The sequence below is a fragment of the Carassius auratus genome, chromosome 24, assembly GCF_003368295.1.
Source record: "Carassius auratus strain Wakin chromosome 24, ASM336829v1, whole genome shotgun sequence".
In the NCBI taxonomy this organism is placed as follows: Eukaryota; Metazoa; Chordata; class Actinopteri; order Cypriniformes; family Cyprinidae; genus Carassius; species Carassius auratus.
In genome coordinates, this window is record NC_039266.1 from 4,228,969 (window position 1) to 4,301,057 (window position 72,089).

Genomic DNA, 72,089 nt, shown 5'->3' on the forward strand with positions numbered 1-72,089 from the left:
TCAAGTCCTGCCATGATAAAAGGACAAGCAGCAGAACAGAAGCACAAGGCATCATTAGGCATCAAGGCATAAAAAGAAAGGGTGAAAAAAATTAAATTACCAGGGGTACAAGGCAGGAATCTACACAAAGAAGAGCAGGAAAAAAAAAACATTAGTTAGGTACTTTTAGCCTTTGATGTTTAGGTAGCCTAGTATTTTGAAAACTCCTTTTTAGAACATCTCAACTGGCAACATTTAAATCTAACAATCTAAAATCTTGCTTATGGCCCCAACAGAGCCTGAGCCGGCCCTGGGGGTTCTTTATGGAGAGCGATTTAAGAAAACATTCTACAAGTGTGCAAATCTCATTGCAAGAAATCACACAAGTTTGCAACTTCTGACAGTGACTTCAAATTTACCGGTTATTCTCTACAACTACAATTACTGCTGTCACAGACACTCAGAATGCTCCAAAAATACCTTCAAACGCAGTGGTTTTCAAAATTGGTCCTGCAAGCACACCCAGCCCTGCACATTTTCTGTGAATTTATCACACCTGATTCTAATCATCATCTCATTAGTAGAGACTGCAAGACCTGAAATGGGTGTGTATAAGATCATGGCCGTAGCCAGGCTTTGGAAATTAGTGAGGTCCAGGGGGTTTCTATAATGGAGTGCCTATTTACACTAAGTGTAAATACTGTTAAAATATAAATTAAAAATAAATACTGTTCACTAAGTGTAAATATGCCGCCTTGTTGGCTGAAGCTATTTACACTAACTCCACCCACCAATGTGTGATTCGACTAGTCAACACTACAAAAGACAACCAAAAACGATCAGCTCTGGTGGCGAAGATGGTAAAACAATAATTATCAGCTCTTGTGGTGAAGATGGTAAAATGTGTGATGGGTTCACTTTTCTGCGATCAACCTGGGTTCAATTCTGTAATGCCACACCAGCAGAGGGAGCTCTTACCTGAATACTGACTGTTCACCGCTCCCTCTGCTTCTACAGTTATTTCCTGTTTGACCCTATTTAAACAGGGGGGCAGGGTTTCATATTTTTTTAAACATCCCTGGGCGCCGCCATTAGCTAGCGGACCCCCACCTGCTTTTAGCATATTCCATTGACTCCCGTTCATTTTGGCGTCACTTTGACAGCGAATAACTTTACATCTGAGGTGTTTAAAGACTCAATTTTTCCATTAATTATTTTTAAAGAAACACGAAAATATATAAAAGGCTCCATTACCTTGTATCTTACTTTATTTTCCAGTAGAAGAAGTTTTTGTAAAAAAAATAGGCTAACAATGCGTCATAACCAGTAACACTATGTCGCACAGTAGAAATTAGAGAAATTAGCGTATGGACAGGAGGAGAAGCTCGCAGGTAATCTTTTAATGTTTATGAGGCATGTCTATGTCTATCGGGGGGACGTGGAGGTATAAAGTCAAGGGAGATAATTAATCAGAATACTTACCAAAATTTGCTCCTGTTCACGCTTGCCTTCTCTGGAAGATTTGTTGGGTGATTCAGATTTCTCTTGGCACAGCAGTTAGAAGACTTACAGGTTGCTCACGTGACATTTACATCATCAAGCTCAGTTTGAGTCTGCGCAGTACGCCCGACCCCCAGGAAGTGCTTGGTTCTAATTGACTTCATTTTTCTCAGTTGAATTTAATGGGGTCACTGTGTCCATTTCTTTTACTGTCTATGTATTTAACACAATTCAGCGTGTATGCTCATTGTGATGGTAAGTTCGGCTCTTTCAGAGAGCCGGCTCTTTTGGCTCAGCTCCCAAAGAAGAGCCGCCTCTTTCGACTCCTGAATTGGCTCTTAATTAAGGATTTTTTTTTGTTTTACCATAACTTTGCAAAAATTAAGGGTTTGTGTGCTGAAAATCCTTTCATGTGCAGTGTTTTTATGAGAATCCTTATAATTGCCTATTTTGTTACAAAACCATTCTTTCGTTTAATATTTTAATCAAACATTTTATTGCACAAATTAACAACAAAACCACAAATAAATCCACAGAACTATAACCAAACTCAACCAAACATTAATGTCCTCAGTGAAGAGCCGGCTCTTCTGATTCACTACAAAGCATCGGCTTTCAGAGCCGCATCTTTTGCGCATGACACATCACTATTGCAAAGTATTGCCAGTTAATCTGCCTTACCAAGAAGTTTTCATTGTTATTCTGCCTGCCTGCCTTTCTGCCTGGTTTAATGTAGGGCTGCAACTAACGATTATTTTGATAATCGATTAATCTGTCGATTATTTTTACGATTAATCGATTAATCGGTTTATGTACTTATATTTTAGTTTTTTCAATTTTTTCCCCAAGTAAATTATTAATAAAGGGTCTTTATCATTCAGCATAGATTTTTAAGAGATTTTAACCAATTGTAAACAATCCTTCGAAAAAAAGTGCCAATGGCATGAAACCTGAATGGAACAGAAGGTTGTCCAGAAAAAAAAAATTGGGACACACACAAAAAACCTGCTGTGAGAAAAAGAGCAGTGAATACTTAGAAAAGAAGTGCATTTTAAATATACTCAAACATTTACCTCTCTCATTCAGTCATAATTAGGCTGCAAGTCTGAATTATGAACTGGTAAACGACAAACTGATAACATAACATGTTTGTAAAGCTTTAAATGTTAACTGTTAAAAGCAATGTTATCAGCTTTTACGACTAAACATTTGCAAACAACCTTGTACTGGAGAATCTGCACAAATAAAATTCTTAGGGGCCGTTCACATATCGCACCTAAAAACGCGTGGAAAACGCTAGTCGCGCCGCTTTCTCCTTCTTTCCAAAGCGCTCGGGCAGAAGCGCCCCTGAGGCGTCTGCCTTTGCTAAGCAACCATGACGTGCTCTCTCCATGACGTGCCCTCTCCATGAAGACCCGGAAATTTCAGCAAAGGATAAATGGATGCGGTGTGGACGCGCCTGGAAAAACGGGCGCATCGCACCGCGTGCGTGTCGCGACCGCGTCGCTTCCATTATGAGAGTGCATACTGCGCGCCTACATAGGAAATAACGAACTTGAGCACGCAAAAGACACGATATGTGAACGGCCCCTTAAACAGTTAAGTAGTGCAGAGTTTACAGGTTACTCTTCATTTTGAAGGCTCAAAGTAAAGTACTCCCACTTCCCGCTGAATGCTGCAGAGACGCTGTTCGGGAAGCACGTGACATAAAACGAGGCCAGCTATTGGCTATTCGCTACTTCACCTGCTGTACTGGCTGAGTAAAACCTCCGGTGGCTCATTACTGCCACACTTTGGTCACCGCAGATTTGAAATATGCACGAAATGAGCCGCTTATGGCAAATAAAATTTATTTAGCGACGAATCGATTACTAAATTAGTTGATAACTATTTTAATAATCGATTTTAATCGTTTAAATCGATTCGTTGTTTCAGCTCTAGTTTAATGACTCTGTTTTCAACATCTTTCCCTAATAAACTTGCAAATGGATTCTAACACGGCCTCAGCCTCCTCGTTACAGAATCCACCTTTTGGGGAAATGTTTTCTCCATTTTAAAATTTCAAATCACATCAGAAAAGCATTTATTTTCAATAAAAATGAAGAATATAATAAAAATGTTGAAAATAAAGTATCGGGTAGCATAAGGATAGCTGTATGAAGGGCTTTATTGTCCCAATAGGGTAGCATCCATTTATTAATTTGAATAAAAATAAAAATTTACACAAGTTAATATCGCATACTGTTTTATTATGTACTACAATACTGAGGAGCAGATACGTTTTTATGTCTATCGGGGGGGACGTGGAGGTATATAACATATAAGTTTGTGTTCAAAGTTTAAAAACCTACTAGATTTATTATTATTATTATTATTATTATTATTATTATTATTGTATGTTTCAAATAAAGGATCTCAGATATATGTAATTCTTGAAAAGCAAGAATTTGTTGTTTCCTTCTGCTTCTCATCTCGGGCCTCCTGCTGTCCCATGTGTGCTCTGAGAATGGCTGCCAGGACAGACAGGGTTGGCTCCTTTCCTTCATCTTAAGTGTATTCCACTCCAAAAATGAGATAAGGAGACCAGTACCTCTACCCCTCCCGGTCATACGAGGGGTGTTGGAACAAGTGAAATTAGTGGAGAAAGCTGTGGGAGAAAAGCAATACTCAAGTGCCTTGTCTGTGTCCTTGCTCGGTGGAGTGGCGCAGGTAGAGTCGACGGTCTATACACTCGTCACTCTTCACAGGAGGAGGCTTCAAACAAGCGCTGCCGAGGTGGAACCAACCACTTTTACATTTGTCTGAGTACCTGTTATTGAAGTCAGCTGGCCACGTCTCACTATTTTAGCAGACTGAAACTGGGGAGTCCCGCGATAGGCAAACGCAAGAACAAACAGTCGCTTCAGCACATCTAAATCATGTTTTATAAAGGTTGCTTGGCATAAATGTGTACTATTCAATGATTGAGAATCAATTTGAAGCCTCGCCGCCTCCGGTGAGAACCGCGGTCGACTCCCCAGCGTCCTCCTCCCGCTCGGCCAGGCCTATGATTCCACCAAGCGGCTCAAGCAAACGCCTGGCCAAACTGGCCACCAAACACAGCCCTGCAGCCCCCTCCTCTTAGCTCTGGGCCTGGGTTAAAGCAAACGCCTGGTCAAACTGGCCATCAAACACAGCCCTGGGCCCGCGGCTCAACCAAGTGCTTGGCTGCAACCACTGCCAAACACAGCCCTTCCCTGAGTCGCTTTCACCACCCTCCTCTAAGCGAAATCCCCTTAATCACTACTCATTGCCGCTACCTACACACCTGAAAATTTTGTGGTGGAGCACATGCATGCATTGTTTACCCAGTATATAAAGCCATGAATAAAAATTCTAAAAATAACTCCTGTGAATATCTATCTCATGACCATCGAACTAGCTCACCATTTTACAATGCACATTATTTCACAAGGATGCCCCTTCATTGCGCATCTCCTAACACTCGAATCTTCAGTTCACACGCTCGAGGACCTCATCCCCTTATCCCATGCATGCCGCGATTAACTTTAATTATGGATTATGATCCTTAAACAATGGAATTGGCTTTCACTTTTCTATAACAAACTAGTTTTGTCTCCCATTGACATACAGCTATTTACAGACGCAGCTCCCTCAATCGGTCTAGGAGGTTTCTATCAAGGTCGTTGATTTGCGTCCACATGGCCCTCCCAGATGCAGGACTCGACCCAATTCTCAGCTCATTTTGAGCTCTACCACCTCGTAGTAGCAGGCAACCTGTGGGGGATGAATGGGTCGTCTAAAAACATTTTAGTGCACTGCGACAACGAAGCAGTCATTCAGCAGCCGTTCTCACTCCCCCACCCTCATGCCTCTCCTCAGACATCTAATACAGATCGCAGCATGTGACCAAATTATAATAATTGGAACATTTTCCAGGTTCAGAAAACCAAATTGCTTAAGTTCAGGATGCTGGCTCCAGAGGCGGACCAATTACCTACTCCGGTTCCTCACTATTCGGAATTAATATTCCCGTAACCCACACTCTAAAAAATCTCTTCTCAAAGCCATATGTGGCACTGCACAGCCCACACGCTCAACGCCATGTTCATCCTAGCATTTTTTGTTTTTCTTAGGTGCTTGGAACTTACGATCTCTTCAAACTTTAATCTGAAAATCAACCCTACCGTATTAGACCTAACCGTACTCGATGCCAAAACAATCACTATTTTAAATCAAACAAAGCAAAACAGACCAAGCCAAGGAATGTATATATATATATATATATATATATATATATATATTCAATCTCCCCTCTCCAATCCAGCCTTACCAATCCATCTTGGCATTCCTACGTCTTACGAATTCTCAGGTAAAATCCCGCACAAACCTATATTCATTGACGACTCAAAAAAAAAAAAAAAAAAAAAAACAGTCACTCGATTCTGGTTCCAAAAATACCTCAGATACGTCCTGCAATTATCTTGGCAGACAATTTCTCCACCCATTCCGTTCACATCGGGGCAGCAACTTCAGCAGCCTAAAAAGGCCTCTCCAAGCAGCAGATCCAAACTATTGGACAATGGTCTTCAGAGGTGTACTAAAATTATATCAGCACTAATTAATTCCACATAAAGAAAGCCCACCAAGCCCTCATTGGCCACTAAAATATATAAAAAATATAATTAAATTAATACAAATCCTTTCAATCGGCGAGACGTAACCATCTGATACCGCAAGCATTAAGCTTCCGCCAAACACAGATGAGAGCTTTGCAACTAAACAACCTTAACTTTCCCCTCTGATGGTTGGAGAGACTAAACCATCTAGTGTCACAAGTATTAAACTCCTACCGGATGCTGGCGAGAGCCTCCCGGCTAGATAGCTTTGCCTTTTCTATTATGTGGTGAGTGAGGCTTTTCTCTTCGATGCCAGGAGCTCAAGCTTCCATCGGATGCCGCTTAACTTTCCTATCGGATGCCGCATCGATCACTTAATTTTACCTCTTACGTCTTACATCCGGAGAGGCTTTCCCATTCAATGCGTGTGCTCCCTTCGGACTCCGACGAGAGCCTCCTGGCCAGACAACCTTTACCTTTCCTTTCTACGGTTGGTGAGACTTACCCGTTCGATGCGTGTGCTCCCTTCGGATGTCAGTAAGAGCCTCCCGTCCACGCAACCTACCTTTCCATTTGACGGTAGGCGATGCCATATCTACTCAACTGAGAGGTTCCCAGACGTCCATTGTCCTAAGTCTTAATCTCAAGTCGGAGGCTTCATGGGCCCTCTTGGTCAGCCATTTGCCCTTCGCCCACTGAATAGCAGGGGCTTGTTAGCCTGTAGGGCCCGTACATCGACACCTTGACCTATTCCAGTCGAGGCAACTCGGGCCCTCCCGGTCGGTCTATACAACCACGCTATATAATCAGCTAATTATATGTAAGCGTGAACTCGTGAAATAAGGTTTTGAAGGTCCGGGAGGAGCATGTCAGGTACTTAGCCTAATCAACACCGGTGAACCTCAATCAAGTAATCAATACCATAGTATAAATACAGCTAAATACCGACTTACCTATATTAAATTAAATTAAATTCAAGTTTATTTTCTATAGCTCTTTTTACAATACAAATAATTACAAAGCAACTTTACAGAAAATTAAGTTTCTACAATGTTTAGTAGTAGCTTATAAGTGGTGACTGTCAGTTTGTTCACATATGACAGGATTTTTCAGAAAAAATGATACAAGACGTAGTCAGCCAGACGATGAACATTATTAACAGCAATTATTATATGATGCAGTCACACTTGTAGCAATATTTGTTAGTTCTGTTTGTTGATTCAGGGTTAGCATCATCTGGGGTCCTCTGAGGGGTCAGACTCATCTCTTCTCATGTGTTCTGGATCCAGACTGGAGCTTCTATAAATCCTAGTTACCACTGAATAAAAATCCGGATAACAAAATAGAGACATCATTAGCATAGTGTTGTGTATTTGTTAACGTTGTTTATTTAACTACATTTCCCAGAATGCAGTGTTATGTTGTAACCGGATGTGTTCTTGAAAAAAGGATGTACATGAAACCAGTAAAGAGAGCAGTCACGAAAATCACTACAAGTGTGCAAGTGTGATATTTGTATAATGGTGCCGTGCATTCATTCAAAGACACAATAAAGTGGCGACGAGGATTAATATACTCCGCGTGTGTTAAGAGAATGCGGAAGTGAAGCGGCTTGACGGTGAAATCGCTAAAAAAAAGAAAACGCATCCCTGCAAATGCTGCAAATCCACGTCTCTGCAAAAAGGGGAGGAAAGACAACGACCCAGATAAGTGAATTGATTGTCAAATGACACAGAACGGCACAAAATGGCATCGGTTTTTGGCAACATGGGTCATTTTGATGAAAGTAGTGAGCAGTGGAGCGTTTACACGGAGAGATTTGAGTACTTTGTAGCAGCAAATGATATTACTGAAGAGAAAGTTGTGCCCACTTTTTTAAGTGTGATGGGTCCAAAGACATTCACTCTACTGCGTAATCTCCTACAACCAGATAAACCTGGAGAAAAAACGTATGATCAAATAGTGAACACTCTCAAAGCACATTTCTCTCCGAAGTCCTTAGTAATTGCATAGAGATTTCGGTTCCACCGACGAAATCAGCTAGAAGGAGAAACTGTGACAATGTTTGTGGCAGTGCTAAAAAAACTAGCTGAACACTGTGAATTTGGTGATGCATTAAGTGACACACTTCGGGACAGATTAGTGTGCGGACTCCGCTGTGAGGGCATACAGAAAAGACTGTTAACTGAAAGCAACCTGACACTACAAAGAGCAATTGAACTGAGTTAGTCAATGGAATTGGCTGCTAAGGAAGCTCAACAACTGAGCTCAAACAGTAAAGTGTACAAAATGGAGACTGAAAATAAAGGCCCGTGTTTTCGTTATGGTAAGACTGGGCACTCACCTGTCACAATGCTGGTACAAGGATATGGAGTGTCGCAGCTGTAAAAAAAAAAGGACACATCGAGTGTGCGTGTAGAAATAAGTCAGAAAAAGGAAAATTCCAGCAGAAAATAACATTCAGAAGGAAACAAAAGAAACGCTTTTTCACTGTTGACCAAGAAAACAATCAGGTCACAGACACATCTGATGATGAACTTCCTTTGCATGTGCTCACTGTCACAGGGGGGACCAAGGCATACAAAGTCACCGCTCTGCTGGAAGGACAGCCAGTGAAGATGGAGAGTGACACTGGTGCTGTGGTGTCGCTAGTGTCGGATGTAGTATATAGTGAAATACTGAGCCACCTGCCACTCAAATCACCTGATGTAACCCTTAAAACTTACACTGGCGAATCGGTGACCATGAAAGGCTTCACCCAGGTAACAGTTGAACTAAACAAACAAACATAAAAGCTAGCATTTTATGTGGTTTTGGGTGATTATCCCTCACTGATGGGACGTTCCTGGCTGGAGCAACTTAAGGTGGACTGGCAGGTCATACACTTGATGACACAGAAAACACTGGATTTAGAGGGTGTCCTTCAGAAACACAGTGAAGTTTTCAAACGGGAGCTAGGAAGCATGGAAGGAATAAATGTGAAATTGACTGTTGAGCCAGAATGCCAGTCAAAATTCTTAAAGGCCCGGCCCCTGCCTTATGCACTCAAACCCAAGGTAGAGGCTAACTTAAATGAACTTGTGGAGAATGATGTCCTTGAACCAGTAAGTGTCAGCAAGTGGGCAACACCTATTGTTCCAGTTATAAAGAAAGATGGAGGCATAAGAATATGTGGGGACTTTAAAGTCACTGTAAACCCAGTGTTGTCTGCAGAACAATACCCCTTGCCTCACATTAATGATCTTTTTGCCGGGCTGACTGGAGGGCAAAAATTCAGTAAAATCGATCTCAATCAGGCATATCTGCAAATACATGTTAAGGAACAGTCCAGAGAACTTCTCACTATCAACACACACAAAGGCCTATTTCGTTATAAGCGTTTGTCATTTGGAAATACTTCGGCTCCATCCCTGTTTCAGCGAGCGATGGATCAGATCCTGGCAGGGCTTCCGGGAGTAGTGTGTTACTTAGATGACATTCTTGTGACCAGCACTGATGATGAGTCACACTTGCAGCATCTGGACGCTACCCTTAACAGACTAAAAGAGTATGGATTAAGAGTGCGGAAGGATAAATGTGAATTCTTTCAGTCTGCAGTAGAGTACCTGGGCCATGTCATTGATGCCTCTGGTCTACATACGTCCCCATCAAAGGTTAGAGCCATAGTGGATGCTCCAGAGCCTGAAAATGTCAGCCAGCTACATTCTTTCCTCAGTTTGCTTAATTATTATGGGCAGTTCATTCCAAACATTGTTACACTGCTGAAACCTCTACACAAATTGTTGTGTCATGATAATGCTTGGAGGTGGACCACTGAATGTCAAGAGACATTCAAAAGAGCAAAAGAGACTCTGTTAAAATAAAAGTTTCTCACCCATTTTGATCCTGCTCTTCCGATTCAGCTGGCCTGTGACACTTCCCCATATGGTGTGGGAGCGGTCTTGTCCCACATTATGCCAAACGGTCAAGAGAAGCCGATCGCATTTGCTTCAAGGAGTTTAAGCAAAGCCGAAGCAAACTATGCTCAGATTGAACGTGAAGCATTGAGCATTGTGTTTGGAGTGCGCAAATTTTATCAGTATATTTTTGTGGTCAGTGAGGCTTTCCTCAACGCCTTCATAACTTCTTGTTGTGCTATCGTAGTATGCCACACGCAACTACCAAAGTGTCGCCAGCTTATCTGTTGTTCAGTCGAGGGCTCAGGACAAAGCTTTGAGCTGCTTAAGTTGCGTGTTATGAAGGCGTTGATGAAATGTGCCTAGCCCAATCGAAGCTTTCAAAGCATGTTTCATGGTTTGGACAAACCTTTCTGCTAGCCCATTTGTGGAAGGATGGTAGGGTGATGACTTGATATGCTGTACTCCATTTGCTAGTAGAAATGTGGCCATCTCATGCGATATAAATTGGCGTCCATTGTCTGAGACTGCACAGGTGGTCCAAATCTACTGAAAATTTCAACTTCTCAATTGTCTTGTCTGCTGAGGTAGATTTCATTATAGCCACTTCAGGCCACTTACTGTGTGCATCAATGGCGACCAATAGCATTTTGTCCTCGACTGGGCCGGCAAAATCAGTATGAATGCGATGCCATGGTTACTCATGATATTCCCACGGGTGCAGCGGTGCCAGTTTTGGTGCATTTCGTATGCTCTGACATGATGTACATGTTCTTGCCTTTTCCTCAATTTGGCCGTCCACTCCTGGCCACCAGAAGTAACTCCTGGCAATCTCTTTCATTCGAACCATTCCACAGTGTCCCGCATGTAGCTGTTTTAGCACTGAATTATGCAGGTTTTAAGAACATGCTTAATTTAATTGAGCCCCGTTACAATATTCCTTCACGAGCCCATTTCAGCCAGACCGTAATTCCTATTCAACCAATTGAGTAAAAACACACTCAATATAAAGAGTTATAGAGTTCCATATAAAAAGTTACAGCTTTGTGTTTGTTCATAAATACTACAACAATATAACATTTTCATTTTTTTTTTTATAAGGAGCTGTTTTTGTTTTATACAGTAGCCTATGCTGCTAAGAAAACACCATAGAAGATGGGTAAAGAATAGCTCCATCATTGTTCAATGTAAAAAAACAAGCAAAAAACATACTTTGTTAGTTTTAATAAATAAAACATTTTTTAATAATCAAGGAAATTTATCTGCCAATTTTTTTCTTTTTGCTGTATCTAAAACGTACCGAACCGAACCGAACAGTGACAACAGTGAATCGTATCGAACCGAATCGTGAATTTTGTGAACCGTTACACCCCTAATATATATATATATATATATATATATATATATATATATATATATATATATATATATATATATATATATATAGAAAATCGTTCACAGATTGTTACAGTAAAACTGAATTGAATACCTGCATTCTGTAAGTGATGTTAACCATTATTTATGTTGACCATATGAGTAAGAGGGGAGGAAATGTTGTGCATTTGTTAATGTTGTCTATTTAACTACATTTCCCAGAATGCAGTGTTATGTTGTAACCGGATGTGTTCTTGAAAAAAGGATATACACGAAACCAGTAAAGAGAGCAGTCACGAAAATCACTACAAGTGTGCAAGTGTGATATTTGTATAATGGTGCCTTGCATTCATTCAAAGACACAATACATAGCTGCTGTTCCAACAAAGTAAAATCAATTAGTTTAACCCAAGCTAAAGAATAAGAATGTGCATTTGATCAGATACAACTGCATTCACATTTTAAGAGTGTCACAGTTGGTAAACCGCCACTGCCACTCCTTTCACCAGTCGCTACAGAACACTCTGACCAACCATAGAAGCAGCGAGCACCACTTCACTCTCCGAGTTCATCCACCACAGCTTCACAGGATCAGCAACAGGAGAGTATTGTAAACACCCGACGCGCGATCCAAGCGCTGGTGACACAGGTGTCAGAGCTCACCCAGCAGATCCATCAGCTGACCTCTCCCGCTGCGCCACCCACACCACCTGCACCGCCCGCCCCCAGGGACATCTCCCATGACCACTTCCGGCCTGAACCACAACTTCCAGCGCCAGAGAGTTATTCCGGTGAGCCTGACTTTTGCAGAACTTACATTAACAAGTATTCCATGCACTTTGCCTTAAAACCCTGTACCTTCGTGACAGAAGAGCCAAGGTCGCGTTTGCTCTCACTTTGCTCTCTGGCAGGGCCGCCTTATGGGGGACGGCGTTGTGGGAGAACCATCATCCGTGTTGCACCTCGTTCCATGCTCTCTCCGAGGAGATGAAGAGGGTATTCGACCAGGCTGCGGCCGGCAAGGAAGCTGCTCATCAGCTGTCAGACCTCCGACAAGAGAACTTGTCGATTGCGGAGTATTCCATCCAGCTCCGCACCTTGGTGGCCACATGTCAGTGGAACAAGGAGACGCAGTGGGATCGATTCCTGCATGAGCTGGCCGACCGTGTTCATAAGGAGATCTACCTCCTTGAGTTACCTCTAACTCTCAACGGTCTGATCGACTTGGCGCTCCGTGTGGACGCCCGGATTAATCATCTTGGTAAACAGACAAGTCATTTATGCCTTCACAACCCTCCTGAACGGGCTAACTCGAGTCGAGAGAAGATGGTCGGTCCCGTTTACAATCACAAACCAATGCAGGTGGGTAGAGCTCAACTATCCCGGGAGGAGAGAGAGAGGCGTAGCTCCCGTGAACTTTATTTATATTGCGGTGGTTCGGGTAATACCCTTCGGTCATGTCCGGTAAAAGAGCCAGCCCGGAAGTAAGTTTGAGGCTACTATCAGGTGGGATCTCCATCGGGAAGTCCTCAACCACATCATCAACTCTCCTTCCACTGAAACTGTGGTGGGAGAACCACACTCACGACTGTCACACCCTTCTGGACTCTGGAGCCGAAGGTAATTTCATTGACACTGTCCTTTCACGTCACCTGAACCTTCCTGTCCTTCCCTTCTCTTCCTCCGCATCGTCCCTATGACTGTGCCATAGACTTAGTTCCAGGTAAGTCTCCACCTAAGAGCAAGCTTTACTCTCTTTCTATTCCGGAGAGGGAGGCCATGGAGAAATACATTTCTGATTCCTTGTCATCGAGGTTAATCCGCCCTTCCTCTTCTCCAGTGGGGGCGGGATTATTTTTTGTGGGTAACAAGGATGGTTCTCTGCGACCTTTTATTGACTACCGAGTGCTGCACATCATCAGGATTAAGAATACCTATCCTTTGCCGTTGATGTCTTCAGCTTTTGAAAGGTTACAGGGAGCATCCATATTCACAAAAGAGGATTTACATAATGCTTATCATTTGGTCCGCATCGTGAAGGGGGATGAGTGGAAAACTGCCTTTAACACCCCTAGAGGGCACTTTGAATATTTGGTGATGCCGTTCGGGCTCTCCAACTCGCCAGGGGTTTTCCAAGCACTCGTTAATGACATGTTGAGAGACATGGTAGATAAGTTTATATATGTTTACCTGGATGACATACTGTTTTTTTCTTCATCTCTCCAGGAATATGTGCAACATGTCAGACGAGTGCTCCAGAGATTACTTGAGAATGGTCTTTTTGTCAAGGCGGAGAAATGCGTATTCCATGCACAGTCTGTTCCCTTCCTAGGGTATATCGTCTCATCCAAGGGAATACGTATGGATCCTGACAAGGTTAAGGCTACGATAGATTGGCCAAGTCCCGATTCCTGTAAGCCCTACAGTGGTTTCTGGGGTTCAACTAGTCTCACCTCCGACCGCCTTGACCTCCCCCAGTACTCCGTTCAGGTGGTCTAATACAGCCGAAACTGTATTTAGCAACCTCAAGAGCCGCTTCATTTTGGCTACCATCTTAATAGCCCCTGATCGCACACAGCAATTCGTGGTGGAGGTCAACGCATCAGAGGTGGGAGTAGGTGCAGTTCTTTCTCAACGTGCTGCCTCGGACGATAAGATGCATCCCTGCACATTTTTCTCCCATCGTTTATCTCCTGCTGAACGTAATTATGACATGGGTAACAGATAATTGTTGGCTGTCAAATTAGCTTTAGAAAAGTGGCACCACTGGTTGGAAGGGTCAGGGGTACCTTTCATTGTTTGGACCGATCATAAAAACTTAGAATACATTAGAACTGCCAAAAGACTCAATTCCAGGCAGGCTCGGTGGGCACTTTTTTTCGGCCATTTAGATTTTTTTCTGTCATACCGCCTGGGTTCCAAAAACGTTAAACCCGATTCCTTCTCACGTCTTTTTGATCCTTCCGAACGCCCGGTGACTCCCGAGTGTATTTTACCTGAGAATATAGTCATCTCAGCACTCGTATGGCCTTAGAAGGGTTAACGTTCATTCCTTTGCCCAAATTACCTACAGCCAAGGAGACAGCAGTCACCGTCATTGACCACGTCTTTCGGTTACATGGCCTCCCGGTAGACATAGTTTCTGACAGGGGATCCCAATTTATATCCAAATCTTGGAAGGAATTTAGCAAATTGCTAGGAGCGACGGTTAGTCTGTCTTCGGGTTATCACCCTCAAAGTAACGGGCAATCTGAGCAAGCCAACCAGGATTTAGAGAGAACGTTGCAATGTTTAGTCTCCAAGAATCCTTAATCCTTATCCGTTAATCGGATTCTGGACTCGAGACGGAGGGGACGAGGAGTCGAGGAGTACTTGGTGGACTGGAAAGGTTACGGTCCGGAGGAGAGGAGTTGGGTACCTGCTAGAGACATACTGGATCACTCCCTGATTGATGATTACAATCAGCAGGTAGGCCCGTCTGGGAACTCCAGGAGGCAGGAGGGGGGGGGGGGGGGGGGGTCATTGTCACGGTTGGTAAACCGTGATCTCGGGGTTTTCACTATGTGGGTGAAGTTTGTGTGTTTCGTGTTAGCACTGATTGTTTCATGTGGGCATCTTCGCTAATTGTTATCAGCAGCAGCTGCCACTTATTACTTCTCCCTATATATTGCCCTGTCTAGCGTCTTGTGTTTGTCAGAGCGTTGTTTCAGTTCCTTGTCTCATGTTCTGCTCTCCTTGTGTTGTTTTCTTTGTGGATTGTCTTGTCTTCCTGGAACCCCGTACACTCATCTCATCTCACCGTTGGAATCTTCACTTACCTAATGAGTGAATAATGACGCACCATCAGTGAGGGCAGGAATGAGCTGAAGCCATCTACAGTGGATTCAATCATTTTCCTCCACAAAAACATGTAGACCTAGTCTAATCTCTGTGAGTAAAGGTTTTTCAAATGATAACTAAATCTTCATTGAGTATTAATTTGGACAGAGTATTTACGCTAATGTTGGCATTATTCTTTTATTAAATATCATCTGCTAGTGCAAAGCAAATCTGGCGGAGCCTTTATCTTAATTTCGTTATTGCTAAATACCATCTTAATTTAAAATGTATCTTAATGTAATTTGTTAAAAATGACTCGTTTTTATTGGTGCGTTGGTCTATTTATAGGTTAAATGAGCCTATGTCTAGAATGCTGAGATACGTTGTCACAGAGGACTTATTTTATTTCTTTATTCCAACTTCCAAGTGGTCTAGTCTACGTTAATTCTGAAAAAAAATATGTTAAAACATGTATAAATTACTCATTCTTGACACAAGGAAAAAGAGCTGTGTGTGTACGCACATTTGAATAATGTCGGGCTGTAAACGGGTTCAGGCTTTAAAAAAGCTGTCAATCAAAATTTACTTGTCGGGCTCGGGCCAAAACCTTTCAGGCTCAGGTCCTGTCGGGACTAACTTTTAAGGCCTGATTACAGCTCTAGTTGAGGGTGGGTTTCAAGTAGTGGAGTTATACTAGCATGTCTAAATGATGAGGGTAAAACACCAATGTGGAGGGATGTGTTGATGTGAGTGAGTGCAGGTACAACTGCTGGAGAATTTCTTGAAGGAGAAGAGATGGAATAGGATCAAGCGGACAAGTAGTAGGATGATTAGAAACGATGAGTTTGGAGATTTCTGCCTCAGAGAGTGAAGAGAAGGATGTGAATAAATGTATGTTTGCTGGTAGAGCTTGACAGATTGTGGTGTGGAAAATTGTGCACTGATGTTTTACATTTTGTTAATGAAAAATGTGGCAAAGTAAACAGCTATTATATATGAAGCAGAAGAGAGAGGAGGAGGACAAAGAAGCGAGGGAAATGTTTTAAAAACCATATGAGAGTTAGGTTAATTAATTTGTTATGGTAGTATGTCATTTTAGCAGTGGAGACATTAGCAGAGAAGGAAGAGAGGAGTGACTGATACACATTAAGGTCAGTAGTATTTTTGGATTTGCGCCACGCCCTTTCAGCAGCTCTAAGCTTAGAATGGTATTCGCATAGAACATCAGATAACCAAGGGGTTGAAGGGGTGGTACGGGTTGGCCGGGAAGACAAGGGGCAAACATTGTCTAAACAAGATGTAAGAGTGGAGCAAAAAGTATCAGTAGCACTGTTAGTATCAAAATATGCTAACAGTTTAGGGGAAGGAAGTGAAGATGAAACCATTGCAGATAGCCAGGAGGGTGAAAGTGTGCGTATGTTATGTCGAAAGATGACATGTGGAGGTGTAAGTGATGTGTCAGAGACCATGTTGAGGTTAAGAGTGAGGAGGAAGTGATACGAGGTGTGCAGTGGAGTAACCAGAACATGATCAGAAGAGCAGTGTCGTGTATAAATAAGGTCCAGTTGGTTGCCTGATTTGTGAGTAGCAGTAGTTGACACTCGGTTGAGATCATAAGGGCCAAGTAGAGTGTGAAAATCAGCAGACAGAGGTTTATCTAGGTGGATGTTGAAATCTCCAAGCATAACTAGGGCAGTACCATCCTCAAGGAAAGGTTGAGAGAAGCACATCTAATTAATCCAAAAAAGTTACCTAGTACTCCTGGGGGTCAATAGACAACTACAAAATGTATTTTAAGAGGGTAAGTAACAGTAACTGAATGAGCTGTTAATACCCAAAGATTCAATGTTAATACATAATCGCTGTAGTGTAGCAGTCACCAGCAACTACATTACAACTCCTGTAAACACACTTTGATTTGATTGTCTTTCAATGGTTGCTGGTTTGGCTGAGCTAGAACATAAAGAATTCGTTTTTGGCACACTGCCAAGGACACAGCCTTGATTTTTGATATATCTCGTATAGATTTAACATTGTCCACTGCACAATATACAGCTAAAAATAAGACGAATAAAATTTGGTTCTACACCAGAAACTAAAATTATATATATAAGGCTTACTAGAATGCATCTTAAAATATAAATAGAGGTACAATTAGTATCAAGCTACACTGAAAATGTATGGGAATATTGTTTTGCTTAAAACCCACTTTATACCATCATGAAGTGCTTGTAATAATTTCTGATTGAAGTGGATTTTTATTCTATAAAAGGCAGACATGCACATTTTGTATGATTTATAATGAATTTAACGTTTCTCCTTTGTCAGAAACATCCTTTATTGTTTCATAAAAAAATATTACGAGCTGCATAATATATATAATTGGATGGCCCATTTTGACACAGAGCAATGGGGGAAAAAAATCAACAAACAATCCTTGCTTTTTCGTACCATGAAGGATTGCTCCTGGTATCCCATAGGGATCTATTGTTTTGATTCAAAAGCGTCATGACACCAAAGATTCGCACCATATTTTAACGTTCAGTGTAAAAAAGTCTTGAGTGTTTCTAGAGAACTCTCAAGACAGATAACTTTCACTCAATCATCATAACATGGTTGAAACGAGGCATCCCATGCTTTGAGTGAGTAACCCGCAATGCCCAAATAGGGGGCACATATCATATTAGAGAAAACTATTCTGATATACAAGCACCCTCTGCATTCCGTCTTCTGGCTTTGTCCCTGTGTGGCGGGCTTTGTCCCAACTTCGCCTCTTTATCTCACCACCTGAGAAACCTGCCGTTTTACAATATAATAAGCATTACGTGCAAATACCTCCAACAGAAGTCTACACCTCCAACTGTTAGCACTTTTAAAGGCAGAGGAGGAGCCGTTTTGTTGAGGAATAAGTTAAAAGCATGACGTCTATTGCTGTAATGGACAACTCTGAAAACACCCAGCTTTATGCAGCTTGTCAAGGACAGGTGTCCTATTTCTTTTTCATCAGATGGACTTACTTTTTTTTTCACCCATTAAATGGAGAGAAAAAAGTAGAAAAAAAAAACATAGAATGATGGAGTCCCATAGACTAAATGAGGGATATGTGAAAGTAAAAGCCCCTGTTTAGACTATTTATGTATAGAAATAAATCCAAGATAAATCATGTTAGACCTTTTTATATATTTAATGTGACATAGAAATCAACCATAACAGACAGAACAAAAAGAAAGAAAGAAATAAAGAAATGCATAAAGAAATGCATAAAGAAAGAAAGAAAGAAAGAAAGAAAGAAAGAAAGAAAGAAAGAAAGAAAGAAAGAAAACACCATGCAATGTTTGCCTTTTCCGGAACAAACCCATTTGACCATCATAGTTAGTTCTCACCTGCTATCCGGTCATTTAATTTGATCTATTAATTCTTATAGCCCTTTGTTGGTGCAATCTTGCAGTGCATTTGTATCAGTGTTCCTTGTGGTATATTTTCCTTGTGCTAAAATAATGTTATAAAAGTGCCACAGAGCCTAAACTTTCTGAGAAATGATTGTGTTCGTATTGAAATAATAATAATAATAATAATAATAATAATAATAATAATAATAATAATAATAATAATAATAATAATTTTAACCTTTTCAGAGCAAGAATATTTTACTATCTAGCAAACTCTTCCTAGAAGGCAAACTGGTCAAACAAAATAGTATTACTAAGGACAGCTGTGTTTCATGCCTCATTTTCGGAGCTGTGTGACCAGTTTAACAGAACACTCTTTCAAGGTTGAGAGAAAGTACTTAGATCACTAGCTGATACAAAACATTCCAGGAGACATGGTCCCGCCATCCATGAGAAAATCAAATCCACCAGGTAAGCACTGATTTATGCAAATTTTCATTTGACATATTCTGGGTTTAAATGGTTTCATATTTTAAATGATTTGTAAATTGCTAATTTCTGGGTATTATCAGCCAACAGGTTAAAACATGTATTGCTTCTGGCATGTTTTCTTTGTACATTATCCTGGCTGGTAAGTCCTTAAGAATATTGATATACACTTAAAGACAGACTTTAAAATAATAATTAAATAAGAAAATTATTTCTCCAGAAAACCATGGAATTTAATGTGTGATTTTTATTTTACGAAGTTGTCTAAATGAATTGTGGTTGACTTGTTTTGAAAGTATTGAATTTAATAGTTCAGCTCATTAGAAATACAAATTATCAACTGATTATCAAATTCTTCCATTACAATTTCGCATTCCAAATTCAATGTCTCAATATATTATTTTGATGTAATTTATAAAGACTTACCTTTGTTCCTGTTTATGGGTGTATGATCTCATAAATGAACATTAAATTAATTAAAAACCCATGCTTTATTGAGAGTAAATGATCTGTAATGAGCTGCTGATCATACGTGGGACGAGGTATAGGCTACAGATATGAGAATACATTTGTTGGTGACTTTCAGTGTTACAGTCTTGGCGATGTTGTGATTTCAGTACAGGACAAATCTTTCACAATCTATCTCACATATAATTATAGAGACGCATTATGAAATCCTGTTTAGGGTATAAACAGAGGACATTTTATTGAGGAGTTTTCAGATGGATTGTGTTTTATGCTCTTCCTTTTGCAAAGCTCTTGGTTGTAATTTTTTATTTTTATTATTATTATTATTATTTTTAATGGTTTTGTTTTCCACTGATTCATTGACGGACTGACTGACTGACTGACTGATTGATAGATTAATATGTAAAGTCAGTGACATCGCATCGGGAGCTGACTATCAAAATAGCTACAAAAATAAAAATACATAAGATTGTGTTCAAAATTTAAAAACCTACACACTTAAATGTATTTTCCCCTTTTATTTAATGTTTCAAATAAAGGATCTCAGATGTATGTATCTGCTAAATTCTGCTGATGATACAGTGGCTGTGTACGTGTTATAGCTTATTAAACAGTAGAAAAACAGCAACACGTCAGCAGACTTCAATATAATAGCCTACATAATCGTCATAGTGTAGCAGTCACCGACAACTACATAACTACATATAAACACTCTTTGATTGTCTTTCAGTGGGTGTTTGGCTGAGCGAGAACATCAAGAATTCGTTGTTGGCACACTGCCAAGGACACATAATGCATTATTGATCAGATGTGTTTCTCGTATAGATTAATTAACATGGTCCGCTGCTCAATATCCAGAAAAATATTAGATATATAAAATTTGGTTCTACACCAGAAACTTAAATAATATATATAAGGCTTACTAGAATACATCTCAAAATATAAATAGAGGCACGATTAGCATAGAGCTACACTAAAAAATAAATGGGGATATTTAGGTTTTGCTTAAAACCCACTTTAAAGCATCATCGAGTGCTTGCCATTTCTAATCGAAGTAGATTTTTATGCTATAAAAAGTAGACATGCACTCTGTATGTTTTATAATGGATTGAGCATAACACCTCATTTGTCAGAAACATCCGTTATCGTAATAAAAATAAAAAAAATATTGTGAGCTGCATTAAACACAGTAGGTATATAATAATCATGTCTATTTGCTTACACACAAACACATACATATGCCTCCCACAGGTTTGATATGCTCGCGCTGGTAGCCGGGTGGAAAATCAGTGGTATATCAAAAACATGAGAACACATATTCCTTACCCTTACGAAAGGAAAATATATTTACCAATATATTTCTTAAAATATATTGTGATAGATTGTAATATATTATTTTCCCTTTTTATTTTCTAATATTTTATATATTTGAATACATTTAATAATATATTGATGATGCATATATTATATATATTGCAAAATATACAAATGAGTGCCACTTTCAATATATTGCAATATATTGGAAAAAATAAATATAAGAATATATGCCTAATATATTACATGATATTTTCCAATATACTGCAATATATTTTTGTTTCATAAGGGTACATTGTTGCGTAGCTACCTCTGTGTGAAAATATATCAAGATACAACGCGGAGATTGCTTTATTCTTTTCTCTGTTGATTACGCGGTTTAGCGCCAGCGGTTAATAGAAATATTTTCCTGCAAACACAAACCTCTCAAAACGTACAATACTTTGCCTTCTCGGAGAGCTGGTTTTGTTCTGATTGTTATCTAGAAGTTCACGGTTTCCGCCGGTCAAACGAGACGCTCATGGAATTCTGATAAAGCATGTATGTTTTATTAACTTTATTTTGAAAACACAATTTGTAACTTTACTATTTAACGTAATGTAATTATGGTTTGCATTAATTAGAAATCGGTGCATTCATGTGTGTTTTTATCAATATGTATCTGTTTTTTGAAAGATCTGCAGTATAAATCATTATATGTCTATAAGCATGCCTATTTTTATGTTTGTTTGATTTTTTGCATTTATTATCACATTTTTTTTTAAATAGTAATGTATTGGTTGTATAATTTTACAGACCGTTTTTTTTCCATAAAAAATATTTTGATGCAAAGTTTACTGTAAAATATTCAAATAAGTTGTGAAAATTAAGATGAAACAAACTGATGTATATGCACAAATGAGAAGAGGACATTTATGAAGATAAATTGCAGCACATGTCTCACAAGGTAAATATTTAATAAAATCATTTTCGAGAAATAAATCATTTGTACACTTACGCAATTTGTAAGGGAAAAAGATATGTAGCTGTGAGTACACACCAAGACCCCATCCTAATTCAATTTTATACCTTCTCCTTCTTCTCCTTTTCCTTCCCCTTCCCCTTCGCCTACCCCTTCCCCTTGTCTCTTGAAACAGAGTGTCAAGGGGCAGGGGAGAAAATATTCCTGTAATGATTTGGGACACCACTACTATTCAGGCGGGAAGAAAGTCGACCGGAAGTTGAAGTCGGCCACTTGCCGCCATTTTGAACCAGAACTTCACTTGCGTTAGCATCCCATTGACTCACATTCATTTTGCCGTCACTTTGACAGCGAATAACTTTACATCTGAGGCGTTCCATTATTTATTTCTGAAGATACACAACAATAAAGGGCTCCATTACCTTCTATGTTACATTATGGCCCCGTCTGTGGCACAGTAGAGAAATTACCGTACAGACAGGAGGAGAAGCTCACAGGCAATTAACTTAAAGAGCCAGTAAGATGAAAATTCTAAGCTTCCTATCACTGTTTATAAGTCCTGTACATTAGGTTTAAATCCATCCAAGGTTAAAAAACATTGTCATTTTGTCAAAATATAATTTTAAAATTACCTCAATTCTCAGAGATCCCCAAACGGTTCGCGCAAAGCTGTTCAAAAGATTCAATTTCCTTAAACCCCACCTTTCGGTAGCATACTGTGTTCTGATTGGTCAACTAACATAGTCAGGTTTGATTGGTTGTTCCGCACACACCTCCACGGCAAACTATGCGTTAGCATCTGTTTGGGGTGAATTATGTCTTATTCCTCTCATCGAGAAGCAAACAGTAAAATAAAAAACTTGAACAGTCTCGCTGCTTTTTCTTCTGTGTGGGTGTATTCAAACCGCGCGCTTCAGTTTGAATCTGAATAGCGCGTTCAAGACGGGGGCGTGGTCACAAAGGGAGACATGATAAACAGACATCGCGTTGTTTTCATATGGATTACTTTATCACAGAATATCTGTTTTCGGCAGCACTTGTTTAGTTTCAAAGTAGACATGTCAAGCTTTCTATAGATATCTCTCTCATGTCTCTTTGTTGAGTATTCACGGAGTTACACTTCATTTTAATGACGTGTTTGTACATGACGATCAGCGCAGAGAAAGGCTGCAGACAGCACACATACTGATAAGACGCTCGAGAGAAAACAGACACATAACTTCATAATCATACTTCGCGTTTATGGCCAAACGCTTTGAAAATCCCGCCTTGTACTCTGCTCACCGAGATTACCCTTACGAAAATTAACCATGGTTTTACTACAAATAAAACCAAAAAACCATGGTTACTGTAGTTAAACCATGGTAACCACAAATTAACCATGGTTTTGCTATATTAACCATAGTTTAACCATGGTATTTGTAGTAAATCTGTGGTTTTACAAATGGCAGTCAATACGCCAAAAAACCATGGGTTACTACAGTTTTACTATAATAAAACCATGGTTATTTTTCGTAAGGGTAGAAAAGCAGTCATCAGTGAAATGTTGTGAACACAACAAGGATTTGTTGTACTGCTCTTGTATGGTGGTAAAAATGAATTTTAGCCATTGATTCTTCTGATCTTCATTCTTTGGCAGTGAAAATAAAACAAACTTGCCTTTACAATTAAAAACACACTGTCTCCTCAACATGATGCTATCACACCAACCAGAGCGTCTGTGTGGGGGTGGGGCAGGTCAGAGTTTCGTTTCTCTCAAGATGGTAGGCGGAGATTATTATGCAAAGTGTTCTAGAGGATGTACATAGAGATGGGCAAAAGATTTTAAATCTATAACGACTTGTTTCAGCGATTCAGAGTCGACTCCTTACTTTAGAAGCCAATAACTTTATAAATTGTGTACTTTTTGGTTTAATTACTTTGCACATTGTTTACACTGATGGACGGCTACATCATACACTGTAATACAGGTAATTTTTGATTTCCCATCTGTGTGGCTCTTTAATAAGGCGTACTGGCGTTACATTTTAAAATACTATACAATATACAATAATACTATACAATAATTAATCAGAATACTTACTCTTGCTCACTCACGCCAAAGAACTCACCGCTCAAGCTCACCGTCTCTGCATTATTAATGATGGCAGTTTGCACGCACAGCTACTAGAAGATTTACATCTGTCAGACAGGTTGCTGACGTCATCAAGCTTAGTTTGAGTCTGCGCGTCAAACACGTAAGTGCTAAAAATAGCTAAAAATGGGCTTCACTTGTCTCAATTCCAAGAGTTCCAATAGGGTCGCTGTGTCCATTTCTTTTACTGTCTATGCTTCTATGCCGTCACACGTCATCATTCGTCGTCTAGCTCTTACAATACACACACACACACACACACATATATATATATCTTGAAATAGGCATTGCAGTTCGTGCACAACACTACAAAGAGTCTCTGCTGCGTTTGCTTCATTTGCCCTCGGATGAATATGAACTACGTTAACGAAAATTTGTAGAAATTCCCTAGGAAGGGGCAATGGCTGAAGTTATACAGAGAGTAGTCCAATATCTTTAGTACACACAGTCTTTCTCACAGTAGGACTGCACCTTTCATGGTTGATATATAGGCAAACACCACCTCCTTGCTTTTTCCCCAAAACTCCCCTGATACCAAATGTCTTCTGGCCCAGATCCGGGCCACATAATGACTTTTACCTCGGCCCAAGTACTGCAAAGAATGACAGATTTGAAAGTGGCCCAGAACTGGATTAAAGACTCGGGCCACACATGTGCCATAACCGGCCCGAATCTCAGCCAGTAAATCTGCCTTAGCTGGCCCTGACCTGGGCCAAAACAGGTTTTATTATTGGTGCCAATTCTCAGCCTTAAAGGGTTAGTTGACCCAATAATCAAAATTATGTAATTAATAACTCACCCTCATGTCGTTCCAAGTGAGACCTCCGTTTATCTTCGGAACACAGTTTAAGATATTATAGATTTAGTCCGAGAGCTCTCAGTCCCCCCATTGAAACTGTGTACCGTCTTCTGTCCATGTCCAGAAAGTACATCATCAAAGTAGTTAGAATTTTTTGAAGCATCAAAAATACATTTTGGTCCAAAAATAGCAAAAACTTTATTCAGCATTGTCTTCTCTTCCGTGTCTGTTGTAAGACAGTTCAAAACAAAGAAGTTTGTGATATCCGGTTTGCTAATGAATCATTTGATGTAACCAGATCTTTTTGACCAGATCACCAAATCAACTGAATCGCTTTAAACGGTTCATGTCTCCAATATGCATTAATCCACAAATGACTTGAGCTGTTAACTTTTTCTACTGTTTAAACAAACCAATATCCCGGAGTAATTCATGTACTCAAACAGTACACTGACTGAACTGCTGTGAAGAGAGAACTGAAGATGAACACCGAGCCGAGCCAGATAATGAACTAAACATTGACTCGAACGGATTTCACGAGGGCCAGATGTGGGTCGGATCTGGACCAACACTATATTGCTGTCTGGGAATTTAAATATTTCATATTATTTCCTTGTTTATTACTATGATTGCAATTATTCATTTTGTGACATGCTTTAATTTAGACCCAGACTATGCCAATAAAGTACATTAAACTGAATAACCCACACATCATGTAACTGCGCAATAAAAAAAACATATTGCATTGGTTTTTCTATTTATTTTTATGAAGAAAAAATCAACCAAGAGTGAGTGTATAAAGTATACAGTCTATAAGAGAAACGTAACAGATAGACACACGTAATTTAATCATAATACATTTTTAGAGATGTGACAAAGAGCAGTACCAGTAGTCCAAATGACGATGCATCGCAGTTGCAGTCCACTCTAGCAGACTATAATAGTAGTGTGATGAGCAGGGCATAATTTCAGTTGTTAAACAGTGAAAATACACTCCCTCAAGGCATGCTTTTCTTATTTAAAACACACATTCGAAACACGGCATGTCAAAATCTCTGACGAAACCGACGAGAGCCTATAAACGTTTGATATCTCTGCCTTAAAACTTGTCGTAAAACTTATTGTTCTTAACAGCACATTTTTAAATAGTTACTATAGCTACAGAGGAAGGAGTAACATATCGCCAATGAATGCGGTTTGATTTTGGATCTGTTCCTAACACCAAGTATCAAATGGATACAGGGTTTAAATAAAAATAATGAAATACTTTCATGATAATTTTATTTAATGCTTGTGCATGACAGCATACTTATAAAAAGTGATGTCCCCCACTCCCTATTGTAGATCAGTGTGTGTCCCATAGTAAACCAAATAAATATCATTTATCTTGCTTGTCATGGGTCTGTTATGATCTTAGGTATGTTTTGTGTTGATGTTTTTGTATATATGTGCAGGGATTATATGCTGCCAGATCTTAGCCTGATTTGGGCCACATATCAACTGACTGATCTGGGCCACACTCCTCCCACCAACAATCGGCCCTCACGTTGTTTGCCAGATCCCAAACGTGCCTTCATTGCCACACATGGCCCAGCTCTGGCTGAAAGGGTACATGACAGGAGGCCAGCAGAGCCACCTTGAGGCCACATTTGGGCCAAGTCCTTTTGGTATGTGGGTCCAGGGCAATGATTGGTACAAAGAAGAATCCCAAACCTAGATAATTGGTGCAGATAATTGCTACTATTTTGTAAATAGCAGAAAATCCTGCTATTTTAAGATAATGTACATGTAATGTATAGCTATTTGCATTTAGTGCACCGAGTATTTTTGAGTTCCTAAAAATGCTCAAAACTCATGAAACTTTACACACACATCAAAACTGGCGAAAATTTACGATATGGGTATCAGAAGTGGGTGTGGCAAAATGACTTTTGAATTTCCAATTTTTGTGCAGATTTTGTCCTCGCACTTTAACGAACTCGTCCCATAGTTTTATTTGGATCATCTTCAAATTTCGAGTGTAATCCCAAGGCCTTTGCGGTGCTAAATTGCGAAGACCTTGAGTTTTCAACAAAGGGCATGTCCCTGGCTAGAAACATGCCCTGAATCAAGAAATTGCTTTAACTCAGGAAAGCAATGTCCAATGTGCCCCAAACTTCACAAGTTTGATAGGTGTTCAGTCCTGAAAACCTGCCCATATTTAGTTATAGTCATAAAGTCATAGCGCCACCTGCTGGCAACAAGAAGTGTAATGATTAACACTGTTATGGACTGCAGGGAGCATATTAAAAAGTTTCAGCAAGTGCTAAATAGGCTAGCAACATGTTAGAAACATACTAGCAATACTTAGCTAAGTGCTAAGCATGCTATTTATCCAATAAAACCAGAAGTTGCTGTAACTCAGGAATGCAGTTTCCAATCTGTCCCAAACTTAACGTTTTACTTGAGTCCTGAACATATCATGACAAATTTCAGTTATAGTCATAGTGCCACCTACTGTCAACAGGAAGTGATGTTTAAATCTGTGATACACAGTAAAATAATATATTGTGTGCTATTGTGTTGCATGCCAGAAACATGCTCAAACATGCTAGTAAAGCTTGCTATTAATGCCATCAGTCAGTCAGTCAATTATGTTTATTTATAGAGCACATTTAATTATGTTGTTGGTGCAGCTTGTATATAGGGTGGCAACTTGTTCCATAACTGTAGAGCAGCCACTGAAAAGGCACGATCCCCTTCTGATTTCAAGCGTGTCCTTGGAACAGTCAACTAAAGATCACTGGTTGATCGAAGTTCCCTAGAGGCATTACACTGGAACAGAAGAAGATCGGAGATGTTTAAAATGGATATGGTATTTAACTGGGAGCCAGTGGAGAGAGATCAGCACTGGTGAAATATGTTCCCTATTCATTGTTCCAGTTAACAATCAGGTGGCAGCAGTTTGAGCAAGTTGAAGATGAGACAATAGAGATTGTGAAACACCCAAGTACAGTACATTACAATAATCTAACCTAGATGTTTTATCAAAAGTCAAAGCAGAGTCAAAGGTAATGCATAAGTTTCTGACATGTGACTAAAGATTATCAGACATAGGTCAAAGAAACCTGGGCTTCCATACCACCTCAGCAGTGTCACAAACTGATCAGACTGATATTTATCGAAATTAACATTTTCCTGTAGAAAAGAAAAAGGCTAATTAAACACAACCTTCTCCATAACGTTTGATAAAAAAAATTTATCATTTAGGTAATTTAGAAATGGGACAGTAATTATTTAAAACTGTTGGATCATCATCAAACAAGAATCTTTAGAACCTCACTGGAGTGCTCAAGATGTACAAAAACCTATGCCAGAAAGTTATTGTAACTCATGAACTCATGAAGACATCTACATGATCATACTCGGTTATAGTTATAGCATTACCTACTGCTAACAGGAAGTGTCTTGTTTCACACAAGCTTTAACATACAATGTCTGATCTGCCAAAAAACATCACGTTCTTCTTTTTCTTCTGTTTCTTTATGGCGGATCACAGACTTACAAGTCCTTTAACTTCTCATGTTTGATGAGAGTCCATGCCTTAACACATCTTCAGGACAATATTCCTTAATAATAGCGCCACCTGCTGATAAGATGAAATTACTTGTTTTATATGAACTTAAACATGAAGTTAGAGAAATTACTTGGTTTACACTAGGGCTGTCCCTGACTAAGGATTTTCATAGAATTGGAATTTTAGAATATTGCCGATATTCGACTGATAGTCAAATCATATTTGGGTGCAGGGCAAAATACATTAACAAGAGTCAAGTCAGACATTCAACTAACATAATTACTGATTTTAACATACAGGGAAAACGTGCAGATAAATGTGCACCTTGCAGATTAAAAACGGTGTAATTAATGTTTTATGTTTTGATTAACAAATAGCTAACACTTACGTTTGGGGAAACCATAACAATTATCATTATTATTTGTATTTATTTTTTTACAATAGTGTAATAATATACAATAGCTCTCATTATAATGTTAGTCTAAAATGTTAGCAGTTAATGTTCTGCATTTCTGTTTTGAGCTGCGGGCGCTGAATATGACCAGTAGAGTGATGCATTTTTGATAGCAAGTTTTTTAATCAATGGGATTCAACTCATTATTTCATATAGAATACGCATCGTTATTTATACAACATAATGTTAATATTAAGACGTATTAAGAATATTAAGGCTATTTGCGAAAAGGGCCCGAATGTACATGAACATATCTGCGGGGCTCTGAATGTGATCTCCTTTTGTGGATGCATTCTTCACGAAACAATGTGCAGAAACACGCCAGCTAAACTAAAAGATAATTCATAGCGTTTTAGTATAATGGTCTTCTCATTATAATAGTATCTATGTAACAGTCCCAGTCATAGTTATTAATATTCTGCATTGTAGTTTGACCTGCTCGCACTGTGGGCTGAAGAGATATCACCGTAGTACTACAATGAAGCTCTTGACTCAAAACCAAATGGATCTTATATCAGGTAAATAATATATCCACAATATATATACACCGGCTGAAATGTTTTGAAATCACTTGTACCTTACCTGATCGAAAAAATCCAGTTTCTGTGTCAGTTTGAGTCTTGTTTTAAAGTTTTAAATCCCTGTCAGTCATGGATTATGGAAAGTTAATTTATTATTTTGGAGCTTCTTTCTTTTCAGATTCTCACAGCCTTATTATAATAGGCTGTATATTAACTTATTGGGATAAAACCGGTAGTTGGGATAAAACCGGTAGTTCTATGTGAAATCAGACATTTGAGCTCCCCCAGTTGAGCTTGTAGTCAAAATGGCATAGGCTACCCCTCGAATATTGGACTGTTAGATTGGTAGTCGAATCAGGCTCCTCGAATCAAAGCATAGATTGGTCGACTATTTGGGATTACACCTAGTTTACACTAACTTAAATATGCAATGTCGGATCTGCCCAAAACTTCATATTTTTGGTAAGAATACTGGCTTGAAGACATCTGCATGCCAACATTTAGTTATAATCAGAGCACCACCAGCTAACAGCAGGATGTATGGCACATATAAATTACTTTGACATATTCCTCTTAGGAGGAGTCGTGTCCTAATGGTTAGAGTGTTTGCTGCCCACTGCTCCGGGTGTGTGTTCATGGTATGTGTGTGTGTGTGCACTTTGGATGGGTTAAATGGAGAGCACGAATTCTGAGTATGGATCAGCATACTTGGCTGTATGTCACGTCACTTACACTTTCACTATATTTACCACTTTAAATTTATATTGCCCACCATTTGCCGTTCACCTTAAGCCACCGGGTGGCAGTGACCCCAGGTGCGATGGCACTTGTATTGCTGCTTTAATTGAAGTTGAAATGCAACTGAACTTATGATTTTCAGTTGAAATAGGTGGATTTTTTCTACAGTTTACATTCAACTACATCTATTTAAAAAAAAAAAAGAGAATTTGGTGTAACTGATATCCTCGTCCTCTCTCAGGCTCTATGTGGACTGAATGGTGGGATTCAAATGAGACCATTTCTGCCCCCCAGTCCCAAATCAGTTATTCAAATGAATAATTCTTCTTTTGGAATATCCACACTTGAGATGGGAATCAGTGATGAGGAGTGGGAAAGACTACAGCAGGCTCTCGACTGGCCTGGTCCAGATCAACAAATCACTCAGCTGAATCTGAGCACAAGTCCAGTCCACTCAACATTCTCTATTGTGGAACTGAAACAGAGTTACAAAGTGGGAGATAACATCTCCGTCATTATCACAGCCAGAGACCACAACAAGAACCTGAAAAGATATGGAGGAGATTTTTTCAAAGCAAAGCTTTTCAATTCAAAACTAAAGGTGAATTTATTTTATATGTTATGATCAATTTTTGTACAAATCAACATACAAACGTGTCATATTGAGTTTTGATTGCCTGTTAATTGTTAATTTGTTTACAAAATATGACATATTATGTTTATATTTATAAGCTTACTTAACTAACAGATATTTGTTTGTTTGTTTGTTGTTATTTAAAGTGCATTACACTTAACCTTTTTTATTCTTCTTGAAGGCAAGTGTGTACGGGGAGGTTGTGGATCATCGTAATGGGACTTACTCAGTTCTTCTTCTTCTTCCCTGGGAAGGTCAGGCACAAGTTTTTGTACGTCTTGAGCACTCCAGTGAGGTTGTGCAGATTCTTAAAAAATACAGGGAGTCTTCATTCCCACGCAGTCACTATAATGGCCACTTTGAAGGGCCAGGAGCCAAGAACACCAAGATCAGTGAAGTAGTAGAATGTAATCTTAAGTGGGGTGCCAAAGGAAGTTTGAGGACAAGCAAATGCTGCTGTGAGTATAAGGATATAAAAACAGGGAATGAGTGGCAGTGTGAGAGACCGAAGAGACTTCCCTGTGACAAAATGGTTGGTCACTCCATGGGACGTTTTGAAAGCCCATTAAATCATTTTGAGAATCGACTTTTTTCAAAGTAAGTTTGAAAATATTCAAAATACATTTCAGCCGAATTATAAATATGTTTTTAAAGTAGAAAATGTGTTATTATTTATCCATAGGAAATTAACAAATGTTGCCATTATTGGAGACAAAACAATCATAAATGTCCTTCCCAACACTGAAGTCATAGGTATGTTAACATATGGAGAATGTATTAACATATTTTGTATGTATGTATTGTATGTATTTAACATATTTTGACCCTGTTTGGAATATAATAAGAAGTAAATAGCAGTGTGTTGTTGTCGTTCATCTTAATGTTCTTAATCGTATTTATCTTAATGATAACATTTTCATGCACATACAGGCAATTTTTCATTCACTGAAAAAATGCCTGTAGGTGCATGAAAATGAAAATAGTACAATTTATCTTATTTTACTTTTGTTGATACAATATCTTCTTTATTTTTTACAAAAGCAAAATTGTCAAAATAACCACATATCAGAGGACTGATATCATCTGAAATCTAATGTAAGGTTACAAGAGAATGAACCATGTTAACAGTCTTTTCAGACAAATGTTTATTTGCTTTTAGGCACAACAGAGAGATGCCGATCTGACTTGACGACACCAGTTCCTGCTGGGTTCTATTTCAAAGATGTTTGGAAGTCTTTTGTATGTAACAATCAACAGTTCAATTCTTCAGAAATGAGAAACTGCCTTAAAAACAAAATTGTTTACTTGTTGGGAGACTCCACCACAAGGCAGTGGTTTGAATATTTGGAAAAAAATGTGCAAGGCGAGTAATTCAACAATATGACTATGAATATGAATTTTCTTTAAGACTTGATACCGTCAATGTGTAATATAAATTAAATAAGGAATTTGCATACATAGTCCCCCAAAAGTATGTGGACTCTTTTTAAAGAGATCATCGGATGCCCATTTTCCACAAGTTGATATGATTCTTTAGGATCTTAATGAAAAGTCTATAACATACTTTGGTTGAAATTTCTTAGTGGTAGTGTAAAAAACATATTTTACCTTGTTAAAATCAGGTCTTTTCACAGCAACCTATTTTGTTGCATTTCCCTTTAAATGCTCATGAGCTCTGCTCTTCCTGACCCTCGTTTCTTTGGGCATTTAGGTGCATTTAGCAGCAAAACTTGCTAACTAGCACATTATTAGGAAAGGCGATTCACAAAGATTCATAAAAAAACCCTTATACTCACTCTGAAGCTGTATAATAAATGATTCACACAAACATCTTCAAAAAAGAAGATAATGATAATCCTCTGAATCTTCAGGGCTTAGATGTCGGGATTAAATGACAACTGCTATGTTAATTTTTACATCTAACAGCAAAAACACTTTAGTCGCATAGGAGCCATTCTAGTCTCAGTGCATTCTTGTCTCTTCATGTCCCAGCTCCAGCGTAGAAAAAAAGCTAAGACGGCTGTGTCAATCAACTCGTTCTGTGTGAACTCTCTCTCACAACAGACACGGAAGAAAAGACAATGCTGAATAAAGTCGTAGTTTATGCTATTTTTGGACCAAAATTTATTTTCGATGCTTCAAAAAAATTCTAACTGACCCTCTGATGTCATGTTGACTACTTTATGTTTTCCTTACCTTTCTGGACATGGACAGTATACCGTTCACACAACTTCAATGGAGGGACTATGAGCTCTCTGACTAAATCTAAAATATCTTAAACTATGTTCCAAAGATAAACGGAGGTCTTATGGGTTTGGAACAACATGAGGGTAAGTTATTAATGACACAATTTTGCTGTTTGGGTGAACTAACCCTTTAAAGCAACCATCATATGGCACACAGAAGAGAAGAAGAGGATTTGGATGGATTAGAACCAGCAGACAATCTGTGGCTAATTCTATGGCATTGAAAGTACGGTCTAAAGCAGAAGCTGCATGTGCTGAGCTTGCATTTGCTAGGAAAGAGGCAGAGCTGTTAAAACAACAAGCCATTCTAAACGCCAGCTTGAATTAAATGAAATTAGCAAGGGTGGTGGCTGCTGCTAACGCCAAAGCTGAAAGCCTTGAAGGAGCTGCTGAGGAAGAATATGAACTGTTAAATCCACTTCATCAAAAAAAAAAAAAAAAAAACCACAATGCCTCTAACTCCAGTCGAAATTCATTGTGGAAATGCTGCAATGCAGATTCCTATGATACATCCAGATCACCAGCCTTATCAGAGTGCAAAAGCAGCCAATACAGTAAATTTAGTTGCATTTTCAAAATCAGATACAAGACCATAGACTACCTCACCAGTGCGCCAGCTTTTCATGGACAACAGTGAAGCGAACAGATGTGACAATCAGGTCAACACGTCACCAAGTTAAATTAGTGAACACAAGTTTCTTGAGCAAACTCAACATTACTTGTACAAAGGAGAACCAAATCAGATATCCAGCACTGCACAGAGAAAATCATACAATGAGCTCTCCCACAATGTGAAACAAACCAGTGACGATTTCAAGCCTCCCCAGTTTTACTACACATAGCCACTCCCTATGTACAACGGAAGCCTACCCAGTGCAGTGGCTGCAACAGACCTAGGGAAGTACCTAATGCGATGAGAGCTGGTGAGCTCAGGTCCTACTGAAGTTCGACGACAAGCCGGAGAACTACTGGGCCTGAAAGGCGTCTTTTATCAGCTCTACTGATGACCTGAAACTCTCCGCCAGGGAGGAACTTGATTTGCTGTGCAAATCGCTCAGACCCTCGTCATCTGAGCAAGCTAAAAGGATCAGAGTGGTGCCTCACTGGAGTGCACCCACAGGCCTCAGGATGTTGTGGCAATGACAGGAGGATGTTTATGGCTCACCTAACGTGATTGAAAATGCTCTTCTGAGAAAAGTTGAGGAATTTCCTAAGATCTCAGCCAAAGAAAACCACAAGTTAAGAAAACTAAGAGTCATTCTCATGGAACTTGAAGCAGCCAGAGCAGATGAACACTTACCTGGTTTCTCATATCTCAACACCTCCAGTGGAGTAAGCCCAATAGTCCAGAAACTCCCACCCAATCTACAAGAGGGTTGGATTACTGCAGGGTCACATTACAAAGACCAATAGATTCTCCGTCAACTTTGTTTATGAACAGGCAAAAACACGCAATGATCCTAGCTTTGCCAGCATTACAGGAGCATGGTGTGCAACAAAGACAGAAAAAAGTGTTTCACGTGAGAACATCAGTTGCTGTGAGGAGGACTGAAGTCTCAACAAGTGGCAGTGACAGTGATAATTCAACAATAGTCAGGAAACAAGAGGATCCCGACAAACAGTGTCTACTACATAACAAGCCTCATCCATTGAAAAAATGTTGTGGCTTCAGAAACAAATCATTTGAGGAAAGGAAAGCGTATCTGAAAGAAAAATGCATCTGTTTCAAGTACTGTGCTTTATCCACTCATGTTGTTAAGGAATGTAACAGGCCTCTGCTGTGCCAGGAGTGCAACAGTGACAAACACCTGTCAGCGCTACATCCAGGGCCGCCCCATGGAAAACTGATGTACATGTGAGTACCGTGGATCACAGCGGGGAGTGGCAGCCGCTGGAGGTCGTTCTGTCTGTGATATCCAAATGCACAGAAATCTGTGGGAGTGTGAAGATGTCAAAATCCTGTTGCAAAATCTGTCTCGCCTTAGTGTATCCTGCTGGCCAAAGAGACAAAGCCATGAAGACTTACATTGTTCTTGATGAGCAGAGCAATAAGTCCCTTGGAAGAACAGAATTCTTTGAACATTTTGGAATTCAAGGTGCAGGGTCGAGGTACACTCTGAAGACTCAGGACTCAGGAGTGGTGGATACAGCAGGGCGACACGCCAACAACTTCATTGTGGAATCAGTAGAAGGTAACATCCACATTCCCTTGCCTACTCTGATTGAGTGTGACATGCTGCCAGACAACAGGTCTGAAATACCATCACCAGAGTTAGCCAGACATCATCCACACATCGAACACTTGGCAGACAAAATCCCACCCCTGGATGCCAACGTGTCGATCCTCCTTGTACTTGGGTGAGACATAATAAGGCTGCACAAATTGCGTGAACAATGTATTGGGTCACACAATGCACCATTTGCTCAGCGACTCGACATTGAATGGGTGATAATAGGAGATGTCTGTCTGTGAAGAGCACATAAAACCACTACTGCCAGCGTCTTTAGAACCAGTGTGCTGACAAGCGGAAGCCACTCCATCCTTAACCCATGCATCAACAACTTAATGATCAGAGAGAAGATTGACAGCACTGTATCACCCCATACCTGTCCATGTGTGTCTCATGCAGCCAATGAAGCAGATAGCCTGGACAGAGAGGTGTTTCAAACAACACAGCACCACAATCAGCTTGGCCTGTCCATCGAAGTTGAGTTGTTCCTTGAACTGCTGGGTAGCACCGCCTCCATTTAAGCCAAACAGGCTGCATCTACCCAACAAGAGACAACATGCTGTCAATCGACCCGTCTCCCGCCGTCGAATACTGGAGAAGAAACATGGCATGAAAGAACACTTCTTCAACTTCATGCAAGCAATGTTTGATGCTGATCAAGCAGACCTTGCCCCAGCACTGAGGCCACAACAAGAATGCTGGTATATACCAATATTCGGTGTTTATCACCCACAGAAAAAATACCAAATATGTGTAGTGCTTGATTTTTATCATTTTTCTCAGTGGGCCTGACATGAACAACTCCCTACTGGGGGCCCTTATGCGTCTCCACAGAGAGCCTGTAACGGTAACTGCAGATGTCCAGCAGATGTTCTACTGCTTCACTGTCCGTGAAGATCATCATGATTTTCTAAGATTTTTTGGTTCAAAGGACAACAACCCAAACAAACACATCACTGAGTATCGCATGACAGTGCATGTTTTTGCTACTCTCTTTCCCCTGCAGTAGCCATCTATGGCTTGAGAAGAGAAGCCTTGCATGGATTAAAGGAACGGGGCAGTGAAGCTACACAATTCGTCATGAGAATGTCCTATGTTGATGATGGGCTCTCCTCATTTCCCACCAATGAAAAGGCCATCGACCATGGATGCCTTTCCCCCTGAGGAGCGGGCCAAAGACTTGGTGGATCTAGAGCTAATTGTTGACCCCAGGCCCTATGTGCCAGTTTCCTTTTTCTCCACAAAACACAGGGAACTCTGCATCTTCTCTGACGCCTCAACTATGGCCATATCAGCAGTGGCTTATCTCAGAGGAACAGATAAAAATGGACACACTTACACTGAATTCCTCATGGGCAAGGAAAAGCTGGCTTCTTATCCCCCTCACATTGTTCCACGGCTCAAGCTTTGTGCTGCTGTGTTGGCTGTTGAATTGACAGAATTAATTAAAGAAGAGCTTTATGTAGACATCCATAAAGTCACATTCTACACAGACAGTCAGATTGTATTGGGCTATATCAACAACACAAGTAGAAGATTCCATATATATATGTCGCCAACAAAGTCACATGCATCAGAAAGTCTTCAAGCCCGGAACAATGGCACTTTGTCAGCACAGAACACAACCCTGCATACCATGGGGCTCACTCAGTGCCAGCTGCCATGTTGAAAGACACCAACCGGTTCAAAGGTCCAGCTTTCTTAGCCAAAGACACCTCACTGCCAGAGGAGTTCACTGACCCTGAAGCAGATGCAAACGTACACCCACAGATCCAAGCTTTCATAACCAAGATCTTCGAAGTAGAGCTGGGATCAAACAGATTTGAACACTTCAGCTGGAAGTCACTTATTTGAGCCATTACCAAGCTCATTCACAAGGCCAGGTCTTTTCTCCAGCTGGAAGTAACTTATTTGTGCAAAGGGCTCAAACTGCAATATGGATGAGCCGACACAAGCAAGACTGATAGTCATCAGAAATGCTCAACGCAATACATTTGCTGAGGAGATGAAATGCCTTTCCAGAGGTGAAGTCATTGCAAAGTTGAACCCTCTGAAGAAACTGAATCCAAGGACGGCCTTTTGAGAGTTGGAGGATGCATTCCTTTGGCTGACATACCCTGGGAAAAGAAACATACAATCATTGTCCCCAGAAAGCACCACGTAGCAACCTTATTGGTGAGACATTACCATGCAAAGGTCGCTCATCAGGGAAGACATCTGATGACATGTGGCTAATTGGAGGCAAGAGACTGGTGTCAAGAATCATACATAAATGTGTGACCTGTAATAAGCTGAGAGGAAGAATTAAAAACAAAAAATGTCAAGCCTACATGCTGAAAGACTCGACCCAGGTTCTCTGTTCAGAAATGTAGGTGCCGATGTGTTCGGCCCATGGACCATAAGCTCAAGATGAACTCGCGGCAGTATTGCAGAGAAACAAACACTGGGCAGTCATCTTTACTTGCATGGTAACAAGAGCTGTGCATATTGAAGTGCTCAACTGCTGCTGATAATTAATGGAGACGCCCACAACTAATCAGTGCAGACGCGAAACACACAGACTTCACCACATAGTGCAAACACCCAGAGATCACGGTTTACCAACCGTGACAGTACCCATGACTGTACCCCCCCCCCCCCAAGAACTCCTCTTGGAGTTCCCAGAAGGGCCTACCTGCTGATTGTATTCATCAATAAGGGAGTGATCCAATATGTCCCTAGCAGGTACCCAACTCCTCTCCTCTGGACCGTAACCTTCCCAGTCCACCAGGTACTGGAATCCTCATCCCCTCCGTCTCGAGTCCAGAATACGATTAACCGAATAAGTCGGTTCCCCATCTACGAGACGCAGTGGCAGGGGAACCGGAGTAGGCGGATTAATACGCGCATAAAACACAGGTTTAATTTTGGACACATGAAAGGCGGGGTGTATCCTCCTGTACGCTGGAGGTAATTTGAGGCGGACTGTCACCGGACTAATGAATTTGGGAGCTAATTTATTAGAAACGGAATGCAGAGGAATGTTACTGGTAGAAAGCCACACCTTTTGACCCACAACATAAACGGGAGGCTTTGACCGGTGGTGATAGGCCTTGCCCTTAGTGTGCTCCCTCACCCAAAGCATAGTCTCGAGGGCTCTGGTCCAGGTGTGGTGGCACCAATGTCATAATTACGTTCAGCAGGAGATAAACCCCTCTGACGTGTCGACCTCCACCATGAACTGCCATGTGGGATCAGGGGCCACAAGGATGGGAGCCGAAACAAAGCGGCTTTTGAGGTTAGTGAACACAGCCTCAGCTGCATCCGACCACCTGAACGGAGTACTGGGAGAGGTCAAGGCGGTCAGAGGTGAGGCTAGTTGGCTGAAATTGCGAATTAAATGGCAATAGATATTGGCGAACTCCAGAAACCGCTGTAGGGCCTTACGGTTATCTGGAGATGGCCAATCTATCACAGCCTTAATCTTGTCAGGGTCCATACGTATTCCCTCGGACGAGACGATATACCCTAGGAAGGGAACAGACTGTGCATGGAATACGCATTTCTCCGCCTTGACAAAAAGCCCATTCTCAAGTAACCTCTGGAGTACTCGTCTGACGTGTTGAACGTGTTCCTGGAGAGATGAAGAAAAAATCAGTATGTCATCCAGGTAAACATATATAAACTGATCTACCATATCTCTCAACACGCCATTAAAGAGTGCTTGGAAAACCCCAGGCGAGTTGGAGAGCCCGAACGGCATCACCAAGTATTCAAAGTGCCCTCTGGGGGTATTAAAGGCGGTTTTCCATTCATCCCCCTTCCTGATGCGGACCAAATGATAAGCATTACGTAAATCCAGTTTTGTGACTACAGATGCTCCCTGCAACCTCTCGAAAGCTGAAGACATGAGTGGTAATGGATAGGTCTTCTTTATCGTGATGTTGTTCAACTCTCGGTAATCTATGCAAGGTCGCAGAGAACCATCCTTTTTACCCACAAAAAAGAATCCCGCCCCCGCTGGAGAAGAGGAAGGACGGATGAACCCAGATGCTAAGGAATTAGAAATGTATTTCTCCATGGCCTCCCTCTCAGGATTAGAAAGAGAGTATAACTTGCCCTTAGGCGGAGACTTACCTGGAACTAAATCTATGGCACAGTCGTAGGGATAATGCGGAGGAAGAGAAGCAGCACGGGACTTACTGAACACTTCCTTCAGGTCCAGATACTCTATGGGCACGTTTGGCAAAAACATGTTCTCCTTCTGAAAGACAGAAACAGGGACAACAGGACAAGCAGAAACCAGACAAGACTCATGACAACTTTCACTCCACAATGTGACTGTGTTGGAACCCCATTCCACTCGTGGATTATGTTTAGTTAACCAGGGGTGACCTAACACAATGGGAGCAACAGGGGAGTCCATGAGAAAAAAGGATATGGTTTTGCGATGATTTCCAGAAGTGATTAGTGTGATGGGTTCTGTGTGGTGTGTGACGTGAGGCAGTTCCTGGCCGTTGAGTGCGGTGACATGGATGGGAAGAGACACAGGCATTACAGGAATGTTCAGGTGATGTGCAAGGGAAGAATCAATAAAATTACCTTCGTCTCCAGAGTCCAGAAGGGCGTGACATTCGTGAGAGTGATTCTTCCACAAGAGTTTCACCGGAAGGAGGGTCGATGATGTTGTTGAGGACTTCCCAGCGGAGTTCCCACCCTATAGTAGCCTCAAGTTTACTACCGGGCTGGCTCTTTTACCGGGCATGAGTAGATGTTGTGTTCCGAGCCTCCACAGTATAAACATAGTCCTTGGGACCTCTGCCGTTCCCTCTCCCTCCGGGACAGCCGAGCTCTACCCACCTGCATGGGCTCGTGGTCATCGACGGGACCGACCGCGTTCTCTCGACTCGAGCGCCCCCTAACTGGAGAGATGGTATGGCACGTTGGACTAGGCTGGCGACCCAGACGATTAATCTGTGCATCAACTCGTAAGGCCAAGTTGATTAATCCATCAAGTGTGGGGGGCAGCTCGAGGAGGTAAATCTCCTTTTGAACACGGTCGGATAACCCATGCAGGAATCGATCCCACTGCGCTGCCTCGTTCCACTGGCACGCGGCCGCCAGGGTACGGAATTCGATGGAGTAGTCCGTGACTGAAGATGTGCCTTGACGAAGGTCTGAGAGCTGTTGAGCGGCCTCCCTGCTGGACGCGGCTCGATCAAATACCCTCCTCTTCTCCTCCGAGAGGGCGTGGAACGAGGCACAACACGGATGTTGATTTTCCCACACTGCCGTCCCCCATAGGGCGGCCTTGTGTAATAGCACCCACCAGTGTATAACAGTGAAAACATGAAAGTAGATCACACAGCGTCACACACTGCAGATTTGAGTGAGGAACGGCCAGTGGACTTGAGAATGGCACGTCCAGCAGCTTCGATGAAGGAGCAACCACATGTGATCACCCTGGACTGGACCCCGCTTTGTCCACAGTGAAAGCCGAACCGGCGATCCAATGACCAGCACGGATCAGCTCTAGACATGATGAAGCAGAAATAGTCCTCTTTTGAAAGGACAAATAAAGTAGTTTCACTTTCACAATGAAACACACAGCATCTCCACAACATGGCGGCGGCAACAACAATACTAGAGCGAGAATAAAAGTTATGCTTTCTTTCTTTGCGTCAACATTTGGGCAGTGTTATGCAAATCTTCCAACACAATAGACATTGGGGTGTGTTTAAATGAGGTGTTTTAGGGGGGCGTGGACAAGTCTTAACTTTTATAAAAAATATCTCTTTGGATTTGAGACTTTAGTCTTTGCAACTTTAAAGATCTTATTTATGCACCAAGAGCTTGTTACACTCCAAAGAGAAAGGACAAATTTAAATTGCATCATATGAACCCTTTAATGGATCTTTGCAAATCGCCTTTCCTATTAATGTGCTAGTTAGTGATTTTTGCGATAAATGTGGCCAAAGTTTGCCATCTCTCAGAGAGCAGCACGGAACCGAGGGGTAGGGTGAGCAGAGTTCATTAGTATTTAATGTAGTGGAATGCAATAAAACAGCATGCTGTAGACAGAGCTGTTTTTGATGGTAAAAATTGTGATGTTTTATACTACCATTGAGAAATTTTAACCAAACTATATTACAAACTTTTCATTAAGACCTTAAAGAATCATATCAACTTGTGGAAAATGGGCATCTGATGACCTCTTTAAAAAGATATAGTGCACCAAAAATAAAAATTTGTTCATGACTTATTCATTCATTATTATTCATGAATTTATTGACTTTCTATATTCATTTATTTATTTTTCTTCTAATAGTGAAAATCAGTGGTGTCCAGAACAACACTGGACTTAGGGTTGCCACCCGTCCCTTGTTTATTACGGTTAAGGTGCACAGTCAGACACATAAGCATTATTTTAATCAGACATAAGATAGATATATTTAATAATAAAAATATAGTGCCTACGTGAAGCAAATAAGCAATTTAACTAATTTAAATGATTGCATTATTCAATAAGCTACTGTAGAATTAACAATAGACTATATAAAATAGATAAAAAAGTGTGTTTTATATGAATTTAGAAATGTTTGTAGATTGGTTATTTAGTGGTTTCACTGTTTGGATGGTGTTACTGTCTGCTAACCATGACACATATTTTATCCAAAATCTGTGTTCACACCACCTTATACAACTACTAAAGTTCATTAGCAGTTAATGTTTTTTATGAAAATATGTTTTAAGTTTGAATTGAAGGTGGCAACCCTAACTGGACTCCAGTGACTTTAATTATATATAAAAAAAAAAAAAAAGAAAATTGACACCTTTGTCAGAATATATATATATGTGACTGGTTGTGTGTGTGTGGATCAAATCACACGGAGAGCAGGTGGATGGTTACTCAAGTCTTGCTTTACTGGGTCTGGGACAGACAAAACTGGGACAAACACGACCAAAAGCTGGTTAGTGTAGGCTATCAAAGCATCAACGTTGCTCAGAAATCAGCAGTGAGAGATGTGAGACTCTGCTGGTAATTACGTAACTCCGCCCACAATATCACGCACACAAATGCGAGTGACTCAACAGCCAGCCAATGTCAAGTTTCCCCCAATTAATGCATGAATTTAACAGCATTATTTAAACTCCGTTACATATATATATATATATATATATATATATATATATATATATATATATATATATATATATATATATATATATATTTGTTCTGAAAAAGAAGGAAAGTCAAACAACTTTGGAATTACATGAAGGAAAGTAAATGGGTGATTTTTGGGTAAACTATTCCTTATTTGCCAGTATACTTCTTGGGACTGCTCTTTAAGAAATTAATAAAGAAATGAGTCTAATGTAAGTATTGCTTATCGTTTTTAGGTTTAAAAAGAATGGACCTCCACACTCCTCGTACAGGTGGACCCCTGATGGCTGTGGAATTGAAAAATAATATCATTATTCACTGGAGGCCACATGGTGTTCCTTTACGATTTAGTAAAATGCTCATAACTGACCTGCATTATATCAGCAATGATATAGATGAAATAGCTGGTGAATCTGATGCAGTTGTTGTCTTTACATTTGCTGCCCACCGGGTTTTTCACCCACTAACATTTTATGTGCATGAAGTGGCTAAAATTCGTCAGTCTGTGGTTGCGCTGCTGAGTCGTGCACCACAGACTACTGTCATCATCAAATCTGGAAACACTGCAGGACGAAAGGTACACTTGGTCACTTTTCAAACACTATTTTTTTCCCTTGTTTTCTTATGTTAATGTCTTTATATATTTACAACCCCAATTCCAGAGAAGTTGGGACATTTTGTAAAAAAGAAAAGTACAAAGAAAACATTTACAAAGTTTTCACTGACCAATGTAAATGTATTTTGTAAGCATGAACTAATTTTTATTTTGATGGCTGCAACACATTCCAAAAAAGATGAGACAGATGCAAAATAAAAGTGAAAATGTTATATAATATCCACTTTAAACTTTTTGAAACAGTTCACACTAAGCAGGTGAACTGGTAATAGGTCAATGTATCATGTAAAAGGAGCATCTCAGTCTTTGCAAGAAAAGAGAAGTGTCAAACAAATCAAAAATCACATTTTGCAATTGCATGATTTAGAGAATCCAGAGAAATCATATTACATGTAGGACAAGGCAAGAAACCTCAGTGCTGGAGTGTTAAATATAGCCACTTTATACATAAATATAGTACTTTATAAAACCACTGTAATTTACCACAGTCTGCTGCTGCATCAAGAAATGCAACTTGACTCTCTGTTACTCTAAAGCCCCTTTCACACTGTACATCGGACCTGGCACATTGGACCCAGGTCGAGGACCTAGTAACATTGCCGGGTTCAATCCCAGGACGAGCGCTGTATGAACAAAAGCCAGATCTAACGGCATGCTGTAGTGATGACGCACGTTATCACGCGACTCTTTTACAGGCTGTTTTGAAGTAAGATCAACGTTCGTGACAAAAAATATGTGCAAACTCTAATGAAGCAGAGATCAGTTAGTTCCTCACTTTCTGCGTTGACGCCGTTCGCCAGCTTCAGTGAAACGTTTTCGACTCATACATTACACGTCACGCCTGATGTCACGTGTCGTTACTGGACCTTTACGGTTGTGTGTGAACCAAGCACATATTCAGGGTAATCACTGGCAGTTTGAAAGTGTAAAATCTAGTGACCCGGGAACAATTGCCGGAACACTTTACCCGTGTATTTGCCGGAATCACAGTGTGAAAGGGGCTTAGGACAGGGGATCTCAAAATCTACATTCAAATGTCCAAATCTGAATTTTTGTCAGTGTCAAAGGTCCGGACCAGAGCAACTGGTTATTATAAAACTTGTTTTTATTAAAATACATAACATGCATAACAAATCAAAATTATTTAAGGAAAAAAATAATAAAAATAATGTGCCCTTTGCATTCAAAATCTCATAAAACTGAGTTTGAGTAAAAGATGATTGCAGGGCACAAGATGGTAATAGTATTAGCAGTATTAGTACCTTAATTTATAGTAATAATACATGGCTCAAAGCACTTTTTCAAATCCATTCTGAAGCATGCTTTTTATTTATGCTTGTTGACAGACACCTGTGTTTCCCACAGACTTGCAAATGCAATATAATTCTCTACCAGCAGGAGCGGAGATAGTTGTTTCCACAGTAATGTAATCAAAAAAGTGCAGCGCTCATAAACACTAGGAAAGTGGAAATTACATCAAAGCTTTTCAATGATACATTCATTTAAAATCACACGCGCTGCATTTTAATTTTGAAATGTGCAGTGCTCAGTTTATTCAATGAAGAAGAATCATTTTGGAAAATCTGTTTTTGGCAGTCAGTTTTGATATTGTGATGGGCACCACAAATAACTCAATGTATGGGAAACACTGGACACTGCTTTAAGTCAATTGGCCATAATCTAAGTGATAAAAAAAACAAAATAATAATTACTCCTATTCGTGGTAAAACATCGCCTGATTATGTCAAATGCTCACTGGATGTCATAAAAAAATTTAATTGAAGGAAAGGTTTACATGGACAGAAGTGATGGGGTGAGAGGGAAGTGGTGAGAGGGGTGCTTGTGAGCAATTGCACATGCACAGGCTGTGTGAAGAAGCCCGTTGCTACTCGAACCTGTAGAATCTGTCAATGAAACAATATAAAGACGGGATGTGATGTGCAATAATGTGCAATAATTCTGGGCAATTGCTTGTTCCCATGTTTCTTGTGGAACACACCATCAGCCTACGCTTTCGGTAGTAAAAATACAAGTAGTCTGCATCTGCACAGTTCGTGAATGTGTCCGGATTTATCATGCAGAAAGTATAACACAGGCTTCATGAACTTAATGGACACACGTACGTGGCGACCAATGTAACACTTAAAGCCAATGACCAAAGACCAATGTAAAGCATACGCTGAAGTGTGCAAGACCGAAAGTGCACATGAAGTGTTCCATTTGGGACAGGGCCTCCAAAGTTTCTGCCAGTAGTGGGCACTCATGCAACTTAATCAATGACATACACCCAAGTAAACAAGATGGAGGGAAGTTAGCTAAAAAAAAGTTAAACTGGAACACAGCCCTGAGAGATTGGAACCGTTAGAAATCCCAGAAGATGCTGCAGGTGAACAATGTATGCCTGTAAGCTTTAAACGTATTGTCCTTGCTTGACAGATTACCAATGCAGCTCGCAAATACATGATGAAATTGAAAATGAAATATGAAATTGAGGTAAGTCTGGACTGAATTCCCTCCAAGTCTGGATCCGGACCGGTATGTGCTAGATTGGCCTGCCTGCAGTCTAGACCTGACTCCTATTGAAAATAGCAGTTGCAAAAAGGAGAATCAGACATTGGCAATAACAGACTACTGAGCATCTGATTCAAAAGAGACTGGACAAAAATTTTGCTTGCTAAACTTTTACAATTAGGATCCTTAATCCTATACAATGAAATAATCTAATTAAAATGAAAGTTGAAGTGACACAGTGTTAAAGGGGGGAAATGCTATTTCATGCATACTGAGTTTTTTACACAGTTAAAGAGTTGGATTCCCATGCTAAACATGGACAAAGTTTCAAAAATTAAGTTGTACGTTTGAAGGAGTATTTTTGTTACCAAAATACTCCTTCCGGTTTGTCACAAGTTTCAGAAAGTTATTTTTCGAGTATGGCTCTGTGTGACGTTAGATGGAGCGGAATTTCCTTATATGGGTCCTAAGGGCACTTCTGCCGGAAGAGCGCGCGCTCCCGTATAGCGAGGCTGAGAACAGACATTTCACTGATCAGAGCAATTCACTGATCAGAGCGAGAGCGTCGCGAAAAGTCACAAAAGAAGTGTGTTTTTGGTTGCCAGGGCAAGACAACTCTGCACAGATTACCAAAAAAAAAAAAACAGCATTAAGGGACCAGTGGATGGAGTTTATTTTTACAGAGCATCAACGGAGTTGTGCAAGTGTTTTTGTTTGTTCCCTGCATTTCGAAGATGCTTGTTTTACAAATAAGGCCCAGTTTGACGACGGATTTGCGTATCGTTTATTTCTTAAGCATGATGCAATCCCAATGAAAAAGGGTCACGATCGTGTGTCGGAACCGCATGCGGTGAGTAAAACTGCTTGAAATATCTCTGCCTTCTTGTTAGTGCGTCCCCACCCATGCCGGAGACCCGAGTTCGAGCCCCGCTCGGAGCGAGTCGTTGCTGCTGCTGCTCACGTTCAGTTTCAGCCTCGGGATCTGATTCTGGATCATGAATAAACGGCTGAATCTGACTGTTAACCATGGTTTGTTTTGAATGATGGTTTTTCCATCATGGTAATGTCACCGCTTCCACATGCTCTCAACGCAAAAGCCTACTGGCGCTTGTGATTCTTTAGCTCCGCCCACACGTCACGCCTCCAGCCGGTCGTGTTTTTCCGGGAAAAATCGGTACAGACTATCTTTCTCTTATGAACATAATAAAACTAAAGACTTTTTGGAGTTATGAAGGATGCAGTACTACTCTTTAGGTACTCGAGATTAACAGGATATTGAGTGAAAACGAGCATTTCACCCCCCCTTTAAACATGCATCTGTTCCAACTTTTTTGGAGTGTGTTCCAGCCATCAAAATTTAAATTTGTTCATATTCACAAAATGCATTTACGTTAGTGAGTAAAAACTTTTGAAATGTTTTCTATGTACTTTCATCAATTAAATAAAAGTTAAAGAGAATGAACAAATTACAGATTCTTGCTTGTATTGCATTATACAAAATGTCCCAACTCCGCTGGAATTGGGGTTGTAGATTTTATTGTCTTGAAGCTTGGAAGCACTGAAAGCTTAGTTGCTAGAAAACGTCCTTGTGTGTGCATGGATTTCTGAATCTGATCTGTGTTCTTACAGAATATTTTTCAAAGTGATTGGTATACAATGCAGCTGAACACAGTGATGAAAGAGATGTTCAGAGATATTAATGGATTAATCTACTTAGATGTCTGGCAGATGACTTCCTGTCACTATCTAACTGAAAATATTCACCCAGGACCTGTTATCGTTGCTAATGAGGTCAAAACATTTTTGTCATATGTCTGTCCTGCATGATTCATCATTTAGTATCACAAAGCCCCCCAAAAAATCATCTTGCTTCTTCATCATCTACAGTGTACATACAATAAGAAAATGTACTGTACATGAAACCAGATCCAACGAAATGCTAACAAATAGCATTAAAAATAATGGACAATGTAACATCTAAAATTAATTGCATTAGAAGTGTCATAAACCTTAAACATACCAATTTGTAAATAAAGAGATCATCTTATAACTGCATTGTCTGTCTCCATTAATTTTTTTACCTAAAATTTTAATTATATTTATTAGAAGTAGCTGCTTATATAGAGGTTATGCATTGACATCACTTTTCTGCTGGGAACACCCCCCCTCGATTAAATACTGTGCAAACGCGAGTAAAACAAATGATTATCAGTTTAAACTAAAGGTCGTTGAACTTGATATAGTGTTCTTTACAACTTAATAAATATCCAGTGGGCCATAGATATCGACATGCAGCCAGGAATCGTGTTTCCTGACATTGATATGTGCTTGATTTCAATGCTGGGTAAATAAGTGAAGTTAATTTGTTTGTGAATGGTTTATGTAGAAAAGACAAAGTACTGTAGGTTGGTCTAAATCCATGTCATATGTCCAATGTCCAGTCCAAAAACATATATAATTATGCAGAATATAAGTTGTTAAATATTTAATTGATGAGTTGTTAATGCATTATATAAGGTCTTGGAAGGGCCATTGTCCTACAGAGTTTAGCTTCAACTTGCCTTAACACACCTGTCTGAAATTTTCTAGCAGACCTTGATTAGCTAGTTTAGGTGTGTTTAATTAGGGTTCCCTATCTGTCGGTTACTATTAGTTCTGTTGTGATTACATATGAGAAAACACCAAAGAGACTTACAAATGAGAACAATAGAAGTAATCAGACAGCAAGAGAACAACAACAGAATACAACTGCCATGATAAGTCTCAGTTAGTCTAGTAGACAGAACACATAGTCAAGCCTCAATGTCTAGGGCATTCATACACTCATTTGATTTTTGCTTCGGTGCTGAGTGGTTGTTTGAAAAGCTATTATACTACACAAAGCCATTCATCTGCTGTGTTTCGGGAAGCTGTTCTGTTTGGTCTCCGTAGCTACCTTTGTTCTTAAGGCCATCACCATAATTCTGCCAGGCTGAGAAGAACAAATAGGAATGATCTGAAGCCATCTTTCACTGAAGGTTGAAATCCCTTCCAAAAACAGCAGCATGGCCTTCTCCAGCAGCGATGTACTAAACCATTTGGTCCTCTTTGGTACCTAAGTCAGTGAATTTGTGCTTTGGGAACGTTACAACCTTAGCATAGCTTTTGTCTTGACAAACTATGGCTTGTTCTCATTTGCGGCGTCACAGAGTTGAGACAGGGTTCAGAATGTGGCAGTTTCCAAAGACCCCTTACAGTATGTCATCACAACATATCTCGTAGATAGCGAAAATCAGTTACATTCATAGCCCTTGTTCCCTGATGGAGGGAATGGAGAAATTATGTCCTCATGCCACAACCTTGAACCATTTGCTGTTGCCATGAGGGGAATGGTGAAGGGGAGTGGCTCAGCATGCAAAACCCACTGTTACGAATGCACACAGTAAACAAGAGATCCAATCGCAGTATTTAATGGGGAATCCAAAATCACATCCAAAAACAGGCAAGAGGTCCATCCTATAATTATAAAAATCCACCCTTTTTAATCCCTATTTTAAAATCATTTTCTCACATCAGGCTGTTCTGAGACTCCTGTCAGAATGATGCAGTTCTGCACAGGCCCCTCCCACAAAAGTTATTTTCAAATCAAGTTCAAATTCAAGTTCAAGTTCAAATCTTTGCTGCAAGAATTTCATAAGTGTCAAAGGCTTTTATTGAAAGGTGCAATAAGTTTATGCAAAGACTCTATTTGCAATGTTAGCCATTCTTTTTCAAGACCTCTGTGATTCGCCCTGGCAACTTCTGGGCCACATCCTGACTGATGGCAGCTCATTTTTGCATATTCAATGCTTGGAGTTTGTCGGAATTTGGGGGGTTTTGTTTGTCCACCTGCCTCTTGATTATTGACCACAAGTTCTCAATGGGACTAAGGTCTGGGGAGTTTCCTTGCCATAGACCCAAAACTTCAATATTTTGTTCCCAGAGCCACTTATTTATCACTTTTGGCTTATGGTAAGGTGCTCCACCATGCTGGAATAGGCATTGTTCATCACCAAACTGTCCTTGGATGGTTGGGAGTAGTTGGTCTCAAAGGATGTTTTTGCATCATTCTTTATTCATGGTTGTGTTTTTAGGCAAAATTGTAATTGAGTCCAGTCCCTTGGCCGAGAAGCAACCCCACACATGAATAGTTTCAGGATGCTGTACAGCAGGTATGACAAAGGACTGATTGTAACACTCACCTTTTCTTCTCCGGACAAGCTTTTTCCCAGATGCCCCAAAAAATCGGAAAGGGGATTAATCAGAGAAAGATACTTTACCCCAGTCCTTAGCAGTCCAATCCCTGTACCTTTAGGAGAATATCAGTCTGTCCCTGAGGTTTTTCCTGAAGAAAAGCGGGTCCTTTGCTGCCCTTCCTGATACCAGGACATCCTCCAAAAGTCTTCTCCTAACAGTGCATGCAAATGCACTCACACCTGCCTATTGCCATTCTTGAGCAAGCTCTGCACTGGTGATGCCCCGATGATGCAGCTGAATCTACTTTAGGAGACAGTCCTGGCACTTGCTGGACTTCTCCACTTGAAATTCTTGATGATAAATGATTGATCAGATAAATGATTCATTTAGGTGCAATCTTACTAGCAACATTATACTTGCCTGTGAATCCCTTCTTGTTCAAAGCAATGATAACTGTTTCCTTGCAGGTAACTATAGTTAACAGAGGAAGAACAATGATTTCAAACACCACCTTCATTTTACAGCTTCCAGTATGTTATTCTAACTCAAGCAGATTGATCTCTAGCCTTGTCCTCATCAACACTCTAACCTGTGTTAATGAGAGAATCTCTGACATGAGATCAGCTGGTCCTCTTGTGACAAGGCTGAAATGCAGTTGAAATGTTTTTGGGATTAAGTCAAAGAGTTTTTTTTTTCTGGCAATTATTATTAATTTGCCATCATAAAAACTAAGGCAGCAGACTTTGTGAAAATTAATATTTGTGTAAATTTCAAAACTTTTGCCAAGGCTGCACGTATATGCTCATGTTGCAGGGGACAGTAGTAAAACAACAACTAGACCTAAGAGAAATTTGCGTCATAGTGGATATTCTAATTTTCTTCATCAGTATACTACATTCTAACGCACAAATAGGAAAGTCAAAAAACTTTTACATCTTGCATTGTTTCATTATGAAAACTGAATATGATTATTACAATTTACAGTCTCTGCAATGGCTACATGTTAAGTCCTGTATCAGTTACAAAATTCTATTACAGTATAAGGCCCTAAATGGTTTAGCTCTTGCATACCTATCTACTCTTCTACCACGCTACAATCCATCATGCTCTCTAAGGTCACAGAACTCTTGACTTTGGTAGTACCTAGGATAGCAAAGTCCCCTACAGGAGGTAGAACTTTTTGCATTTGGCTCCCAAACTCTGGAGTCTGGAATAGCCTTCCTGATCATGTTCGACACACTCTCTCTGTTTAAATCTAGATTAAAGACAAATCTCTTTGGTCAAGCATTCAAATAATGCATCTCATAATCTTGTACTGCAGCATATCTGATCAAATGCACATTATTATTTTTTAGATTGGGTTAAACTAATTAATATTAATTGTTTGGAACAGCATCTATGCTAATTATGTCTCTATTTGATTCTCTGTTTTGCTATGATTTACACAAGCTCCAGTCTGGATCCAGAACACTTGAGAAGAGATAATGTAAACCCCTCAGAGGACTTCAGATGATGCTAACCCAAACAACATACAGAATTACCAAATTTTGCTATTAGTTTGATTGCATCATAATAATGGTGGTTAACAGTGTTAGTCATCTGTTTGATTACATCTGTTTTCCGTACATTTCTGCAGTGTGTACATAAAATGAGTCACCATTGATAAGCTAATACTAAATATTATAGAAACATACATTTTCTGTAAAGTTGCTTTGCAATGATTTGTATTGTTAAAAGCACTATACAAATAAAATTGAATTGAATTGAACTAAACTTAACTGAACTGACTATTTCAGTCTCTGAAATTTGCCATTTATGAAAGCAGGTCTAACTTACCTTGACACTTTTTTAATTTCATAATCCTTAAACTTGTTTAAGATTAAATTACCAAAACAGTACCATGCATATTACTTTTAGATATAAAAAAATTGACATTGAATTGATGGATCCATGCATGGACATACTACATTGTATGTACACCAGTTTGTGTGTGCGTTTAGTCAAGTATCTTTTTTTAAACTTGTTTGTAGTTTACATTTTATTGCAAAAGCTTTGTTTCTACGTGGAATCTTTAAGTTTATTACAAGTGAAGTAATAAAATACTTAAACTCAAATAAATGTCAGATTGGCTTATATTTACTTATGTTGAAATGAAGGATCTGAAGATCCTCAAATGTAAACTGTGTGTGTTTTGCTTCAGGAGAGCAACCAAACATTTGTGTTATGTTCTACTCTCTTTGTTTTCATTTATTCTTTTATAATAATTTATCATTTAATTATTTTATTTAACCATATAATCATTTTAACAATTGATTTACCCATTTAATTGATTAATAAATTGATCAGTCATATTATATTATATTATACTATATTATATTATATTATTGTTCCATTTTGTTTTGTTTTTATTGATGTTTGTCTTCAATAATCAGAGGCACGATGGATATGGAAACACAAACTATAGATGCGTGTATTGTTTCCCCGATGCTAATCGTTCTTCCTTGTTTTATTGTCCTCATTGGTAAGTTGCTTGATGGTTCGATTGAACGTTTTTAAAAATAAAACATCACCGGCACACTAAACACAAGTGTAATAATACGAAAACACGCTCAAAATAATTATGTTGTTAAATATGCAATACTAAATGATGCACTTTAGCTTTGCTAATAAAAAAGGTTCTTGCGGACATCCATTTCTTATGTAACTATTGATGCTCCAGAGGCAGTGACAGAGCGCGCATGCGCATTTGCAGCAGCATCAGCACCATTGCTACAGAACATCGCGATGCTCCAGCCTCTTCTTGTGTTTACAATCTATTAGGGAAGATTTGATTATGAAAACCTTTAGATGATCCTTATACATGCTGATGGATGTTCTTTCTATCGTACCATACACATAAAAGGAGAAGCGGATGTTACATAAAGAGCTCTGACAGGAATCAATTTCTCATAAACCGCGAGGGCCTTATCAGAGCACGTAGCGTCGTTTACATCAAGATTGACCAGGGCTCTTGTTTTAATTTCGGTGATTTCGGTGGTTTCATGTGTATAAAGGTGTAAGCTCTGCTCGGTGGGATGCACATCAGTGCTTTGCCGTACTCTCTCTCCGTTATAATGGCTGCTCTATATCAGGGCACGGACTCGTCTTCTCCGGATAAATATCTGGCGTTAAAAGACGTCAGAGAGGTGAAGGAGGAGACCACTCTGGACGAGAAGCTCTTTCTTCTGGCCTGCGAGAAGGGTAAGTTCATTTACCACTCTAAAGGAGGTGTTGCTTAGATATATTGTATAATACATTTATGATGATAATAATAATAATAATGTTATAGATTTTAGCTGCTTGGTTTTTACCATGTCTTTTATTTTGGTTTAAATAACATGAATTGCTATTAATTTTGTACAAATAATTATGCTCTAATACTAAATGTTTTGTTCTGATAAAATGGTATAGCCTACTGTAATATATAGGTAGCGTTACATGTGATATTTTACAAATATGTGGAGTTCTTGCTTTGTTTGGATGGATCATCATATTGTCAGTAATCTATATAGACTCAAATTAAGACATTTTTAAGAAGAAAAAAGATTTTGACTTCACACAGCAACGTTTGGTGAGATATATTTAGCCTACTACAAGCTGTAATTTCTCTCTGTGTTTTCATTCTGTGTATTGTTGATGCATTTACTACTCTTTGTTTATTTATTCACACCATCCTTTTACTGTTGTTACCTATACTATGTTATGTATTTCTGTTTCTGTTTCAGTATATAATATGCAACTGCAATAATGGCTATACCCCGACTGGGCAAACGTCTACTGTACACTTAATTTGATTAATTGATTAGTTTACCGTGAAATTGCTGTTTATTATTATGTTAATCAAATGTATATTGTGTTAATGCTTTTATACAGTGTCCTTGAGCTTGGGAAAGGGCACTATATAAATTAATCAAAAATTGGTAGAACAACTAGGGAAACAAAACTTAAAGAAGTGCGTTGGATTTCTTAGAAAAGTAATGAAACAGTGATGATGTGAGAGTGAAATAATAGAGTTTAACAGTTTTAACAGTTCTAAGTAATTTCCTTTTCAGTTTACATGACAAACTTCTAGGTAATAGTGATTTGTTTTGAGGTAAGTAGATTTTGAGAGCTTGACTAATGCTTCAATGTTTAGTGTTTTGTTTAACAGAAGTGCATAGTTTATTTCCAAGCACTCCAGAAACAGCTTGGAAAACGAATGGATTCCCTCCGGTTACATTGTGCAGACAAGAGTCAGTTGCTATTCTTTTACCATATAAAGAAATCCTAAAATGGTTCATGGAAGGATATCTCTCCTTTATGGTCTACATTAGTTTCCATCAAAAACTGCTGTCCTCTCTTTCTGATAGCATATGTTGATGTCATTGTGTAAACCATTAAACTAATATATTGTTACCTTACTAAATCTGAAGGAGACTACTACATGGTAAAGAAACTTCTGGAGGAGAAACGACATGGTGAATTAAACATTAACTGTGTAGATGTACTTGGGAGAGATGCGGTCACCATTTCAATCGAAAATGAGAATCTAGACATTTTGCAGTTGCTCTTGGATCATGGCTGTCAGGTGAGAACACACCCGTGTCATCATAACATGTCACATATTACATATCATGCATAACATGCTAGATAAAAGCAATCTGATCAGTTGAGATGGATTTGTGTGTGTATGTGTGTGTGTGTGTGTGTGCCACAGGCCACAGATGCATTATTAGTGGCTATTGATTCAGAAGTGGTAGGAGCAGTTGACATCCTGCTAAACCATCGGCCCAGACGTTCCTCTAAACCTTCTATTGCGGTTAGTTTTTATTTTATTTTTTATTTTATTTTTTTATTATAATTTATTAATATATATATATATATATATATATATATATATATATATTTATATATATATATATATATATATATATATATATATATATATATATATATATATATATATATTTGTTTGTTTAATTAAATATTAGTTTTTTATATCAATTAATATACTTTGTTTTATTAACTAAATATTAATATTTTTATATCAATAAATATATTAATAAATACAAATTATTTAAAACGTACCTAAATTGTCCTCAAAATTTCATATTGCATAATCAGATCCTTGTATACCTTTTTTTAGAAATTGATGCAGCGCATTCAAAACCCAGAGTATTCCACCACCATGGATGTTGCTCCAGTCATTCTTGCTGCCCACCGGAACAATTATGAGATTTTGACCATGCTATTAAAACAAGACATCTCTCTGCCACGACCCCATGCTGTAGGGTGCGAGTGCACCCTCTGTAATGCCAAGAACAAGAAGGACAGTCTCCGTCACTCAAGGCAATCATTTTTAAGTAGTCAAACCATGAAGTGAATGAATAGTCTAAAAAAGCCAAAATATTCAAAAGCCATTTTACTCACTTTAGGCAGTGTTAATGAAAAATGTATTTTAAGATACAGTTTCTGATGTATTAGTTCAAAGGAGCAAAAATCCTTAAAAAAAAAATCACAAGAATACAATTGAAGACTTATCAAGGCCATAGTCAGATCTTTTAAGAACAAACGTTTTAGCATATATGATAGATATCTTGAGATTTTGTGAAGTCTGTACTGAAGAATAAATATATTTGAAAAGCACAAACAGCAATCCTAAAGTGTATTTACAACGTGGAGTTGAGTTTGACTGCATTATTTTGAGTGTTCTGTTTCATCCTCCATCTGTGTCTCTTGCAGGTTCCGTCTAGATATCTATCGATGCCTTGCTAGCCCATCCTTGATCATGCTTACAGAAGAAGACCCCATTCTGAGAGCATTCGAGCTCAGTGCTGATCTGAAAGAGCTAAGCCTGGTGGAAGTGGAGTTTCGGTAATGGAAGAGTGATTAGGGAAAGAGGTCTCATAGGGATCGTAGCTAAATGGAAAGAGCAGATTGGTTTGACAGTTTTACATGCATGCATTTATAGCAGATAATTTAATGGGGACAAAGGTTGTCAAAAGAGTGAGGATGCTTGCCCATGGTCAGTATAGAATGTTTTTTAAATTCCAAATCAATAGCTAAATATAAACAAATTCACAATGTGTCTTCAGGTTTGCTTGAAAGGAAGAGAGTGATTCATTTCATATTATGCTTTTTTGTCACAAATAAGGAATAAATAGGTCAGTAATTAGATTTTAAATAAAACGTAAAGAATGCAAAATAGTTTCTTAGTAAGTAAGGCATGCACCATTAGGTTTTTTATGTAGCAGTTTTTGGCATACATGAATTTCTCAGTCAACTCAGAGACGTTAATTTGGATGAGAAATATATTATAATACAAACCTCTTGTTTGTCAAAAAGTATGTGGTTCAGACAATTTTTTCTCTGGTGGAACAAAAACGTGCATTTCTGTTTCAAGTAGCAATACAATTGCCAACAATCACATCTAGGGACCTGTAAATGTAGACACTCGCCCATGTTCCCCTATGAAACAATCACAGTCCAAACTTTATTATTTCTATAGTCTTCTTTGATTGACTTCAAAACAGTGTCAGCCAAGTCCATGACAGATCCAGAAGAAAGAAGGTGTTTCTCATTCTGGATCTTGTTGTCATTATATTACAGCAATGATTATGAAGAACTTGCCAAGCAATGCAAGATGTTCGCCAAGGACTTGCTGGCTCAGGCCCGCAACTCTCGCGAGCTGGAGGTCATACTGAACCACACGTCCAGTGAGGACCACGTAGACAAGAGAGGCCTACTAGAGGAACGCATGAACCTCAGTCGCCTCAAACTGGCCATAAAATACAACCAAAAGGAGGTTAATGAAGATTTTTAACAAAACTATGCTTGTATCTTCAATAGCCTGGGGTGCATTTCCAGCCTAATCTCACGGCAATTCATACATATTTTATGAGGTGGCTAATTCATACGAATTCATGCAAGCTTACTCGTACAAATTGAAACGATTTTTGCTAAATCGTATGTATTTTATGAGTTGCACAATTTGTATGAATTTGTATGAATGACCTAAATCTAACCATACAATGATGTAACTTGCCTACTTAACTACCATAGTATGGCACATCATGTTAAAATGAACTAGCTTGTCATGTCTGTTTCCCATAACATAGTGATTTTGTAGCACATTTGTTGTTCAAACAACATTGCTTCAATAATAGAAAATCAATGATCATTCACAAAGGTGATATAGCTTTTGTAAATAGATTGCTTTGAAACTGAATGTCATTATGGCCGTAAATATTGACCATTGTGGACTACATCGCTATTTTTGTTCTCCATTGTTTCGCTGTGATTGCAGATGTTTTGATTCCATCACAAGCTCACTCTAACATCAACATACCTACATGCACATCCAGCACTTTCATTTTCCAGACAAACTGAAAGACATAGAATGAAATTTGTATGCAGTATATGGAATGGAAGATGTTAGCATGGTCATTAGCTTGCTTATTTTGCTAAAAAGCAAGATCTATTTAAGTTCACGTCATGCCAGCGTAAAACTATACAGTATTTTGTGGGCTACAGTTCCATCCACACAACTTTGCAATGCTACTTGCGAATGGTTTCTGGAAACAACAAATCGTGGAACTATATTGCTAACAGCAAAACCTGCCAGCGATGCTTTTGGGAAATGTACCCCGGTTAACAATCTTAAAGAGATTGTTTACCCAAAAATGTAAACTCAATTTATGCAATTTCTGTATCAATTTTTTTTCCAAAATTGTATGAGCTTCTTTCATCTTTAGAAGAATATTGGTAACCAGACAGTTGATGGTTGCCACTGACTTTAATATTAGGGGAAAACATGCTATGGAAGTCAACGGCTACCATCAATTATTTGGTTTTCAACAGTCGTCAAAATATTTCCTTTTATGCTCAACAGAAACTCGTACAGGTTTGGAACAAATTGAGAAATACATTTTTGGGTGAACTATCCCTTTAACCAATGGCCAGATATTGTTGATATTTCAACATTTATTTTATAAGAAAGCACCAGGCATATATCTTGTTTTTTTTTTTTCTTCATGTTTTTTTCTAATGCATTTTCTCATATTCCAATCTGTACAGTTCGTTGCCCAGTCCAACTGTCAGCAGTTCCTGAACACGGTGTGGTTTGGCGAGATGGCGAGCTACCGCCGCAAGCACACATGCTTGAAGATCCTGTATGTTTTGAGCGTGGCGCTGATGTGGCCTCTGCTGTCCATCTGTTACCTGCTGGGACCCCGTTCTCGAGTGGGCCAGGTCATCCACACACCTTTTATCAAGTTCATCATCCATAGTGCCTCCTACTTCACCTTTCTGCTCCTTCTAAACCTTTATTCACTGGTCTACAACGAGGATAAGAAGAACACCATGGGTCCCCCTTTGGAGCTGATAGACTACCTTCTCATTCTCTGGATTATAGGTGAGGATAGACGGCATATGTGTATGAACATGAAAAGTTTTCATCTACTATTTTCTCTGCATGTGCTTCCTATCTGACAAATATGACCCAAACAAGAATAGTGTGCTGTGATTGCTGTTTCAACAAAAAGCAAACGAATTGAATAATTAAAACAGACCCACCAGTCTTGAACTTCTTTGCATTATAAACATACATGCCATCCATCTGTTCTTCATAATTCTACAAAACCATTAGTATGACCGATAAATTACATAGATAATGTTCCTTGATGCGGAAGTTATAAACACAACTAGTGGTTAGCATCTCTCTGGAGCGCTTTAGCATAATACCACTGGGTAATTTGTTGCTAATGGCACTTGTTTTAGTTTTTGTCAAATTTCTTTCTTTAAAGACTTAACCTTCATGAATAAAATAAAAAGTAGATCATGATTTATGACCACAAATGCCTGCGGATTTAAGAATATCATATGATTAATAAAATGAAAACTCCACGTACACCACAAGAGGGAGGAAGAGTATTCTTTTACACTGCTAATTTACAAATATACATCATAATTCATAACATTTAAAAATATATTTCATTAGATCTCCTGTTTGTTCTAATCAAATAACTAACCTTTCCATCTTAAAATTCTGTTGTTTACTGCTTTTAGTAACACATCCAGAATAATAGCAACCTCAGAAATGACGTGAATAGAATGTCAATTGAAATTTTGACATGAAACTTGTATTTAGCCCATGGGAGCTGAGTAAAGTCATGCCCTCCAGTGTGCAAAATGTCAACAGGAATCATTTACCGGTCTTCAAAACTAGTTTTGTGAGTTCTGTGGTTTTTGTGGTGTGTTATCTCCACTGATTGTTTTTTTTTTCGTTTTGTTTTGTTTTTACAGCTGAAACTGGTTTTCAAACCGGTCCTGCGTGTAGTGATATTACTTTACGTTCTGTGTCGAAAGCTTGGTGCGTGTGTCGAGAAATCCCAGCAGTTGTCAGTGAAGCACGTATTGAGGCTTGTATCGCTTTAGAGTACTGACGTCGGAAGCCTCGTTTGGCCAGAGTGGTTCAGGAAGGGGTTTGAATCTTGAAAATTCAGTCCTTCGCACTGTTTAACCCAGCCACTTCCAGTTTTAGACTAATGATATTGCCTCTCCTACTTATTATGAGCAAAGACTTGATTTAAACACATTTGATATGCCCATTCATTTCAAGCCAATATGCAGTTATGTTGTATTATGTTATACTATCATTATAAAATACACATTATATTAATTTAAATAGATTAGTCTATGTGGAAATACATGTATGTATATATATATATATATATATATATATATATATATATATATATATATATATATATATATATATATATATATATATATATATATATATTTTTTTTTTTTTTTTTTTTTTTGTCTAAGCCTTAATTGGCGCAAAAAAGTGTATCACAGACCACATCAGGTCACCTGTAATGTATCTGCTCGTTTTAGACTTTTTGGCAACCAGGTGGTATTGAGAGCAAATAAAGCCTTGAGAAATGATCCCTTTTGTGAACCACTTAACTGAAATGCTTCAATGCTTCATAAGGCTTAATCAGATATAGGTAGACATACAGAATGTATGATGCTAGGGGTGCTTGCAAAACCCGGAAAGCTCCAATGGAATCACAATCAATCTTGGTTACTTGGTTACCTCAAAATCAACAATCTCCTTTTTGAGTTTGGATTATCACTAAGTGGTTTTTTTTTGTGTTAATGTTGCAAGCTGTTTAAACTGTGGAGTTGGTTAGCCTTGCTTCAGACTGGTTGGCGCTAGAATCTGGACAGATCATTCTGGGCCTCTTTGTAGAATTTGGCTCTTTGAAATATTCAACACCTATCTGATCAAATCTTAAATTGTCTGATTCACTCTGATACACCGTAGAGCTACAATATCATTTAATTTTCTGGCATCATGGGTGTGCTTTGTCTCTAAAGCCATTAAATACACAAATGCTTTGGAGAGTGCAATTTGTAAAAGACAGTACATTAATCATATCACAACACAGTTACTGTAGCTGGAAGATCAACAAAATATGTCTTTGAATAATACAATGAAATATATTCTTTATGAATGACAGCTATTACATTGTATTTTTTATTCCTATTGAGCCCCATTCAAAAATGCTAATTCTCTCGTAATTCTCATCGTTCCAAAGCTGCACTATATTTTAATTTAATAATGTTTTTATTTGTTATTATTATTTTGTATTTTTAGGGGACTTTATTGTACTTAATTAAATTTATGAAGTACTTATGATCCATTTATTACCATTTATCACTCTTGTTAAAGAAGACACTTGGCAAATTATTGCTGAAGTGAAAAAAAGTTTAAAAGGTGAAACTTAAAAGTTATAGTTTGAGTTTAAGTATATTAAAATAATAGGCTAAATGTTAAAATACACAGAAATAAAATTTTAGCTATAAATATATACAGATATATACATATGTAGCTAAAATTTTATTTCTGTGTATTTTAACATTTAGCCTTTTCGAATCGTGTCCAAGACTTTCCATGTTTATACACAAACACACACATATATATTTATATGCTGTTTTGTTATGTACTACAACACATTGAAGTGCAAATGGGGAAGTTGTGGACTAGTGGTTAGAGAGTTTAACTCCTAAGGTTGTGGGTTTGAGTCTCGTGCCGGAAATACCATGACTGAGGTGCCCTTGAGCAAGGCACTGAACCCCCAACTGTTCCCCGGGCGCCGTAGCATAAATGGCTGCCCACTGCTCCGTGTGTGTGTTCACTGCTGTCTGTATGCACTTTGGACGGGTAAAATGCAGACCACAATTTCTGAGTATGGGTCACCATACCATTTTACACAAATGTTATCTGCCACTATCTGCGCATAGTATAAATAGCATCTACTGTAAATACTGTTTAGACTTAGTGCAGACTTGCTTGCAGAGTTTATGCTACTCACAGTTATATAATAAATATAATGACATATTTTTATTTAAATATATATATATATATATATATATATATATATATATATATATATATATATATATATATATATATATATATATATATATTAGGGCTGTCAAAAATAGCGCATTAACGACGTTAATTAGTTGTTTGTCATTAATTACGTCAATTTTTTTAACGCATTTCACGCATGCGCAGTGTGACAAATTATTAAGGTCAGGTAAGTCTCGTCGATCAATGAATTCTCAAGATAGTAAAAAACAGCGGCGAGCGCCGCGACGAAAACACCGAAGAAGCTTAAGGTTTTACCCCAGTTACTCTCAAATACATTCATGCCAAGCTCGATAAACAGAGACGACTTTGGTAGTTGATACGCTGGAGATTCTTCCTGTTATAGCGTCCTGTGTTTCACACTGCGCATGCGCAGAACGCATACATGCAATGCAGCGAAAATTACAGCTGTTTGGAAAAGCATATGCATTTTTACTTGGTTTTACTGGCACTTGAAGCCTTCAGAACGTGAAAATATCGATCCTAAAGTATTGTGGCAGTGCAAATGAACACCTCCCAAAAACAAGAGTGCCCAGAGTGCAGAGGGCGCATGTTTGAGTAACAGAGTGCAGAGCATGGTTCTTTGAGTAACATTGCCCCTGACAGGTGATAAAAAAACCTGCTGCAAGGAATTTCGGATTTGCTGCAGGAATGATTATTTGCACTGATAGCAAATTCCTCTCTCTGCAGGCATGGTGTGGTCTGATGTGAAGCGTCTGTGGTATGAGGGATTGGAGGACTTCCTGGAAGAGTCACGCAACCAGCTGAGTTTTGTCATGAACTCGCTTTATTTGGCCACTTTTGCCCTAAAAGTGGTGGCTCACAGCAAGGTATAAACCCTGTCCAGAACATTTCATTCTGAGCACTTTACCAAGTTATTAAAGGAAAATTACCAAATTATGACTGACTTTCGTCCGTGGTACACAAAAGAAGTACTATTCTCTTCAATTTATCCTTTGTGTTCCATTTAAAAAGAAAATTAAGAGTTTGAAACAACACAAAGATGTGTAAATTACAGAACATGTCATGTGTAAATATATTTATATATCAACTTTGTAATACATAATTATATATATATTATATTATATATATGTGTGTGTTGATATATATACAGGTATTTTGTAGAAACTACATAATTTAGCTTTTCATTTGTCCTCTGCTTCAGTTTAATAATGTTGGTGAAGAGCCATTTGAAGACAGGAAAAATTGGGATGCGTTCCATCCCCTCTTGGTTGCCGAAGGCCTTTTTGCGTTCGCCAATGTTCTGAGCTATCTCCGTCTGTTCTTCATGTATACCACCAGCTCCATCTTGGGGCCTTTACAGGTAATCACAGCTTCCTCTATCTGTAATTCTTATCCATTTACTGCCACATCCAATGGAGTGTTTAACCACTGAAGCTTTTTCTTATGTTACGTAATGCCCAGCGGTTGCAACGATAACACAGAATGCCAGAAAGTTCTCTCAGTTTTCCTGTGATCTTATCAGTGCTGCAAGTGTCAGTTTTCAGTTCTCTTGAGTTGTTCTTCTCTTTCAATTCTCTGTTCTTGGATCTATGCCATAGGGTTTCATTTCTCATTTATATGGATTTTTTATAGTATGGGGTTGAATCTCATGAAGTAACGTCCGCCACCTGCCAAATGCAGGTACTTTTTTTTGTTAGTTCTCAAAGAACCAATCAGTGATCAGATTGAATGATCTAAAGAACCTTTTCCCACTATAAAGACAAACCAATGGAAAGGTTCTATGGATGCTGAAGTTTCTCCATAGATGCTCATAAAGATCCCAAATTATTAAGTTTGAGCTGCAAATCTTGCCTCCAGCCACTGTGGTGTGCAACCTATAACACGTTGTGGATTGGCCTTTGATAATTATCTTACTTATCACAAAACATGGACTTGTATCACTCTGTCGTGATTAAATCCGTGTCTTTGGCAATGCTAATGCTACACTCTTTTCAGTCTTCCAGTCTTCATGAGATTCACCCTGTATAAATGACTTCAGCAGCTCTCTGTCTTTAGCAGCCATCGTCTTTCTGCAGTAGTTTCAGGGAGGTTGCATAATACAGCAGTGCTCTTCTCTGAGCACTCCGGTATTCGACGTGAGTAACACCATGTCAGTCCTGAGTTTACGTGTGAGTGGCTCTCTGCTCTCCGGCACGTGCTCTTAGACTGAAATCAGTGTCTGGCTCTGCTGTATGGAAAAGTAACTTGCTAAGGAGTGTGGTTTGAAACACACATTCTCAGCTGTAATGGATTGACGCATGAACACACACCCAACTAAAGATATTTAGAGGAAAGTCCCTTGTATTATAGCTTTTTAATGCATGAACCTACCCACATTCTTAAATGCTTTCTATGTCACTCCCTCTACCATACAAACGTATGATGAACAGATACAATATTGACAAAGAACACAGTCAAGTTTTCATACAGCAGACTGGGAAGGCAGACATTTACTACCTCATGCGTCATTGTTTGGCTAAGAGTGTCCAGTAAATCTCCCAAAGGAAAGATAAGTGGAAAACACTGACTCACCCCTGGATAAACGTCTGAGGACATATTTCTTTCTTTGTGAGGGCAAGAGTTGAGATGTCACACTGACTGCTTGAACTTTAAATTTAAGGAGCAGAATGGTGTTTGTATAGCTACAGTAACTGTCTGAATTAGTTGAGTTTGTCAGGATGATAAGCCCTGATTATTAACATGCCTGCTGTGAAATATCTGATAGGTTGGTGTCTTGCCAAACCCTTGCTTGCTTGGATAAAAGAGTCATTAGCAGAGCCAGATGGAAACTGTTTTTATTTTTTTTATTTTTTATTATATGTTACCATTTTAATGTTTGGGATCCATAATCCATAATCCATGATCCTTTTTTTTGTTATTATTATTAATACTAATAATATTAATAATAGAAAGTAAGCATTAAACTAATGAAAATAGATCATATCATTGTTACAATTTTTTTAAATAAATATTACATTTCAAATAATGCTGTTCAACACCAACATTAATTTACAAATTGTTGTTAATAAATATTACTCTAATCAGTGTCATGAACATTTATAAACAATGAAACATTCTAGCGCTGTCATACAAAATATCAGCACTCTTGAAGCAGTCGGAATAGTGGACTAAACAAACTGTTGTATAATAAAGTATTATACGATTTCTAATCAGGCTTCAAATCGAATATTCAAAAGAGTGCTTTCAGTCTGCGTAATCACTTGGGGTTGGATTTGGGGCTTCGTGTCAGAGACATAAGTTTCAAATGGCTAGTGCAAATTCCGGAGTTCAAAAAGAGGTTGAAAAATATTAGGTGTGGAAAATGCCTACAGGGGGTTTGAGAGTGACACGGAAATGAATTTGTTTAATGGGAGTTGTTAAAAAAAATAAAAATCCCCCAAATCCTGGCTATGTTTCAGAGCAAACACACAGTACAGAACATTACGGTTCACCAGTCAGACTTGACACAAGGAATTCATCTTACCCCTTACCTCAACCCACACTGGAAAGACCAGTGGAAAGCACAGATAGACACAGAGACCTTAAAAACGCTATGTGTTTACTATAGGTAAGGGTTGCTTAATGTAGCTACCAGGAAATGTTCCCCTGCCATTACCCCCTAATGGGCCAAACCAATATTTACCCGAAATGTGTTTATCAGTGACTAGTTGCTATCTTATATATGGAATTAGTCAAATGTCCACTTAAACACTTAAAATTAACTTATTTAAGAACATATTTATATTAAATTAAGAGCCTTTCTATAGCTCTCTGTATGTAAGTGAGTCTGCACTGCTCAGGCTTTGATGTGGAAGGACTGGTGTGTTTTTCGTTGCAGATCTCCATGGGCCAGATGCTACAAGAGTTTGGCAAGTTTCTTGGCTTATTCTTGCTCGTACTCATCTCTTTCACCATTGGTCTGACACAGCTCTATGGAAAAGACAAGGACCTATCCAGCTCCAAAAATATAACCAAGGACTGCGCGGGCATCTTCTGTCGAGAGCAGAGCAACGACACCTTTCACACGTACTTTGTATTTCTTCTAATTTACACGAATCAGAAATTTAATTGTTAAAGAGACCATATCATGTATTTTTTTCTTTCAAAATTAGCTTTTGCATCTTAGTTTGAATAAATGCTCTTCTTGGACTAAGGAAGCCGTTTTGAGTTCTGAGTTCTTCCTCATGATATGACCCATTTGTAGTATTTTACAGACAAAACTGTTTTTAGCTTTCTGTGACACAAGCCCTATCCCAACTGGCACACTTCATGTGCACTTGCGGTCTTGCAGACTTGCAATATCTTCCGTGTACATCTGTCCATCAAGTCCACAAGACTGTATGGTTTCCCATTCATTATTTTAGCTTTCAGAAGTGTGCTCCTGAGCATCCCCATTGTAGCTGCTGTGCTTCCTTTTGACTTTTACATGACAGTCAAAGCAGCATTACGTCAAAAAAGAGTATACTCAGAGGAAGACCACAATGGTTTAGGGTGTGATTTGGGACAAGGCCATAAATTATTGTTCTAAAGTTGCAAGGTACTATGTTGACCATGAAAAAAAATTTCAATAAAATATTTTACCATAATCATTTATCTTTAACTTTCTCCAGGTTTATGGGGACATGTTACGCCCTCTTCTGGTACATTTTTTCCCTGGCACATGTGGCTCTGTTTGTTACAAGGATTAGCTACACAGAGGAGCTGCGGTCGTTTGTTGGTGCTCTTATCGTCGGTACCTACAACATTGTTGTAGTCATCGTTCTCACCAAACTCCTAGTGGCCATGCTGCATAAGAGCTTCAGACAGATTGCTGTAAGTGACCCTTGAGATGATCTGATGCTTTCTCAACATGATGCATGATGTGTTCCTGAAGAGTAGATTTAATAAAAGAAGTTTCACATATTCATCTAGTGTTAACATCACATAAACACTATGGGTTCTCCAAACCTGATGGGGGCAGTAGAGATTTGAATGTGGTCTAAACGGTTGTTTGAAGGAGTTCTATCCATTATCATTCCTGTTCATCTCAACAACCTTTGATCAGCTGGCACATATAACACTGGAAATAGGTGACCTGAAAATCACCTAAGTTATCAAGTGCCATGTGACTAATCGCTCACAATTGTGATAAATAGGAATATTAACAGATAGCAATATTCAGGTATATTACTCTTTGTATCAGGAAGATATGAATGAATGCACATACACATAGTTACTTATACACGTGGGAATATGCATCAGGCAGGTAGCATTAGGTAGTGAAGACATTATTGTACCTTGACGATTTTATCTGCTTTCAGAACCATGAAGATAAGGAGTGGAAGTTTGCCCGGGCCAAGCTGTGGCTCAGCTACTTCGATGACAAGTGCACACTGCCTCCACCTTTCAACATCCTACCCTCTCCCAAGACCGTGTGTTACTTGGTCATCAGCTTGAGCAAATGGATTTGTTCCCACACCTCCACAGGCAAGGTCAAAAGACAAAATAGCCTCAAGGTATGTAAGTCATATATGAACTTATATTTGGCAAAATCTGCCTAATGCACTGTCTATCCATAGTTTTAATTTATTGGTATTTATGGATAACTGACCTATTGACAATCAAGTAAAAACTCCTGCTCTTAAAGACTTCCCTGCCCTGGAGGGCCAATGCGCTGCAGAGTTTAGCTCCAACCCTGATTGATCGAGAGATTGAAACTGAACAGGCAGATTTACAGTCTTTATTTTGCATATGGACAGGTGGACATATGTACACCCTTGGTTGCCCACAAAGACTGTAAATCTGCCTGTTCAGTTTCAATCTCTCTAGAGCAGGAACAACAGAAAGCTCAAAGTTTATGACAGGTATGTTCAGTTTAGTTCCAATTCCAAGTAAAAACAGCTGAACCATCTAATCAAGTTTGTCAGGATTACTAGAAACCTACAGATAGTTGTGTGGGAGCTAAACTCAGCAGGGGTTTGGAAAGGGGATGGATTGTTTTTTTGGGGGGGTTGGAGCTTAACTCTGCAGGACAGTGGTCTTCCAAAAAAAGGATTGGACACCCCTGGTTTATGAGAACTGTCGGTATGCAAGATTCACTCTCAGTACTATGTACAACTCCATAACTGCATACACCAGGGATGCCAATCCTGCACCAGGAAGGCTCTAACTTTAAACTTAATTGAAATACAACCGAATCAGGTAGTCAAGATCTTTAGGTGTGCTCAAAACTTCTAGGCAGGTGGAGCTAAACTCTGCAGGAAGTCGTCCCTAAAGGAGCAGGATTGGGCACTTCTGGCTCTGTGTTTATCTTTTGGCTAGCTGTGTAGTATAATTAGCATGTAGCAACATAATATCCTGTTATAGTTCATTTGTGAATTCGGTTGAAAAAAATTACACCACTTTGCAAAAGGTTTGCCGGAGGATTGGCCAAGAATCAGGTCTGGTACCACAGTGTGTACCCTTTTGGTAAAAAAGGGGTAACTTGGAATTGGCACCATGTTAGTAAAAGAGAAGCAAGCTCTAGATATATTATGCCTTACAGTCAGCATGCCAGTCATTTTCTAACTCTTTGCTTCCAGGAATGGAAGAACCTGAAGCAGAAAAGAGATGAGAACTATCAGAAGATTATGTGCTGTCTTGTTCACCGTTACCTGACCTCCACAAGGCAGAAGATGCAGAGCACTGACCAGGCCACGGTAGAGAACCTCAATGATCTGCGGCAAGACCTCTCCAAATTCCGCAATGAAATGAGAGATCTTTTGGGCTTCCGCACCTCCAAATATGCCATGTTTTACCCCAGAAACTAAGCCATGTCCATTTATTTAAAGTGACCCAGCATGCTCAACAATGCTCTTCTTCTTTTTCTTTGGAAGACGAAAAAGTCCTGGGACTCTACTGGAATAGTATTACTGTATGCTCTGTTTATTCTACACCAAAGCCTGCAGAATCATAACTTGTGTAAAATTCTTGCATCCTACTTGTTTTCTAAAAGTGTAATTCTTTACAAATAAATAACATTTATTATGAAGAATTTTTTTTAATTGAACTTGCATAAGTTCTTAGTAACTTGCAGTATTTGAATATGTAATTTAAGATTAATTCACAGTTAATGTGTTGTAAAGACACAGTCTTCAACCCTGCTCCTAAAGAATCTAGAGTAGCGTTAGTTCTGGCAGGTCATGTTAGTCAAGCACTCTGAGCCCTAGGCAATTTTATCCATGCTTGGCTGCATGGATGTGCATGGAGTACTTGCCAAGAACGGAACCAAGAACTGGCAATCCAAACTTTATGCTAATTGTCAATCATCTTTGACAGTAGTGGTCCTGACAGAACCAACTGTCCTGCAATGTTCATTTCTAACCTGCTTGTAATTTTCTTCATCTCAAGTGATCATGAAGACTTTGAGTGTTTTGTGTGTTTGATTAGGGTTGGACCTAAACTACACAGGACAGATATTTTGACGCTGGAAAGAAACTCTTAAAAATAAACCTGTTCCTTTCAAGAGTTTATTAAGGAGTTAAATGTTTGAATAGTGCCCTTCATAGTCAAGCACTCTGAGCCCTAGGCAATTTTAGAAACAGATGTTCTGACATGATCATTTGAACTACTTGAATATTTTGAACCTTCCTTTAAATCTTCATTTCCAAATCAGTTGAAATCTGACTCTGGAAGAAATGCCATACATTTACAAAAAACACAAATAAACAGATGCCAAATAAATCATGAAGACAATATCCAAGATTTACTGATAATGAACTTTATTTTTTCTTTCATAAAACAAATAATTTATAACTTAACATTCATCACTAGGTATCCGTTTCTATTAAAATATTTTATAAACAAAATGCAATATATCCAGAATGATTTCAAAGGTGTGCTACTTGTTTATTGCCTTCTAGACATCATCAACAAAGCACCTCTAACTTTGCTATTTGATCAAAAATCTAGAAATATCTTGTAAACTGTGCCATTCAAAACACCATCATCTTGTTCTTTACATTTTAGCTTTCTTCACCTGTCATGCCTTACTACTTTTGTTCTTTCTGTCATTTTGATGCTCATCACAACAGTAAGAAGAGAAGTAGGAACCAATGTGCTTCAATAGTCCTCGGGCTCCTCTGGAGAGGGCGATGAAGGAAGTTGGGACATGCAGGGCAAAAAAAAAAAAAAAATCACACACCAATGTGTGGATTTTGAGACCAAAGATTGTCTGTAAGAGCTCAACAGCGTTTGTTCTTCAGCATGTTGAAGGCCCTCTGGTTCTTGGCCTTGAAAACCATGATGAAATGATGGGGGGCGATCATTCCACGACCATCCTCATCTGCCTGGCCCATGAAGATGTAGTTCAAACCTAGTGACACCACACAGAAAAAACCTGAATGCAGTGACGGAACGGCAGAAACATTCAGGAAGGGCTTTGGATCAGCTTTTCTCTGAGGTCTCACTTGCACTATCCACTCCATATGTTTATATGCCATATAAACATATGACAGAGAGATTTCATCATAAAAACATTTTGACAGTGAGCTTGGCTGCTAACTTATGTGTTACCAAGCACTATTTAATGGGTCGACTAATGCACCACTAAAAGGTGCTGTGTGTAGGATTGACACTGAGTTGTTGAACTAGGTATTGAAGTCCAAATTCAAAATATTGGAGATATTTCCGTTCTACTCCGAACTGTTCCTCTGACTCGAATTAGGCTTTTCTATGGCAACACCATCAACACCTAAACAGAACCTGCAGTGGTCAGGTGGTACAGCAGACATGTGGTACAAGTCGTAGCTCTCAGAAAACTCCAAGTTCACAAGTTGTAATTATGAGTTCTACGAGGACGTGAACACTTTTTACAAGTTGAATCTCGTAATTACAGGAATTCCGATATGGTGTGAATGCACCTTTACACTATGTTATACCGTTGTTGATCATAAAGTTTTTTAGATGTATGTCGACATTTTTTAGGATGGGCAGAAAGTTCTATTTCCAGCTCTGACCCCTTTCGTTTGCCAGCTTCTATGACTGAAACGAAAATGCACGGTGTTTCCTGCCACCTGCCAACCCAGGGTGCCAAAATACAATTGGGTAAATTGGCATTGGGCTAGTTTGAGAGAGACGCACATTTTCAAAAGAGAATAACTGACTGTAGCATTGTTTTTCAGATAAACAAATATGTTAAATTAGTAAGTTTCTTAAATATCTGCAAACATGTTATTTTTATGCTTTAGTAGAGTCAAAAACTTACATACAGCACCTTTAATTTAACAAATTGAATTGAACAGTTGACCCTAAAGAAATTAACATTTTACAATCATTTACTTATACTCGTGTTGTTTCAAACTTACAGCTATTATTTTTACGTGGAACACTACTGTTCACCAAAATACAATTTTTCATATTTTTATATTATGTAAAACATTTTAACTCTTTCTCCACCCCTTTCTATGTTGCCAGCCACCGCCAGCATTTTTGATAATTTTCACAAAATTTTCATGGCCTCCAAAATATGAATATGTATTATGAATATTTTTTGACATTTTATTCAGTAAGGTTAGGCAGTATATGCTGTTTAACATTCAATGATTGTGTTATTTTACATATGCATCTGCTTACATACAAGACCACTTGTTTCTGCTTCTTAACCTGTTTTGATCCAGAGATGTTGTACTCTTTTAGAAGATGTGTAATAGCGCCCCCTACCATATAACAATGAAAAAACGGAAAGCCAGAAATTTCTGTCATTGGCACCCTTATGAAAATTAACCATGGTTTTACTACAAATAAAACCAAAAAACCATGGTTACTATAGTTAAACCATGGTAAAAACAAATTAACCATGGTTTTGCTATATTAACCATAGTTTAACCATGGTATTTGTAGTAAATCTGTGGTTATACAAATGTAAGTCAATACGCCAAAAAAACATAGGTTACTACAGTTTTACTATAATAAAACCATGGTTATTTTTTGTAAGGGCAGGGAAACCTTGTCCGATAAACTACATAAAATTCCAACACTGGTGGAGAAAGAGTTAAATTGGCACCATATTACTGAATGCACATTTAGGGAGCAACTCGCTGCTTGAGCTAACAGAAAACCTGTAAGTTATTTCAGTCTGTGGTAACTGACATCATGCTACAGATGCTGGAACTCAGAAATGAAGTGGAAAATAAACTGAAATAATTCCTTGTTTTTAAACACTGACAAACAAAGAAGCATTACTAACATGAACACAATTCTGCATTCAGTATGAGAGATTACAGAGATGTGCTACAGCAGATCTCAGAGGAAGATGAAACTGTCCAGCATGTTAGTGTAACCATTTACCAAAGCATTTAGAAGGCACTTACCTCGTCTGACGTAGGGACACTTCTTGCAAAGGATGACAATCTTTGTGCTCATGGTTTTTCCAGCTTGCTGGATAGCAAGGTTACCTTCCTTGTAGACATTGATTATGGAGATGGTGGCATACATGCTACCTCCTCGTGTTACAGCAGTGATGACTGTTCCAGTAATCACTAATGGGTCCACAAAAAAAAAAAAAAAAAAAAAAATCCTTTAGAGACTACTTTTATTTACTTGGACTGATACCTAAATTCAGCCATTGACAACCATTTTGTCCTCATTTTGTACTTTACATGACTTTATTACCCGTAATTGTGAGTTTATATTACATAATTCTGACAACAAGTCTGAATTGTGAGGAAAAAATTGTCTGAATTGTGAGATAAAAAGTCACGATTCCTTTATTTTTTGTTCAGTGGATTTCCATACAAAACTGATAAAGCAAGAAGTAGAAGCAGCAGAATCAAACTGGTAAATTTGGAAAATGTCTATTATTTGACCTAAAATTGTGTGTATTCATTACCGCGAGGCTGGCTGGTACATGAAGTGTGTGATTATACAAATTTGACTTCATGTGCATGTAGTTTTCCACCATCGTTCACATTCGGTTCTTGTTTCTCAACGTGACTCTGCTCTCCACCAACCACAGGATTTCCCCATATGCAAATCCAAGTAAACAGCAGTAACCAGAATGA

The 72,089-nt window shown here is 39.0% G+C and overlaps 3 protein-coding genes across 3 annotated transcripts in view; 2 read left to right on the forward strand and 1 right to left on the reverse strand.

Annotated features, from left to right (window-relative positions):
- The first annotated feature begins 19,008 nt into the window (after window positions 1-19,008).
- Window positions 19,009-47,406, forward strand: LOC113042142 (NXPE family member 3-like). The gene is made up of 8 exons (XM_026200729.1): window positions 19,009-19,047; window positions 19,149-19,207; window positions 30,252-30,611; window positions 30,826-31,241; window positions 31,327-31,397; window positions 31,804-32,007; window positions 42,502-42,842; window positions 47,022-47,406. The coding sequence occupies exons 1-8, from the start codon at window positions 19,011-19,013 to the stop codon at window positions 47,217-47,219; spliced, it is 1,686 nt and encodes a 561-aa protein (XP_026056514.1). The 5' UTR covers window positions 19,009-19,010; the 3' UTR covers window positions 47,220-47,406.
- A 4,947-nt stretch (window positions 47,407-52,353) lies between these two features.
- LOC113042143 (short transient receptor potential channel 1) lies at window positions 52,354-69,224 on the forward strand. The gene is made up of 13 exons (XM_026200730.1): window positions 52,354-52,847; window positions 54,059-54,213; window positions 54,343-54,444; window positions 54,772-54,974; window positions 55,368-55,499; window positions 56,235-56,430; window positions 57,702-58,038; window positions 61,759-61,898; window positions 62,234-62,392; window positions 64,910-65,097; window positions 65,682-65,883; window positions 66,372-66,566; window positions 67,632-69,224. Exons 1-13 carry the CDS (start codon window positions 52,682-52,684, stop codon window positions 67,857-67,859), a joined length of 2,403 nt encoding a protein of 800 aa, XP_026056515.1. The 5' UTR covers window positions 52,354-52,681; the 3' UTR covers window positions 67,860-69,224.
- The window catches only part of pcolce2b (procollagen C-endopeptidase enhancer 2b), a 14,130-nt gene continuing 10,829 nt past the window's right edge, over window positions 68,789-72,089 (reverse strand). Inside the window, exons 8-9 of the mRNA XM_026200731.1 lie at window positions 71,400-71,567; window positions 68,789-69,403 (exon numbers count right to left, since the gene is read on the reverse strand). Of these exons, the coding sequence (XP_026056516.1) occupies window positions 69,273-69,403; window positions 71,400-71,567 (299 nt within the window). The 3' untranslated portion in view covers window positions 68,789-69,272. The remainder of the gene's footprint in view (window positions 69,404-71,399; window positions 71,568-72,089) is intronic.

Bases quoted from the DNA above. Each gene is read 5' to 3' on its own strand.
- LOC113042143 (XM_026200730.1), top strand. From the start codon at position 52,682: ATGCACATCAGTGCTTTGCCGTACTCTCTCTCCGTTATAATGGCTGCT. The intron at 61,899-62,233 runs GTATAAACCCTG...CCTCTGCTTCAG, and splicing joins AAGTGGTGGCTCACAGCAAG to TTTAATAATGTTGGTGAAGA. The intron at 62,393-64,909 runs GTAATCACAGCT...TTTTCGTTGCAG, and splicing joins CCATCTTGGGGCCTTTACAG to ATCTCCATGGGCCAGATGCT.
- LOC113042142 (XM_026200729.1), top strand. From the start codon at position 19,011: ATGGTCCCGCCATCCATGAGAAAATCAAATCCACCAG. The intron at 30,612-30,825 runs GTGAATTTATTT...TTCTTCTTGAAG, and splicing joins TTTTCAATTCAAAACTAAAG to GCAAGTGTGTACGGGGAGGT. The intron at 31,242-31,326 runs GTAAGTTTGAAA...ATTTATCCATAG, and splicing joins GAGAATCGACTTTTTTCAAA to GAAATTAACAAATGTTGCCA.